This window comes from Rutidosis leptorrhynchoides, chromosome 9 (assembly GCF_046630445.1).
Source record: "Rutidosis leptorrhynchoides isolate AG116_Rl617_1_P2 chromosome 9, CSIRO_AGI_Rlap_v1, whole genome shotgun sequence".
Classification (NCBI taxonomy): Eukaryota; Viridiplantae; Streptophyta; class Magnoliopsida; order Asterales; family Asteraceae; genus Rutidosis; species Rutidosis leptorrhynchoides.
The window spans coordinates 207,668,793-207,740,881 of NC_092341.1; the positions used below are offsets into that span (position 1 = coordinate 207,668,793).

The 72,089-nt window shown below is 35.2% G+C and overlaps 1 protein-coding gene across 1 annotated transcript; it reads left to right on the forward strand.

Moving 5' to 3' along the window:
* The first annotated feature begins 13,466 nt into the window (after positions 1 to 13,466).
* LOC139868510 (uncharacterized) lies at positions 13,467 to 28,299 on the forward strand. Its single transcript, XM_071856848.1, has 3 exons — positions 13,467 to 14,534; positions 14,636 to 14,817; positions 27,966 to 28,299. Exons 1-3 carry the CDS (start codon positions 13,467 to 13,469, stop codon positions 28,297 to 28,299), a joined length of 1,584 nt encoding a protein of 527 aa, XP_071712949.1.
* The last annotated feature ends 43,790 nt before the right edge of the window (positions 28,300 to 72,089 follow it).

Sequence of the window (72,089 nt, forward strand, 5' to 3'; positions counted from 1 at the left end):
TAATATACCCGCAATGAAATAAATAAAACCCCCAACGAAATAAATAAAACCCCATCGTATATGTATTGGTCGAGATTAATCTTGACCCACGGTACCGGTGTTGTCAAATGACGTGTTGCGTACATAAAGTACCGGTGTTGTCAAATGACGTGTTGCGTACAATCATGGGATCTTATGATTAATCTTCTCGTGTTGTTTACGGGTGATCCTGAACCATATAAAATTGAATTATATAAAATATAATGTTATCTTAGAAAGATGTGATTTTATTTAATTTTTCCCAATTAATCCCGAAGTTAAACAAGTCTTGGATAACCAATTTTGTTTCGGTCATAGTTTCTTCGTTACAAATCCATTTTCGTTGATTCAACTTGCCATCTCTTTGGATCGAGTCCCTCTTTAAGACTATGAACTGAAAATACCTTGGTTTGTATTCAAAATCACACGGCATAGGTGAAACTTTAGTGAAACTTATGAAGTTAAACATTTTCCTTTATGTAAACAACCTTAAATGATTATTTTTCTAAAAATACTTATACTTTGAATTAAATCATGGAATTTTTATGTGTTATCATATCCATAGTAAAAATCATTTTTCCAGAACATAAACTTCCAATTCAAAGTTTAAGATAGTTTTTAATTATCCAACCCAAAACAGTCCCCGGTGGCACTCCGACGTCGTAAAAACAGTTTTTAAGATAATCTTTGAAAAACCAAGTTATACCTTGTTAAATTAGCATATATTTAAGTTATATTACAGGTCTTGGAGTATTTTAAAAGTTAAGTTAGAAGGATCTATTTAGTTTGCAAACAAGTTTGAAAACATTCAAACTATGTTCTTGTTGTTAAAATTTTATACCACAAAATAAGATAGCTATATATATATGAATCGAATAAGGTTATGAACATAGATTCTACCTCAAGTTCCTTGGACAAGGTTGTTGTAAAAGTGGAGTAAGAACCTAGAACCAAAAGGGTGATGGAAGTGGATGAAAGATTGGAAGTAAGTTGGTGTTCTTGGAAGGTTTTCTTGAAGTATTTTTGTAAGGGTTTTCTTATGATGATTAAGTGATGTTTTGAAGCTAAAAACTTATGAGGACCTTGAAGAACACTTGAAGGTTGAAGATAAGAGAGTTTAGAAGATCATTTAACTTGAAAGAAAATTGTTATGAAAGTATGCATATGTGTATATAGGCGTATATATGTATATGTATATATAGACTTTATTTTTTGATTTTTAGCTCAAAAGTCCTCATATATGATCCCACATGTATTGACTAATCAAAGGCTGCTAAGATCATATAATTGAAGTCTAATAATTGGTATTTTTCAATAGTAAAACTTCTAGAAACTGCGTATTTATACGGGTACATATACCCTAAGTATACGTATAGAAATCTTGTGAAAACGGAACGAGGATTCAAATATAGCTATCTTTTGTGAATATACTTATATGGTTTTATGTATTTAAGTCCTTAAAAATGATTAAATACATTACTTATACGATATATGTATAAACATTATATGGCATAAGTATTTAAGTCAAATAACGTTACGTATGGTTATTGTTTTGAAAACTTAAGTTAGTAGTTTCAAAATATACTTATAACTTATTGTTATTAATACAAAATGAGGTATTAAAACATCCTTAAATCATGTTAAACATGTATATATACATATATATATACAAACGTATAATTATCATATATTGTATAATTCGTGATATCATCGGTCAAACTAGACGGTCAAACGTTGTGTAAATCTCTTTTCGAAAAACATAAGTCTCGACAATTTGGATTGCTTATCATGTTGGTAAGGTTTAATTTATGTAAATATTAATGTTATAAGTATAGAATGATCGAAAAAGTGCGGGTCGTTACATTACCTCCCCGTTAAATAAATTTCGTCCCGAAATTTTAAAATTGTACCTATTTTGCGTCATCGGAAAACAAGTGTGGATATTTTTGTTTCATTTGATCCTCTCGTTCCCAGGTAAACTCGGGACCCCTTCGAGCATTCCAACGAACCTTAACGATCGGTATGTTGCTCTGCTTGAGCCGTTTAACTTCACGATCCATGATTTCGATTGGTTCTTCGATGAATTGTAGTTTCTCGTCCACATGGATTTCTTCAAGAGGAATGGTGAGGTCTTCCTTTGCAATACACTTCTTAAGGTTTGAGACGTGAAAAGTATTATGTACTCCGGTGAGTTGTTGCGGTAACTCGAGTCGATAAGCTACTGGTCCAATGCGTTCGATGATCTTGAACGGACCTACATACCTTGGGTTTAGTTTACCCCTTTTTCCAAAACGTATTACACCTTACCAAGGTGACACCTTTAGCATAACCATGTCACCGATTTGAAACTCTAATGGTTTCCTTCGGACATCGGCGTAGCTCTTTTGGCGACTACGGGCTGTTTTCAATCTCTCCTTGATTTGTACTATCTTCTCAGTCGTTTCGTGTATGATCTCGGGGCCAGTTAATTGTCGATCTCCTACTTCATTCCAACAAATAGGAGATCTACACTTCCTTCCATACAATGCTTCGAATGGTGCAGCTTTAATGCTCGCATGATAACTATTATTATACGAGAATTCTGCTAATGGTAGATATTTATCCCATCCGTTTCCAAAATCGATCACACATGCCCTGAGCATGTCTTCAAGAGTCTGAATCGTTCTTTCACTCTGCCCGTCGGTTTGCGGATGATACGCGGTACTCATATCCAAACGAGTTCCTAGGGCCTCCTGTAGTGATTGCCAGAACTTTGATGTAAATCTACTATCACGATCGGATATAATGGAAATAGGTATTCCATGCCTTGAAACAACTTCCTTTATATACAATCGTAATAGTTTCTCCATTCTATCCGTTTCCTTTATAGGCAAGAAATGTGCAGACTTGGTGAGACGATCAACAATCACCCAAATGGTGTCGTATCCCCAGGCAGTCTTTGGTAACTTCGTGATGAAATCCATGGTAATACCATCCCATTTCCATTCTGGGATTTCTGGTTGTTGAAGTAACCCTGACGGCTTCTGGTGTTTAGCTTTGACTTTGGAACAAGTTAAACATTCCCCAACATATGTTGCAACGTCTGTCTTTAAATTAGGCCACCAATAATGTGTCTTAAGATCTTGGTACATCTTTCTAACTCCAGGATGTATCGAGTATCTTGTCTTATGTGCCTCATTCAATATCAACTTCCTTAATCCACCCAACTTCGGTACCTAAATACGGTTTGCAAAATATCGAATTCCATCTTCCCGTATAACGAGTTGCTTCTCATACTTCTTCATTATTTCATTTCCTATATTTTCTTTAGTAAGTGCTTCTCGTTGAACTTCTTTGATTTGTGAGTTGAGATTCATGCGAATTTTTATGTTCATCGCTCGTACTCGAATTGGTTCTCGTTTCTTTCTGCTTAGAGCGTCGGCCACCACGTTCGCTTTCCCGGGATGATAACGAATTTCACAATCATAGTCATTTATTAACTCAACCCACCTACGTTGCCTCATGTTCAGCTGCTTTTGATCGAAAATATGTTGAAGGCTTTTATGATCAGTAAACACAGTGCATTTAACCCCATACAAGTAGTGTCTCCATATCTTCAATGCAAACACGACTGCTCCCAGTTCTAGATCATGCGTTGTATAATTCCGCTCGTGAATCTTTAATTGTCGGGATGCGTATGCAATAACTTTCTTCCGTTGCATAAGAACGCAACCAAAACCTTGTCGCGAAGCGTCACAATATATTTCAAAATCATCGTTCCCTTCTGGTAACGATAAAATAGGCGCCGTAGTTAACTCCTTCTTTAGTATTTGAAATGCGTTCTCCTGCTCAGAGGTCCATTCATATTTCTTCCCTTTTTGCGTTAACGCTGTCAACGGCTTAGCTATTCGGGAAAAATCTTGAATAAACCTTCTATAATAACCGGCTAAACCCAAAAATTGGCGTATCTGCGTTGGTGTCTTAGGAGTCTCCCATTTTTCAATGGCTTCAATTTTTGCTGGATCAACCTGAATTCCTTTGCTACTAACAACGTGGCCAAGAAATTGCACTTCTTTCAACCAGAAAGCACATTTAGAAAATTTAGCATATAGCTGTTCTTTTCTCAACAACTCTAATATCAACCTTAAATGCTGTTCATGCTCTTGCTCACTCTTGGAATAGATAAGAATATCATCAATGAAAACGATAACAAACTTATCTAAATATGGACTACAAACTCGATTCATGAGGTCCATGAATACAGCTGGCGCATTCGTCAATCCAAACGGCATGACCAAAAATTCGTAATGACCATAACGTGTCCGAAAAGCAGTTTTTGGAATGTCCTCTTCTTTGACACGTAATTGATGATAACCCGATCTTAAGTAGATTTTCGAATAAACACATGATCCTTGCAGTTGATCAAATAAGTCATCAATTCTCGGTAGTGGATACCGATTCTTGATAGTTAACTTATTTAATTCACGATAATCTATACACATCCTAAAAGATCCATCTTTCTTCTTAACAAACAAAATTGGAGCTCCCCACGGTGAAGTGCTTGGTCGTATGAATCCACGGTCTAGTAATTCTTTTAACTGACTTTGAAGTTCTTTTAATTCGGACGGTGCAAGTCTATATGGAGCACGAGCCACTGGTGCAGCTCCTGGTACTAAATCTATTTGAAATTATACAGATCTAAATGGAGGTAATCCCGGCAACTCTTCCGGAAATACTTCAGGAAAATCTCTTTCCACAGGCACGTCATTGATGCACTTCTCTTTTTCTTTCTTTTCGACTTTATTAACATGTGCTAAGATAGCATAGCACCCTTTCTTCAAGCACTTTTGAGCTTTCAAATAACTAATGAGTTTTAGCTTTGAGTTACCCTTCTCTCCATAAATCATTACTGGCGTTTTATTCTTACGAGGAATGCGAATTGCCTTCTTGGCGCACACAACTTCAGCTCCTATTTTGGACATCCAGTCCATGCCGACTATTACATCAAAACTTCCTAATTCTACGGGTATCAAATCAATCTTAAATGTTTCTCCGGCTAAATTTATTTTACAATCACGGCAAATTTTATCGGCTTTAATTAGTTTACCATTAGCTAACTCAATCATGTACTTAGCATCTAGAGGTAATGATGAACAATTCAATTTAGCGTGAAAGTCTCTACACACGTAACTTCTATCAGCACCAGTATCAAATATAATAGATGCGGATAAGTTATTAATGGTAAACGTACCCGTAACAAGCTCCGGGTCTTCACATGCCTCTCTAGCATTAATAACAAATGCTCTCCCACGTGCAGGTCCGATATTCTTCTCTGGATTCGGGCACTGGCTCTTATAGTGACCTTGTTTTCCACACCCAAAACAAGTAATGGTAGCCAAAGCAGTTCTATTTGCATTGGTGGCAGGAGTCTTGGTACCATTTGTATTTGTAACGAGAGCCCTACAATCTTCAGTAAGATGACCCTTTCGATTACATTTGTCGCATACCACATTACAGTAACCAGAGTGATGTTTGTGGCATCGGTTGCATAAAGGATTTTGTCCTTTATAACCAAAGCTTAAACCACTACCCGCACCTTGCGTGTTTTCTTGTTTCTTAAAAGATTGTTGTTGGTTACCTCGATCATAATTTCCATTCCACTTTCTTTTGTTACCTGATACCTTCACATCAGTATTGGATACTTTCTTATCCATGATAACCAGATCCATTAGCTCGTTTACCATGGTTATAGCTTCATGAATTGTCTTAGGTTTTGATGCTGTAACATTTGCCTTGACCTTTTTGGGCAAACCATCTTTGTACATTTCAATCTTCCGTTCTTCGGTTGGAACCAATTCAGGACATAGCAAAACTAATTCCATGAATCGCTGATTGTAGTTGGTGATTTCAGTACCAATAACCTTCAGACTTCGTAACTCATCTTCCAACTTCCTAACCTCGTTCCTTGGACAATATTCGTTGATTAACATTGTTTTGAATTCTTCCCACGGAGTATCATAAGCTACATCTCCTCCTACAGCCTTCACATAATTTTTCCACCACGTGAGTGCACTATCTTGCAAAGTGCACGATGCATACTTGGTCATGTCCTTTTCAACACAACCACTGATTTTAAACACAGTCTCCATCTTTTCTATCCACCGGGTTAAACCGATCGGTCCTTCTGTTCCACTGAATGATGAGGGCTTGCAAGCTTGAAAAGTTTTGTAAGTGCACCCCACACGAGGATTTGGGTTAACTGCAGCACCTCTTGCAGCCTCGACCCATAACATTCTGTCGTTCACTCGCTGATTGATGAGTTCCTGGATTTCTTGTTCCGTCATTCGGTTCAATCGCGCCATATTCTTCTATAAGAATGAAAAGAAAATAATTATTCACATGGAATATTATAGATGTAGTGTATATTTACAGTACATTATAGCTTATTAATAATATGAACCAGGTATTATTATAAAAGCCTTTTCTTCTTATTAGCGTTTTATAATTATATCTAGGGTAGTACCTACCCGTTAATGTCCATACTTAATAGCTTAGTACAGAATCAATTACTACCATCTAAATAATACTTAACCATGGAAAATTATTGCATTTCACACTTCACTATTTTACATATGCTTATCTTACATCGAACATTAAACAAACCACACTAATAATATTATACAAAACATTATATGATCCCATGGTTTAATACGGCAGCGCATCGTTTGGTCTATTTTCTAGGACGTTTAGGTTCAAAGAATCGCTTAACGCTTATCCTGGCTGTCTGCCTATATTTTGGCTGTAGGACTGAAGAACTGGATGCCGGGATAGAACGAATAGGAATAGCGGGAATAGGGGTGGTAGTGTCTAGTGGAGTTGGTGCCACATCATCCTTACTAAACTCGGGATTTGAATTTTCTAATTCATTAGCCTTTCGTTTCTTTCCTAGTTCGAACTCGTCTTTTGTAATTTCCTGTATTTCTTCCTCGGGTTCACTTTCCTACTCGGGTTCACTTTCTTCCTCGGGTTCACTTTCCTCCTCGGGTTCACTTTCCTCCTCGGGTTCACTTTCCGGGTTTTCTATAGTCGGTTCATCCGGAATTTGTGAGTCTTCCCCAAAGATATTATTTTCGTCATCGGATAGGTTAATGACTGGAACACCATCTGAAGATTCTGGTTCGGAGTCGCTGAACGTGATGACAAGTTTTGAGCCCGACATCTATCACACAACAACTAACCCATTAGTACTACATAATATTTACATATAAATTTTAACCAACAATGATAAGCAATGGTTTTTAAATCAGACCCGGTCAAAGTCCAGACTTACTAATGTATCCTAACGACTTATCAGTTAGACACACTAATGCAAACCTCGTTCGCTAAGACCACCGCTCTGATACCACATGTCATAACCCGTCCTTAACCATAAGAACGTGTTAGATAACGTATGATTTCATTGCGAGGTATTGACCTCTATATGCGACATTTTTAAAAGAGAAACTGCATATATTATACATTACAAACCATAACCATTATTTTTGTTACAAGCTTTAGACAATAAAAAGATGATTATCGTTTAGCGATAATCTTCGACTTACAAACTTTACATATAATGATAACAACACGATTTCGAGCATATTTTACAACCCAAATCCTTGGGTATGCAGTTTTATTTTTGACACAAATATGCGTACGCAAGATCCTGCTCAAATTCAACATAATGCAGCGGAAGCTTTAGTAATCACCTGAGAATAGACATGTTTTAAAAGGTCAACATAAAGTTGGTGAGATATAGGTTTAATGCCGGCAGCAATATATATATATAGACCACAAGATTTCGTATATAAACAGTTTAATAAAAATATTCTAAGTGGTTGAGCACTTGGTAACCATACTTAACATTTAATCACGTCGCATATTCCCTTTATTATGAAATCTTACTACACCGTACCAAGTGTAGTCACGAAACGAAGTACTGTGCAACCGTTGAATACTGGTCGTCCAGTCCGGTTGGGGTTGTCAGGCCCGATAGATCTATCAACAGGATTCGCGTTTACAATACCGCTGTAAATAACAGTTACCAAGCTACAGGGAAGTATGCCAGTGGTACAACTCAACGTAGAATATATTTTTCAGTTACTTGTGTCCATAACGTAAAACATAAAATACATGTATTCTCATCCCGAAATATTTAGAGTTTAAAAGTGGGACTATATACTCACTTTCGTCTTGAAGATATATATATATATAATTTGACTTGGTCTCCGGTTGATATCACGAACCTATCCATATATAATATATCAATACCTTTTCTTTTTAAACAAACGTCACATATATATACTTGTTATACTTTTAATACTTTGAATAATTCCTTAGTCCATAGTTAGCAGTTCGTTGTTAGTAATTCAATTTTAATGGTTCATTTTTAGATGTTTAATATACCCGCAATGAAATAAATAAAACCCCCAACGAAATAAATAAAACCCCATCGTATATGTATTGGTCGAGATTAATCTTGACCTACGGTACCGGTGTTGTCAAATGACGTGTTGCGTACATAAAGTACCGGTGTTGTCAAATGACGTGTTGCGTACAATCATGGGATCTTATGATTAATCTTCTCGTGTTGTTTACGGGTGATCCTGAACCATATAAAATTGAATTATATAAAATATAATGTTATCTTAGAAAGATGTGATTTTATTTAATTTTTCCCAATTAATCCCGAAGTTAAACAAGTCTTGGATAACCAATTTTGTTTCGGTCATAGTTTCTTCGTTACAAATCCATTTTCGTTGATTCAACTTGCCATCTCCTTGGATCGAGTCTCTCTTTAAGACTATGAACTGAAAATACCTTGGTTTGTATTCAAAATCACACGGCATAGGTGAAACTTTAGTGAAACTTATGAAGTTAAACATTTTCCTTTATGTAAACAACCTTAAATGATTATTTTTCTAAAAATACTTATACTTTGAATTAAATCATGGAATTTTTATGTGTTATCATATCCATAGTAAAAATCATTTTTCCAGAACATAAACTTCCAATTCAAAGTTTAAGATAGTTTTTAATTATCCAACCCAAAACAGTCCCCGGTGGCACTCCGACGTCGTAAAAACAGTTTTTAAGATAATCTTTGAAAAACCAAGTTATACCTTGTTAAATTAGCATATATTTAAGTTATATTACAGGTCTTGGAGTATTTTAAAAGTTAAGTTAGAAGGATCTATTTAGTTTGCAAACAAGTTTGAAAACATTCAAACTATGTTCTTGTTGTTAAAATTTTATACCACAAAATAAGATAGCTATATATATATGAATCGAATAAGGTTATGAACATAGATTCTACCTCAAGTTCCTTGGACAAGGTTGTTGTAAAAGAGGAGTAAGAACCTAGAACCAAAAGGGTGATGGAAGTGGATGAAAGATTGGAAGTAAGTTGGTGTTCTTGGAAGGTTTTCTTGAAGTATTTTTGTAAGGGTTTTCTTATGATGATTAAGTGATGTTTTGAAGCTAAAAACTTATGAGGACCTTGAAGAACACTTGAAGGTTGAAGATAAGAGAGTTTAGAAGATCATTTAACTTGAAAGAAAATTGTTATGAAAGTATGCATATGTGTATATAGGCGTATATATGTATATGTATATATAGACTTTATTTTTTGATTTTTAGCTCAAAAGTCCTCATATATGATCCCACATGTATTGACTAATCAAAGGCTGCTAAGATCATATAATTGAAGTCTAATAATTGGTATTTTTCAATAGTAAAACTTCTAGAAACTGCGTATTTATACGGGTACATATACCCTAAGTATACGTATAGAAATCTTGTGAAAACGGAACGAGGATTCAAATATAGCTATCTTTTGTGAATATACTTATATGGTTTTATGTATTTAAGTCCTTAAAAATGATTAAATACATTACTTATACGATATATGTATAAACATTATATGTCATAAGTATTTAAGTCAAATAACGTTACGTATGGTTATTGTTTTGAAAACTTAAGTTAGTAGTTTCAAAATATACTTATAACTTATTGTTATTAATACAAAATGAGGTATTAAAACATCCTTAAATCATGTTAAACATGTATATATACATATATATATACAAACGTATAATTATCATATATTGTATAATTCGTGATATCATCGGTCAAACTAGACGGTCAAACGTTGTGTAAATCTCTTTTCGAAAAACATAAGTCTCGACAATTTGGATTGCTTATCATGTTGGTAAGGTTTAATTTATGTAAATATTAATCTTATAAGTATAGAATGATCGAAAAAGTGCGGGTCGTTACAACCCCCAACATACCATGTGTAGAAACAACCCCTATGAGCAATCAACCAAACGCTTCAGTACCACCAGTAACCAGCCACGCATACTTCTAAAACTGGAACCATCCACCACAACAAATGACCACCACCTGGATATATCCTCCTAACCAGGGGGAATGTGCTGCGCCCAAGGTCATCAAATACTACCCCCTATCGCGGCCAATAGCAACTTCTGGATAAACCAAAAAACCCCGTTTGTGCCCTACATCTAGAACTGTGCATTCCCCGACGGAATGAAAATACCGTCACACCTAATTTACTACGAAGGAAAGGACGGCCCGGATGATTTCCTTAGTATATTCGAGGGTGCAGCACGAATGGCCAAATGGGACATACCCGTAGCATGTCACGAATTCTCCTACATGTCAAAGGTGGATGGTAGGGTCTGGTTTGACTCCCTACCAAAAGACTCTGTAGCTAGCTTCGATGACCTAAAACGGCAATTTAGGTCTAATTTTAGTCAGCAAAAGCGACACAAAAAGAATCATGTGGCCGCCCATGGGATAAAGCAAAGAGATAGCGAAGGTTCTAGAGCCTTCCTCACTAGGTATACTAACGAAACTCAACAAATTCCTAACCTACAGGAATCCCAAAGAAAATCTGGGTTCCTTTATGGATCTAGGATTAGACCTCTCATTGAACACCTTAGCCGAGACCTACCAAGCACTTACGAAGCTTTGTTAGAAAAGGCATATATATGGTTAGACGCTAAGGAAACAGCAGGTAACTTCGTACTGGACGACGCTCCCATGAATAGGTGAAAAGAAAAATCAGAAAGAAGGGATGAAAAACATGGTAGGAAGGAGGATAAAGGGAGATTTCACCCTTACCGAAGAGAAACCGGAGCTGGAATCCTGGGGGCGTTGATAAAAACCCCCAAGGAAATCCTAGCAACAGAAAAAGCAGCCAACAAGTTCAAAGCCCCGGGAAAGATGTCCAACAGAGGAAGGAACAGGGACATGACCAAGTTTTGTGACTTCCACAATGATTTTGGGCACGATACAGATGAATGCTTCAACCTCAAAATAGCCATTGAGGAGGCTGTTAAGTCATGTCTCATCTCATAAAAGGAATCCGAGAACCAAAGAAAGAGAGGGTACAGGAAAAGAAAATGGAAGACACGAGGCAAGAAGCAGAGAATATAATCCTGGCAATAGATTCACACCAGCTTTTAAGAAAAGAGAAAGATGTCGTATCATTAGAGAATGGAGTGAAGTATCGTTCCCAGCCCTTGATACAATATGTCCTTCGGACCTACCGGTCACCATAAATGGAAAGATTTTTAACAGAGAAGTACGAAGGATATACCTTGACAGTGGAAGTGCTTGTGACGTAATGTACGAACATTGCTTCGAATGGCTAAGTCCTGCGATCAGAGCACGGTTGGGTGCCCCAAGAGTACCCTTAGTAGGATTCTCCAGAGAAAGGTGTTGGACCATTAGATAAATTGATCTCGACTTCACAATAGGGGAGCCACCATTGACAAGGACCGAAACCATTGATTTTGTGGTGGTCCGAGCAAACTCCCCACATAACATTCTGCTTGGGAGGGTAGCTATGAAAAAGATGGGTATAATCGTATCCACAGTACATCAAATGATCAAATTCCATACCCATGAAGGGATCGGAACTCTCGCATCAACATATGACAGGAATAAGATGATCCTGGCCATAAAAGAAACAATGAAAGAATCGACCGAGTGCATCCTCGAAGCTTCGAAGGAAGATCCCCATGTAGAAAAGATATCAGTGAATCTGATGTTTCAGGATCAGGAGGTCAGCATAGGAAAGAACTTGCCAGCATCCACCAAACAAAAGCTCCGGAAGTTACTACAAGCCAATGTGGATGTATTTGCTTGGAAAAACAGCGATATGACCGGGATACCACGAACCATCAATATACAGGGGTCACCCTTCGTGACGGAGCATCGACTCAATGAGCACAAGCACCTTGAACCGGTGCATCAGAAAAACGGAACTTAGCACCGGAAAGGGACGAAGCAGCCTGTAAGGAAGTAGAAGGTCTGCTGAAAGCAGGAATAATTCGCGAAGCTAAATATCCTTCGTGGGTCGCTAATCCAGTCATGGTGAAAAAATTAGACGGAGGATGGAGAATGTGCATCGATCTCACCAACATCAACAAAGCCTGTCCCAAAGATTGCTACCCCTACCCGAAATCGATTGGAAAGTCGAATCCCTAAACGGGTATCGATATAAAAGCTTCTTAGATGCTTACAAAGGGTATCATCAGATCAAAATGGCTAAGGAGGACGAAGAAAAAACATCTTTTTTCACCATCAAGGGAATTTATTGCTATCAAAAAATGCCCTTCGGTTTAAAAAACGCAGGGGCAACTTATCAAAGACTCTTCGACAAAGCCTTTCATAATCAGCTGGGAAGAAATCTGGAAGCCTATGTGGATGACATGGTAATCAAAAGTCGGAAAGAAGAAAATTTGATAGAGGACATCCAGGAAACTTTCGACAGGCTTCGGGTAATAAACATGAAGTTGAATCCGAAAAAATGTTCCTTTGGAGTCGAAGAAGGAAAATTTCTTGGGTATTATATCACCAGAAAGGGGATCCAGGCGAATCCGGAAAAGGTAGACAGGCTAAAACAACTCCAAACCCCCGCAACCATAAAAGACATGCAGAGCCTGAATGGGAAATTAGCATCACTTAGCAGATTCGTATCAAAGGGAGCAGAAAAACAACTACCTTTCTTCAGAATTCTGATGGGATGCTTGGGGAAAAAGAATATTGTCTGGAACGAAGAAGCGGAGAAGGCATTCGTCGAAATGAAGGAGTACATCGCCAAACTCCCTACCTTGACCTCACCCGAAGAAGGAGAAACACTCTTCATATACTTGGCTGCTTCGAAGGAGTGCATTAGCACAGTATTGGTTACCGAATGAGAGAGAACGCAAGTACCAATATACTTTGTTTGTCGAGTACTTCAAGGAGCGAAGCTGAATTATCCAGAACTTGAGAAACTTACTCTAGCACTCGTCCACACAGCTAGGAAATTCAGAAGATACTTCCAGGCACATCAGATAGTGGTACTTACCAACAAACCAATCAGGAAAGTACTATCGAAACCTGAAAAATAGGGGAGAATGGCCAAATGGGCCATTGAGTTAGGGGAGCATGACATCGAGTTCCGGGTCAGGCATGCAATCAAAGGACAAGTTCTAGCAGATTTCATTGCCGAAACAGATAGTGTTAATGAAAAAGACACAAAGAACTCAACTCAAATTATTACCCCAAAGATCGAAAGTGAAGAATGGAAGTTGTACACTGACGGTGCGTCAAGTTCTGATGGATCAGGTGCTGGTCTAATGTTAGTAAATCCCAAAGGAAAAGAGTTCACTTATGCACTTCGTTTTGAATTCGCAACAACCAATAAGGAAGCAGAGTACGAAGCTCTACTAGTAGGATTGAGAATGGCGAAGGAATTAAAAATCCTTCATCTCCGAGCCTTCGTCGATTCACAAATAGTGTCTAACCAGATCAAGGGCACTTTCGAAGCAAAGCAACCCACCATCCAACACTACTTGTCAAAAGCAAAAGAACTGATCAAAAGCAACAAAAGTTTTAATATCGAACATGTCCGAAGAAGTCAAAATAAGAAGGCAGACGCACTGAGCAAACTTGCTTCACTGACATTTGAGCATCTTGCAAAAGAAGTCTTGGTAGAGGTGCTAGAAAAGAAATCGATGCTAGAAGAAGAAGTCAATGACCTTATACAAGAAGACGAGGTAACATGGATGACTCCACTGCAGGTATATCTTGAAACAGGAAAATTACCAGAGGATAAAAATGAAGCAAGGAAGATAAGGATAAAGGCACCTTCATACAAAATGATGAACGGAGTGCTATACAGAAGATCCTTTCTCACTCCATGGCTTCGATGTGTAGGGCCAAAGCAAGCAACTGTCATAATCCAAGAGATGCACGAAGGGATATGTGGTCTTCACGCGGGTTCAAGGTCAGTAGTCGCCAAAATCATGAGACTAGGGTACTATTGGCCTACAATTCATCATGACACTACGACGGTACTACAAACTTGTGAGTCTTGTCAAATCCACTCAAATGTCCCGAGACTACCCAAACAAGAACTAATCTCTGTCACATCTGCGTGGCCATTCGTGAAATGGGGAATAGACATAGTTGGACCCATACTGGTAGCAATTGACTACTTTACCAAGTGGGCCGAAGCAAAACCCTTGGCAGCAATCACTGGTAAGCAAATATAAAAGTTTGTCTGGGAACACATCGTATGCAGGTTCGGAGTTCCTCAAGAAATATTCTCGGACAATGGGAAAGAATTCGCAGAAGGAATATTCCCAAAATTTTGAAAGCAATTGAAAATCCAGCAAAACTTCACCTCGGTATATCATCCCCAAGGCAATGGACAGGTGGAAGTAACAAACCGAGACATAATCAAAGGAATAGAGAAGCGCTTAGGTAAGTGCAGAAAGGGATGGGTCGATGAGCTTCCCTTGGTGCTGTGTGTAGTGACCCGAACTTTTCCATGTTTATATATATTAATTGAGATTGATATTTACATGATTAAATGTTTCCAACATGTTAAGCAATCAAACTTGTTAAAACTTGATTAATTGAAATATGTTTCATATAGACAATTGACCACCCAAGTTGACCGGTGATTCACGAACGTTAAAACTTGTAAAAACTATATGATGACATATATATGGTTATATATATAGTTAACATTATATTATGATAATTAAACATATCATTAAGTATATTAACAATGAACTACATATGTAAAAACCAGACTACTAACTTAATAATTTTGAAACGAGACATATATGTAACGATTATCGTTGTAACGACATTTAATGTATATATATCATATTAAGAGATATTCGTACATCATAATATCATGATAATATAATAATTTAAAATCTCTTTTGATATTATAAACATTGGGTTAACAACATTTTACAAGATCGTTAACCTAAAGGTTTCAAAACAACATTTACATGTAACGACTAACGATGACTTAACGACTCTGTTAAAATGTATATACATGTAGTGTTTTAATATGTATTTATACACTTTTGAAAGACTTCAATACACTTATCAAAATACTTCTACTTAACAAAAATGCTTACAATTACATCCTCGTTCAGTTTCATCAACAATTCTACTCGTATGCACCCGTATTCGTACTCGTACAATACACAGCTTTTAGATGTATGTAAAATTGGTATATACACTCCAATGATCAGCTCTTAGCAGCCCATGTGAGTCACCTAACACATGTGGGAACCATCATTTGGCAACTAGCATGAAATATCTCATAAAATTACAAAAATATGAGTAATCATTCATGACTTATTTACATGAAAACAAAATTACATATCCTTTATATCTAATCCATACACCAACGACCAAAAACACATACAAACAATTTCATTCTTCAATTTTCTTCATCTAATTGATCTCTCTCAAGTTCTATCTTCAAGTTCTAAGTGTTCTTCATAAATTCCAAAAGTTCTAGTTTCATAAAATCAAGAATACTTTCAAGTTTGCTAGCTCACTTCCAATCTTGTAAGGTGATCATCCAACCTCAAGAAATCTTTGTTTCTTACAGTAGGTTATCATTCTAATACAAGGTAATAATCATATTCAAACTTTGGTTCAATTTCTATAACTATAACAATCTTATTTCAAGTGATGATCTTACTTGAACTTGTTTTCGTGTCATGATTCTGCTTCAAGAACTTCGAGCCATTCAAGGATCTGTTGAAGCTAGATCCATTTTTCTCTTTTCCAGTAGGTTTATCCAAGGAACTTAAGGTAGTAATGATGTTCATAACATCATTCGATTCATACATATAAAGCTATCTTATTCGAAGGTTTAAACTTGTAATCACTAGAACATAGTTTAGTTAATTCTAAACTTGTTCGCAAACAAAAGTTAATCCTTCTAACTTGAATTTTAAAATCAACTAAGCACATGTTCTATATCTATATGATATGCTAACTTAATGATTTAAAACCTGGAAACACGAAAAACACCGTAAAACCGGATTTACGCCGTCGTAGTAACACCGCGGGCTGTTTTGGGCTAGTTAATTAAAAACTATGATAAACTTTGATTTAAAAGTTGTTATTCTGAGAAAATGATTTTTATTATGAACATGAAACTATATCCAAAAATTATGGTTAAACTCAAAGTGGAAGTATGTTTTCTAAAATGGTCATCTAGACGTCGTTCTTTCGACTGAAATGACTACCTTTACAAAAACGACTTGTAACTTATTTTTTCGTCTATAACCTATACTTTTTCTTTTTAGATTCATAAAATAGAGTTCAATATGAAACCATAGCAATTTGATTCACTCAAAACGGATTTAAAATGAAGAAGTTATGGGTAAAACAAGATTGGATAATTTTTCTCATTTTAGCTACGTGAAAATTGGTAACAAATCTATTCCAACCATAACTTAATCAACTTGTATTGTATATTATGTAATCTTGAGATACCATAGACACGTATACAATGTTTCGACCTATCATGTCGACACATCTATATATATATTTCGGAACAACCATAGACACTCTATATGTGAATGTTGGAGTTAGCTATACAGGGTTGAGGTTGATTCCAAAATATATATAGTTTGAGTTGTGATCAATACTGAGATACGTATACACTGGGTCGTGGATTGATTCAAGATAATATTTATCGATTTATTTCTGTACATCTAACTGTGGACAACTAGTTGTAGGTTACTAACGAGGACAGCTGACTTAATAAACTTAAAACATCAAAATATATTAAAAGTGTTGTAAATATATTTTGAACATACTTTGATATATATGTATATATTGTTATAGGTTCGTGAATCAACCAGTGGCCAAGTCTTACTTCCCGACGAAGTAAAAATCTGTGAAAGTGAGTTATAGTCCCACTTTTAAAATCTAATATTTTTGGGATGAGAATACATGCAGGTTTTATAAATGATTTACAAAATAGACACAAGTACGTGAAACTACATTCTATGGTTGAATTATCGAAATCGAATATGCCCCTTTTTATTAAGTCTGGTAATCTAAGAATTAGGGAACAGACACCCTAATTGACGCGAATCCTAAAGATAGATCTATTGGGCCTAACAAACCCCATCCAAAGTACCGGATGCTTTAGTACTTCGAAATTTATATCATATCCGAAGAGTGTCCCGGAATGATGGGGATATTCTTATATATGCATCTTGTTAATGTCGGTTACCAGGTGTTCACCATATGAATGATTTTTATCTCTATATATGGGATGTGTATTGAAATATGAAATCTTGTGGTCTATTATTATGATTTGATATATATAGGTTAAACCTATAACTCACCAACATTTTTGTTGACGTTTTAAGCATGTTTATTCTCAGGTGATTATTAAGAGCTTCTGCTGTCGCATACTTAAATAAGGACGAGATTTGGAGTCCATGCTTGTATGATATTGTGTAAAAACTGCATTCAAGAAACTTATTTTGTTGTAACATATTTGTATTGTAAACCATTATGTAATGGTCGTGTGTAAACAGGATATTTTAGATTATCATTATTTGATAATCTACGTAAAGCTTTTTAAAACCTTTATCTATGAAATAAAGGTTATGGTTTGTTTTAAAAATGAATGCAGTGTTTGAAAAACGTCTCATATAGAGGTCAAAACCTCGCAACGAAATCAATTAATATGGAACGTTTTTAATCAATAAGAACGGGACATTTCAGTTGGTATCCGAGCGTTGGTCTTAGAGAACCAGAATTTTGCATTAGTGTGTCTTATCGAGTTTGTTAGGATGCATTAGTGAGTCTGGACTTCGACCGTGTTTACTTGAAAAATGATTGCTTAACAAATTTTGTTGGAAACTATATATTTTTAACATGTGAATATTATGTGATATATTAATCTCTTAACGCGTTTGATATTATGTGATAGATGTCTATCTATAGAACAAGTCCCATTGACTCACCTAATAATAATGAAGAGTTAAATGTAAATTGGAATGATTCGTGGACTGATTCACAAGTTCCCGAAGAGGAACCGGAAGAAGAGTCGGAACCGGAAGAAGAATCGGAACCGGAAGAAGAATCGGAACCGGATGAAGAAGTAGAACCGGTGGGGGAAATAATAAAACGGTTAAGTAAAAGAAAATCCTCAACCAACCGACCAAGGTTAATTATGGTCAATGGTGTTTCCGCCAAGGAAGCAAAATATTGGGAGGATTACCAATTCTCCGATGAATCGGATTCCGACGAGAATTCCGATGATGTTATAGAAATTACCCCAACTGAATTTAAAAAGGTAAAAGAAAATAATAAGGGAAAGGGCATAAAAATAGAGAAATCTAATTCCAACCCCGATGAACTTTATATGTATCGTCAACCCCCGAAGTCCTTAAGTTGTAACAATGACCCGGGAACCTCTAAACCACCAGGTTTTTCTAAACCGTTGTGGAAAACGACAGTTAGTATTAGGGGAACATCATATATCCCTAGAAACTTGGCAAAACGAACCAAAACCGAAGAAGAAGAAACGAGCGAGTCGGAATAAGATAGTTGTATTCGTGTGGTGTAATATATGTAATATAGTGTGCTTATGCTTTATGATATATGTAAAAATTGCTTGTATTAATAAATATTTTTTTTATGAATCTAACTCTTGTCTATTTTACAGTTTAAAAATACAAAATGGATAGACAACCCAATATTTTAAGAGACCTACCCGGAGACATGATTGATGAAATCTTGTCTAGAGTCGGCCAGAATTCCTCGGCACAACTATTTAAGGCGAGATCAGTTTGTAAGACATTCGAAGAACGTTCCAAGAATGTCTTGGTTTATAAGAGACTTTCGTTTGAAAGATGGGGGATATCACATTGGGAAACCCATAAGTTACGATGTGTTTACTTTGACGCATATATTGCGGGGAACCCAAATGCTATTTTACGCAACGGGTTAAGAAATTATTTTGACTCAATATATCCGAATATTGGACTTCGTGATTTAGAAAAAGCGGCTAACATGCAACATAAAGAAGCATGTTATGCTTACGGATTAGTAATGTTCGCTTCTCACCAAAGTGAGAACAAGAACATCGGGCTACAACTATTAAACAAAACGTTTCCACAAGTGACGGAGTCGGTAATTGGGGTAAGAAATGAGGTTTTTAGATTGTTACGGGACTGTTGGACATTACGTAACCCTCGTCCCTTTGACGATGTTACAACACGCTGTCTTATCAACGGCCATAACGGTTATGTTCCACAAGACCAAGGATGGGAAGTAGTCCTAGTAAAACCAGAATGCATGACTTGTTTCTGGACGTATGAATTACGTGTCTTTATTGCCTTTGCTGAACGACTTGTGTACTAGCTAGAATTATCTTCACAACTATCTTGTATCAAAGTTATTGTGTGCTATATTTCATGCTTTATGTAAAATAAGCGGTATTGTAAATTTGTAAAATATTGTATAAAAGTTTGAACGCGAAATATTATTATAATCAGTTTTTCATATAGAATTGTAGTAGTTGAATTGTATATTAGCTACTAAGTATGAACTTAACGGGTAGGTACTACCCGAATTTAAACTTATAAAACGCTAATATGAAGAAAAAGCTTTTATAAATGAGTTCATATTATGCTACGAAATACTATTAACTACTGTTAATATTCTGTATGATTAACTTGTTCCATTTGACTATTTTGAAGGAAATGGCACCGACTACTCGACACACCGTGAATATGAATGAAGAGGAATTCCGTACTTTTCTAGCTTCAAACATAGCCGCAGTACAGGCTGCGCTACATACCAACAATAACCTTGGATCTAGCAGTACAGGAAATCGTGTAGGATGCACCTACAAAGAATTCACTGCCTGCAAACCTTTGGAATTTGATGGAACCGAAGGACCGATCGGATTGAAACGGTGGACCGAGAAGGTCGAATCGGTGTTTGCCATAAGTAAGTGTACTGAAGAGGACAAAGTGAAGTACGCTACGCATACCTTCACAGGTTCTGCGTTAACATGGTGGAATACCTATCTAGAGCAAGTGGGACAAGACGATGCGTACGCACTACCGTGGTCAGCATTCAAGCACTTGATGAATGAGAAGTACCGTCCCAGAACCGAGATCAATAAGCTCAAGACAGAACTTAGAGGGTTACGAACCCAAGGATTTGATATTACCACGTACGAAAGACGATTCACAGAATTGTGCCTATTGTGTCCGGGAGCATTCGAAGATGAGGAAGAGAAGATCGACGCGTTTGTGAAAGGATTACCGGAAAGAATCCAAGAAGATATAAGTTCACACTAGCCCGCCTCTATACAACAGGCATGTAGAATGGCTCACAAACTAGTGAACCAGATTGAAGAAAGAATTAAAGAACAGACTGCTGAAGAGGCTAATGTGAAGCAAGTCAAAAGAAAGTGGGAGGAAAACGGTGATAAGAATCACCAATACAACAACAACAATTACAACAGTAATCGCAACAATTATCCCAACAATCGCAACATCAATCACAACTATAACAAACGGCCCAACAACAACAACAACAACTACAACAATCATCCCAACAACAATAATAACCGTAACAACAACAACAATCAGAAGCAGCTATGCCAAAGGTGTGAAAAGTATCACTCGGGGTTCTGCACCAAATTTTGCAACAAGTGTAAAAGAAATGGTCATAGCGCGGTGAAGTGTGAGGTCTACGGACCAGGGGTTAATAGAACGAAAGGAACAAATGGTGTCGGAACGAGTAATGGCGGAGCAAGTAGTGTCGGAGCAAGTTATGCCAATGTAGTTTGTTATAAATGTGGAAAACCGGGCCACATTATTAGAAATTGCCCGAACCAGGAGAACACGAATGGACAAGGCCGCGGAAGAGTTTTCAATATTAATGCGACAGAGGCACAGGAAGACCCGGAGCTTGTTACGGGTACGTTTCTTATTGACAATAAATCTGCTTACGTTTTATTTGATTCGGGTACGGATAGAAGTTATATGAGTAGAGATTTTTGTGCTAAATTTAGTTGTCCATTGACGCCTTTGGATAGTAAATTTTTACTCGAATTAGCAAATGGTAAATTAATTTCAGCAGATAATATATGTCGGAATCGAGAAATTAAACTGGTTAGCGAAACATTTAAGATTGATTTGATACCAGTAGAGTTAGGGAGTTTTGATGTGATAATTGGTATGGACTGGTTGAAAGAAGTGAAAGCAGAGATCGTCTGTTACAAAAATGCAATTCGCATTATACGAGAAAAAGGAAAACCCTTAATGGTGTACGGAGAAAAGGGCAACACAAAGCTACATCTTATTAGTAATTTGAAGGCACAAAAACTAATAAGAAAAGGTTGCTATGCTGTTCTAGCACACGTCGAGAAAGTACAAACTGAAGAAAAGAGCATCAATGATGTTCCCATTGCAAAAGAATTTCCCGATGTATTTCCGAAAGAATTACCGGGATTACCCCCACATCGATCCGTTGAATTTCAAATAGATCTTGTACCAGGAGCTGCACCAATAGCTCGTGCTCCTTACAGACTCGCACCCAGTGAGATGAAAGAACTGCAAAGCCAATTACAAGAACTTTTAGAGCGTGGTTTCATTCGACCAAGCACATCACCGTGGGGAGCTCCTGTTTTGTTTGTCAAGAAGAAAGATGGTACATTCAGGTTGTGTATCGACTACCGAGAGTTGAATAAACTTACCATCAAGAACCGCTACCCAATACCGAGAATCGACGACTTATTTGATCAATTACAAGGCTCGTCTGTTTATTCAAAGATTGACTTACGTTCCGGGTATCATCAAATGCGGGTGAAAGAAGATGATATTCCAAAGACAGCTTTCAGAACACGTTACGGTCATTACGAATTTATGGTCATGCCTTTTGGTTTAACTAATGCACCAGCTGTGTTCATGAACCTTATGAACCGAGTGTGTGGACCATACCTTGACAAGTTTGTCATTGTTTTCATTGATGACATACTTATTTACTCAAAGAATGACCAAGAACAAGGTGAACATTTGAGAAAGGTGTTAGAAGTATTGAGGAAGGAAGAATTGTACGCTAAGTTTTCAAAGTATGCATTTTGGTTGGAAGAAGTTCAATTCCTCGGTCACATAGTGAACAAAGAAGGTATTAAGGTGGATCCGGCAAAGATAGAAACTGTTGAAAAGTGGGAAACCCCGAAAACTCCGAAACACATACGCCAGTTTTTAGGACTAGCTGGTTACTACAGAAGGTTCATCCAAGACTTTTCCAGAATAGCAAAACCCTTAACTGCATTAATGCATAAAGGGAAGAAATTTGAATGGAAGGATGAACAAGAGAAAGCGTTTCAGTTATTGAAGAAAAAGCTAACTACGGCACCTATATTGTCATTGCTTGAAGGGAATGATGATTTTGTGATTTATTGTGACGCATCAAAGCAAGGTCTCGGTTGTGTATTAATGCAACGAACGAAGGTGATTGCTTATGCCTCTAGACAATTGAAGATTCACGAGCAAAATTATACGACGCATGATTTGGAATTAGGCGCGGTTGTTTTTGCATTAAAGACTTGGAGGCACTACTTATATGGGGTCAAAAGTATTATATATACCGACCACAAAAGTCTTCAACACATATTTAATCAGAAACAACTGAATATGAGGCAGCGTAGGTGGATTGAATTGTTGAATGATTACGACTTTGAGATTCGTTACCACCCGAGGAAGGCAAATGTGGTAGCCGATGCCTTGAGCAGGAAGGACAGAGAACCCATTCGAGTAAAATCTATGAATATAATGATTCATAATAACCTTACTACTCAAATAAAGGAGGCGCAACAAGGAGTTTTAAAAGAGGGAAATTTAAAGGATGAAATACCCAAAGGATCGGAGAAGCATCTTAATATTCGGGAAGACGGAACCCGGTATAGGGCTGAAAGGATTTGGGTACCAAAATTTGGAGATATGAGAGAAATGGTACTTAGAGAAGCTCATAAAACCAGATACTCAATACATCCTGGAATGGGGAAGATGTACAAGGATCTCAAGAAACATTTTTGGTAGCCGGGTATGAAAGCCGATGTTGCTAAATACGTAGGAGAATGTTTGACGTGTTCTAAGGTCAAAGCTGAGCATCAGAAACCATCAGGTCTACTTCAACAACCCGAAATCCCAGAATGGAAATGGGAAAACATTACCATGGATTTCATCACTAAATTGCCAAGGACTGCAAGTGGTTTTGATACTATTTCGGTAATAGTTGATCGTCTCACCAAATCAGCACACTTCCTGCCAATAAGAGAAGATGACAAGATGGAGAAGTTAGCACGACTGTATTTGAAGGAAGTCGTCTCCAGACATGGAATACCAATCTCTATTATCTCTGATAAGGATGGCAGATTTATTTCAAGATTCTGGCAGACATTACAGCAAGCATTAGGAACTCGTCTAGACATGAGTACTGCCTATCATCCACAAACTGATGGGCAGAGCGAAAGGACGATACAAACGCTTGAAGACATGCTACGAGCATGTGTTATTGATTTTGGAAACAGTTGGAATCAACATCTACCGTTAGCCGAATTTTCCTACAACAACAGCTACCATTCAAGCATTGAGATGGAGCCGTTTGAAGCACTTTATGGTAGAAAGTGCAGGTCTCCGATTTGTTGGAGTGAAGTGGGGGATAGACAGATTACGGGTCCGGAGATTATACAAGAAACTACCGAGAAGATCATCCAAATTCAACAACGGTTGAAAACCGCCCAAAGTCGACAAAAGAGCTACGCTGACATTAAAAGAAAAGATATAGAATTTGAAATTGGAGAGATGGTCATGCTTAAAGTTGCACCTTGGAAAGGCGTTGTTCGATTTGGTAAACGAGGGAAATTAAATCCAAGGTATATTGGACCATTCAAGATTATTGATCGTGTCGGACCAGTAGCTTACCGACTTGAGTTACCTCAACAACTCGCGACTGTACATAACACTTTCCACGTCTCGAATGTGAAGAAATGTTTTGCTAAAGAAGATCTCACTATTCCGTTAGATGAAATCCAAATCAACGAAAAACTTCAATTCATCAAAGAACCCGTCGAAATAATGGATCGTGAGGTTAAAAGACTTAAGCAAAACAAGATACCAATTGTTAAGGTTCGATGGAATGATCGTAGAGGAACCGAGTTCACCTGGGAGCGTGAAGATCAGATGAAGAAGAAATACCCGCATCTATTTCCAGAAGATTCGTCAACACCTTCAACAGCTTAAAATTTCGGGACGAAATTTATTTAACGGGTAGGTACTGTAGTGACCCGAACTTTTCCATGTTTATATATATTAATTGAGATTGATATTTACATGATTAAATGTTTCCAACATGTTAAGCAATCAAACTTGTTAAGACTTGATTAATTGAAATATGTTTCATATAGACAATTGACCACCCAAGTTGACCGGTGATTCACGAACGTTAAAACTTGTAAAAACTATATGATGACATATATATGGTTATATATATAGTTAACATTATATTATGATAATTAAACATATCATTAAGTATATTAACAATGAACTACATATGTAAAAACAAGACTACTAACTTAATAATTTTGAAACGAGACATATATGTAACGATTATCGTTGTAACGACAATTAATGTATATATATCATATTAAGAGATATTCGTACATCATAATATCATGATAATATAATAATTTAAAATCTCTTTTGATATTATAAACATTGGGTTAACAACATTTAACAAGATCGTTAACCTAAAGGTTTCAAAACAACATTTACATGTAACGACTAACGATGACTTAACGACTCAGTTAAAATGTATATACATGTAGTGTTTTAATATGTATTTATACACTTTTGAAAGACTTCAATACACTTATCAAAATACTTCTACTTAACAAAAATGCTTACAATTACATCCTCGTTCAATTTCATCAACAATTCTACTCGTATGCACCCGTATTCGTACTCGTACAATACACAGCTTTTAGATGTATGTACTATTGGTATATACACTCCAATGATCAGCTCTTAGCAGCCCATGTGAGTCATCTAACACATGTGGGAACCATCATTTGGCAACTAGCATGAAATATCTCATAAAATTACAAAAATATGAGTAATCATTCATGACTTATTTACATGAAAACAAAATTACATATCCTTTATATCTAATCCATACACCAACGACCAAAAACACCTGCAAACACTTTCATTCTTCAATTTTCTTCATCTAATTGATCTCTCTCAAGTTCTATCTTCAAGTTCTAAGTGTTCTTCATAAATTCCAAAAGTTCTAGTTTCATAAAATCAAGAATACTTTCAAGTTTGCTAGCTCACTTCCAATCTTGTAAGGTGATCATCCAACCTCAAGAAATCTTTGTTTCTTACAGTAGGTTATCATTCTAATACAAGGTAATAATCATATTCAAACTTTGGTTCAATTTCTATAACTATAACAATCTTATTTCAAGTGATGATCTTACTTGAACTTGTTTTCGTGTCATGATTCTGCTTCAAGAACTTCGAGCCATTCAAGGATCCGTTGAAGCTAGATCCATTTTTCTCTTTTCCAGTAGGTTTATCCAAGGAACTTAAGGTAGTAATGATGTTCATAACATCATTCGATTCATACATATAAAGCTATCTTATTCGAAGGTTTAAACTTGTAATCACTAGAACATAGTTTAGTTAATTCTAAACTTGTTCGCAAACAAAAGTTAATCCTTCTAACTTGAATTTTAAAATTAACTAAGCACATGTTCTATATCTATATGATATGCTAACTTAATGATTTAAAACCTGGAAACAAGAAAAACACCGTAAAACCGGATTTACGCCGTCGTAGTAACACCGCGGGCTGTTTTGGGCTAGTTAATTAAAAACTATGATAAACTTTGATTTAAAAGTTGTTATTCTGAGAAAATGATTTTTATTATGAACATGAAACTATATCCAAAAATTATGGTTAAACTCAAAGTGGAAGTATGTTTTCTAAAATGGTCATCTAGACGTCGTTCTTTCGACTGAAATGACTACCTTTACAAAAACGACTTGTAACTTATTTTTCCGTCTATAAACCTATACTTTTTCTGTTTAGATTCATAAAATAGAGTTCAATATGAAACCATAGCAATTTGATTCACTCAAAACGGATTTAAAATGAAGAAGTTATGGGTAAAACAAGATTGGATAATTTTTCTCATTTTAGCTACGTGAAAATTGGTAACAAATCTATTCCAACCATAACTTAATCAACTTGTATTGTATATTATGTAATCTTGAGATACCATAGACACGTATACAATGTTTCGACCTATCATGTCGACACATCTATATATATATTTCAGAACAACCATAGACACTCTATATGTGAATGTTGGAGTTAGCTATACAGGGTTGAGGTTGATTCCAAAATATATATAGTTTGAGTTGTGATCAATACTGAGATACGTATACACTGGGTCGTGGATTGATTCAAGATTATATTTATCGATTTATTTCTGTACATCTAACTGTGGACAACTAGTTGTAGGTTACTAACGAGGACAGCTGACTTAATAAACTTAAAACATCAAAATATATTAAAAGTGTTGTAAATATATTTTGAACATACTTTGATATATATGTATATATTGTTATAGGTTCGTGAATCAACCAGTGGCCAAGTCTTACTTCCCGACGAAGTAAAAATCTGTGAAAGTGAGTTATAGTCCCACTTTTAAAATCTAATATTTTTGGGATGAGAATACATGCAGGTTTTATAAATGATTTACAAAATAGACACAAGTACGTGAAACTACATTCTATGGTTGAATTATCGAAATCGAATATGCCCCTTTTTATTAAGTCTGGTAATCTAAGAATTAGGAAACAGACACCCTAATTGACGTGAATCCTAAAGATAGATCTATTGGGCCTAACAAACCCCATCCAAAGTACCGGATGCTTTAGTACTTCGAAATTTATATCATATCCGAAGGGTGTCCCAGAATGATGGGGATATTCTTATATATGCATCTTGTTAATGTCGGTTACCAGGTGTTCACCATATGAATGATTTTTATCTCTATGTATGGGATGTGTATTGAAATATGAAATCTTGTGGTCTATTATTATGATTTGATATATATAGGTTAAACCTATAACTCACCAACATTTTTGTTGACGTTTTAAGCATGTTTATTCTCAGGTGATTATTAAGAGCTTCCGCTGTCGCATACTTAAATAAGGACGAGATTTGGAGTCCATGCTTGTATGATATTGTGTAAAAACTGCATTCAAGAAACTTATTTTGTTGTAACATATTTGTATTGTAAACCATTATGTAATGGTCGTGTGTAAACAGGATATTTTAGATTATCATTATTTGATAATCTACGTAAAGCTTTTTAAAACCTTTATCTATGAAATAAAGGTTATGGTTTGTTTTAAAAATGAATGCAGTCTTTGAAAAACGTCTCATATAGAGGTCAAAACCTCGCAACGAAATCAATTAATATGGAACGTTTTTAATCAATAAGAACGGGACATTTCACTGTGGGCACACAGGACAACACCAAAGGGAAGCAATGGCGAAACCCCCTACAGCCTTACATACAGAACAGAAGCCATCCTTCCCACAGAGATACAAGTGCTAACAGAAAGAACAACGAAAAATGAAAACAACGAAGAAAATCTTCGAGTTAACTTGGATCTGCTCGAGGAAAGAAGCGAAGCAGCTGTGATTCGGGAGGCCTCGTACAAACGAACGATTGAAGGCTATTACAACAAAAGAGTAAAAACCTCAACCTTCAAAGTAGGAGAATATGTCCTAAGGTTAAACAGTGTAAGCAAGTGGAATACGAAGGAAAATTGGGACCAAATTGGGAAGGCCCCTATGTAATTGCACAAGTGCTGGGTAAAGGCTCCTACAAATTGGAAACGACAAACGGCAAACCAATACCAAGGGCATGGAATGCAACCAACCTCATAAAGTTTTATCATTAGAAGTCTTGTACATTTTATTTTGTAACATGTAGTTGAAAGATGCAACATTGGTAGTTGAAGCCTATAAACTTCCTACACAAAACTTAATGAATTTCTCACAACTACTTTTGATAAACTAATGTCTTGACAAAATTAAATTCCATATGGGAAATTATGTGAGAAAAATGACAGCCGGCATATAAAATAACCCTGTCATAATCCACACTATACCGAGCAACGAGGCAATATATGCTTCGGAATACTCGACGTAAGGAAACAAGTTTTCCTTAAAAGTGATCACTGCACCACCATCCTGCAGGTAGAGAGTTTTTACCCATCCAAGCAGGATAAAATCCATGGTAACACATACAAAAAGCATGCTAAAATTAAACGAACTAGAGTTATGCCATACATAACCATTGTTCAAATAAAAAGGGGTGATAGATCTCAGGCACCTAAGCAAAACAAAAGATGATAATTGTTTTTAAAACGATTACAAACAACAGCTAATTAAGAAGGGCATCAACCTTTCCAGATTCTTCCATAGCTTCAGGAACCTCCAGGTGAGTTTCTTCATCATCATCATGAACCACAGGAACAACAGTGGCAAGCGTCTTCAAAAGCACACTAGGCTTGGAATCCACCTTAGCTGAGATGGCCTTGACATAATCGAATTCAGCTTGCTCGAGCTCATCAAAAGTAGAGTCAACCATTGCCTTTCCCTAATCAGTATAATCAGCAAAGTCAGCAAGCTGCACAACCCCTTTAGATGCCAAACCCCCTATCACTTCACACCTAGCCTGAACTTTCGAAGCCAACACCACATTACTAAAAAGTTGCCCAAAATCTGCACTTTTTAGTAATTGGTAACAAGCATGAGGAATAACCTGAGAAATAACTTGGGAATAATCAGACTTCAACACTTCACAACGCTTCTTGTAGTCTTTCAACTCTTCAACAATGGCCAATTTCTGAACCTCGCCTGCCTTCACCTGCCTCTACAAACCTGTTATCTCATCTCGAGCAGCCTTCAATTCCTCTTCATAACTAGGATCCATTAATATCTCCTTCTCAAGTTTCTTAACCTTCTCACTCATAAAAACATGATGCTCTTAAAGACTCAAGCTCTACAGTACGCTTCTGTAAAAGGGAAGAAGCAATATGACCCATAGAAGCAACCTGAAAATTGATAACAGAATAGGCATCATGGAAGCTCTTCATGTCATCAGCAAAAGAATTCCCCCAGTTATCAGGAACAAGGCTATCAATGAGATCAAAGCAATTGCTCAGAGCAGGAACTTCAGAATACACAGGCAGATCTGCAAACAAGCAAAGAAATAAGTAATATATATACCAAACAAAGGGTTAGCAGCAACGACCAGCAAAGCAAAAAATGAAGCAAAATATACCAAACAAAAGGTTAGCAGCAACGATGTCATCAATCGCTTCGTCTTGAAGATAGCCGAACTTTTGCTTTTTCACAGAAGAAACATCAGGATGAGCCTTTCGCTTCATCACACCTTTAGCTTTGTAACGTTGTGCCATCCTGGCCCCAACGCCTGTCGCCAGAGAAGCAAAAAGTTGGTCATCTTGGGTATCAACATCAATGGGAGCTTCCACTTGCTTCGATTTTTCCTTCGTATTAACCTTTGACGAACTCACTTCGACATGATCAGCCCTTGGCTTACTAGATATCTCCATGAAACTAGAGCATGTAGGAGATCCAACATCCTTAACAACAGTCGACTGAGCTTGGATAGCAACAGTATATTCCTTCAAACCTTGGGCCTTGACAACATTCCTCAACGACATTTCTGTAAAAGGCACAACAGATAAGTATAAGCAGTTAGAAAGGCAACCAATTATATATAAAAACAAAAACGAAACATACCCTGCTGCTCATAAAAGAACACATGAGTAGCAGTACCCTCTTCCCATTCAGGTGCCATCCCTAACTTAAAAAGTATAGCATCTGGGTAAGTAGAAGGAATGATGGGGTGGCTACAAATCCTCCTAAACAAAGCATCATCTTCATAAATGAAAGGGATAGGATCTTTGTATTCTTTAGGAACAAATGCCCTTTCAGGATCAGAAACAAAAGGATAATCTTTCGGAAACAAAAAGGATTTTTTCAAAAAGATAAAAGAACACTTCCAATTTCGAACATCAGGAAATTGGGGAGCGAAGCAATAAACAGGAGAAGGAGCCCTCTCCTACTTTTTCGCTTTTGAACAGTAACCCAATCACCGGTATCACCAGTGCGAAAGAAATGGTGAAATAGATCAACAGAAGGTTCACCGCCATAAGCTCTACACATTACCTCAAAAGCCATAACCTTTTTTCACGGCTAAGGGATGAAAAACATAAATATTCACTTTAAAGTAATCTAAAACGCTGAGAAAGAAAGAAGAGAAAGGAACCCTAACGTTACACTCAGTGAACAATTGGGTATACACGCCAATGTAACCCTTAGGAGGATTCAAGATGTGCCTGTCGCTAGCCGGAATAACAATATCGCCAGATTTCAAACCAAGCATTTCAATCAGATACGACAGCAAAGAGGGGTTAACGTCGCTAAAAGAGGCCTTAATACCACGTTTAGACATGGTAAAAATAAACAAAAAATAAAAACGTAAGAAGAAAACCGTGAGTACCTTGGTATGCGAAGAAGAAAGAGTTCCAGAAGGTAAAGTTTGAATGAAGGATAAACACAAATGAGAGGGAGAAGAGGAGGCGTTAAAACCTTAAGAAAAGAAGAAGGGTGGCCATCAAATCAAACTGCAGGGCACTCTCGATAACCACAACCAATTGGACAATCGTACCCCCAACAGCAAAACAGAAAAGATTCTCTCATTAAGGGTAAAGTAGTAATTTCGGGGACAGAGTATTAAACGGTGCAGTCAGTTGTCAAATCACAGCAGCAAAAGTAATTATTACTGAGTTTAACTTAACGAAGCTCATATATTGATATTAATGCTTCGTAAAATTAAACTGGGGGGCTTGATAGTATACCTCACCTCCGGCCCGTTTACCAGCTTCGCAGTTTGCTTCAGAGGATCTGGCCACAACATATAGAACGAAGGAAAGCTTTAGCTACAGTGAACGAGGTCCTGGAATCAGAGCAACAATAGTGATCTTAGAGCCCATAAAACCTCGGTTAATTACAAAGTTAGGCTAGCGAAACTATTCCTAGCTCGGTGCACGCCTGTACCACAAAGGAAAGGGACAAGATCACTTTCCTCTGCAGGTTTACCAAAAGGGAAAGTCAACTAGTGATCCAAAATCATTGGGAACTAGCGAGCTGGTATAGGAAGCCGCTCCATCCCACTTATAAATAGAATAGAATGCATGAAACATTCCACATTCGAAATATACACACTTAATAACACAATCATGTTATATCATTTACTTCGGTGGCGTAAAACAATCCTCTGATTGTTACCTTTGGAGAATCGCCAACGAACAAAACCAATATCATAATCACTCAATCTTAATCTTTGTGAGTTACATATCCCCATATCAATACTAATCGCCGGTTATTGTACAAACAGTAAACATTGTGAGAGGGGAAAGACACGTGGACTAATGGGGTTCCACAATTTACTCCTCTCTTTAGTAGATGGGTAATTTACACAGGTTATTTACCAGAATTTGTCCATCTATTGTTTGCCTTAAAAAAAGCAGTTGTCTCGTACTCGTTTTGAATAAAAGATAGATGACCGACATACACGGTTTACATTTCATTTGTTATATAGTATAACATTATTGTTACAAGTGGTTACATGTGAACATAAATAAAATATGTCAAGCACGTATACGTCATTCAAGTTGATTCCAACTACATTTATGTCAAAACCCTTAAATACAAAATATTATTTGCCAATTCTTTAAGTGGGACGAAGCTTCAGTAGCTCATTCGTGGAATTGGATCTCCACTCCAAGAGGGCGGACTGTTTCGGAATTATTAAAACTCAAAGAAAAAATTTCAAGTCATTCTCCCGCAAATAAACCCCGTGATGAATGGACTTGGAAATTTAACAATAACGCTAAATTTACTACCAACTCGCTCATGTCCATTCTAATCGATACCTCCACGCCCAACATTACTCCCCATGAACCGACGCTTCTAAATCATTTGATCCCTCAAAAAATTGGCATCTTCATCTGGCGCGCAAAATTAAACAAACTCCCCGTTAGATCCGAACTTGATAACCATGGCATTGACTTACACTCCACTAGATGCCCGGTTTGTAATGAAGATATTGAAACGTTAGACCATATCCTCCTAAAGTTGAAAGTTGCTATTGACATTTGGACTAGGCTACACAAATGGTGGTCCTTCGATAACATTATTTACTCTAATATTTCGGATTTAGTAAAAGCAAACATGTCGAGCCTCTCCTCAACTTTTGGTTCATCATCGTGGCAAGCAACGATTTGGGTGGCTTGCTATTACATTTGGAAGAATCGAAATGATCATGTGTTCGGGAATGCCAAACTTAGCACTCCAAAAATCTTATCAGAAATACAAATCAAAAGTTATGAGTGGATCTCAAATAGGTGACAAAAGGCAGCCTAGATTGGCTAAATTGGATCGCGAATCCTAGATTGTTTGATGCACAACCCCCGACTAAACAAGGTATCTGCTAACAGCAGGTTTTTTTTCACTCTAGTCTTCTTGGAAAAATCGTTATGAGACTAAATGAGGGGATTGTCGGTGGCTTTGTCGCTGGGATTCACAGCACTGTCACTCACTCCCCCCTCGGCTTGATATTTCCAAGTAGCTCTCGAACAGTTGATAACTTGAAGACTAGAGTTTTTTCCTGCTTCCCTTTTATAGTCGATCCCTTCATACAGTCGAACCCCTATAGTTTTGTTATAACTTTCTAGATTTAGGATTCTTATGTAGTCTCGAGTTTTGTATAGGTTCGTGTTTTGTTTCGTTTCTCTTGTAAAGTGCTCCTGTAGCATCCTTGTATTCATTTTTTCTTTAATAAAAAATGTTGGCCTTTCAAAAAAAAAAAAAAAAAAAAAAAAAAAAAAAAAAAAAAAAACTTGAAAATGAAAAGTCATTAAATTAGTTTTCTTAAGAGGATTAATTCTAGAATTACACACTAATAAGTTGATAGGAATTAAAACAACACAACTATTTTTTTTTTCTCTTGACCTTAAGTTCATAGGAATTAAAACAACACAACTAAATTTTATTTTTCTTTTGACCTTAATAACCCTCATTTATCAATATTTTTATTTTATTTTAATGGACATGACCCAATTAAAAAAGTCACAAGCTCAAAAATTACTAAACCATCTCTTACTGAGGGTAAGTGGCCAAATATCGGCAACGTATTGATTCGATCACAGTTGGTTTAAATGGTATAGAATTCTTTCAAAACCTTAAACTTTGAAAAGAACAATATATATCGATTTTAATATTTATAAAATAAAAATACAAGCACTACTACTACTACTACTAAAAAAAAAAAAAAAGAAAAAAAAAAAGAAAAAAAAATTTTTTTTAGAAACGGGTTCCTATGAGTTGGTATTGTCTTTTGGTATCACTATACAAAAGAACTCAAAATTTTGATTTATTAATCGGTTTTATAAAAAAGCAAGTTCATATTCTTGATAAAAGAGACGTGTTTTATTCTAAAATCGGTTTCTAAACTTGACAAAAGAAACATGTTTACAACAAAATCGGTTTCTGAACATTTTTCATAAAAAAAAATGCCAATAGCATTTCAGATCAATAAAAAATATCTGTAAAAAGGGAAATGTGAAATTCTTTTATGGTAAAAAAAGTCATTTATTTCAATTAGTTAGCAAGAGCAAGAAGAAAACAAAGAAAACAGAGGGGTTTCTAAATTGAAGATCGGTTTCAAAACCGGTTAAAACCGGTGCCAATATTCAAGAAAAGAGACCGGTTTTATATAAAAAAAAATTCCTATTCTTGATAAAAGAGACGTGTTTTATTCTAAAACCGGTTTCTAAACTTATAAAAGAAACATGTTTTAAAACAAAATCGGTTTCTAAACGTTTTTTATAAAAAAAAATGCCAATGACATTTTCAGTTTATGCATCGGGCTTGTTTACATATAGCAACCCAGATTTTAGACAAAAACTAAACGTATACAAATTTTTCATATCAAATTCTTACAATACGTAGTGCATAATGTATATAATACAAACAATACTTGTATTAATTCCGGAACCAAAACACGTACACAATCTAAGTAATAATGCATCTAGTTCTAGCTTATGAGGTTAACCAATATCATTACACTCGATCTCCTTTAGTTCTTCGTCTTCAATAAATTCAATTTCAACATCATCATGTTCATTAAAATCTTCATCATCTTCAGAGTCAATCTTGTTTCTTAAATTCTGAAACATAAATAGATATAAATACCTGAAGTTAAAACAGAACTATATATTATATAATAAATCACAATCTCACTAAAACTGAATATAGTGATTATATACAAATATATAAATAAACTGGTCCTAAAAATGAACAAATAAAGACCAACAGTTCGAATTAAAATGCACATACCTAGTTTCCGCCAAGTATGTTGGAACTAACAATTATAAAACAAACCAACCTAGTTCCCAACGTGTCTATTGGAACAAACAAGTCATAATTTATGTTGTAACTTCAATGTTTTAAATGAAAATCAAATGTAAAAAATCCACAGGCCCGTTATAAACTTGTTGGCACAGAGAATTTTAAATAAATAAGGAAAATTATAAATCCTAAAGGTTTCAGAGTATGGTCTATTCAAATTTAAAATTAATTGCCATCGCCCGCTCAAACTTAAAAAGAGAAATTTGGTTTCCTGCTTGGGGTAACTTACGGGCAAGAGTTTTTTTTTTGGAAGTATAGGGAGAGGTCTTTAGAAAATTACAGGTTCTAAAAGTAGGAAAACGATTTTTACATATAACCGGTTTCTAAAGTTAAGAATAGAATCTCTTGTGACAATTTGCCTAGCGCACCCACAGTAGCGGAAGCGAGGATATAATTGTTTGAGACAAACTTGCGAGAAATAATAGAAAACAAAGTAAAGTAACTGATAACACGACGATTTAACGTGGTTCGGCGAAACCCTGCCTACGTCCACCCCAAGAGTTCCCTTTATTCTTGTAAGGAGTGTAAAAGGGTGTACGGGAAACTTAGATTTTATCCTAAAATCTAAGGGGCTTGGGTTTGGGTTAACTTATAGTGTACTTTTTCTTGTACCGGGATCTTTTATATTATAAGAATAAAGGGAACTCTTGGGGTGGACGTAGGCAGGGTTTCGCCGAACCACGTTAAATCGTCGTGTTATCAGTTACTTTACTTTGTAATCTATTATTTCTCGCAAGTTTGTCTCAAACAATTATATCCTCGCTTCCGCTAGTGTGGGTGCGCTAGGCAAATTGTCACAAGAAGTGGTATCAGAGCTTCCAGGTGTTTCGGATAGTTTTTGTTTGGAGATGGCGAGAAACGGTGGTATGCAATTTAAGGTGGAGCCATTTGAGATGGCGGATGATGATTGGTATATTATTGAACACATGGATGTGTTTAATGGTCTGGTTAATCAACTTGAATAAGTTGAGGTTTATATGGAGGAAGAAGATAAGACCCTTATTCCGCTTGCCTCTCTTCCTAGTTCGTATGATATTATGGTCACTACTGTTCTTTACGGAAATGCTAATGTAAAGATGGAGGAGGTAGTACCGGTAATCTTATCACAAGATAGGAGACGAAGATCCAGTGACCGTTTTGAGCATGGGTTTGCTACGGTTGGTCATGGAAGGGGAAGGCTTGCCGAGAAGAGATCTAGAGATAACAATAGGTCTAGATCAGGAGACGGCGTGAAGGGTATCCAGTGCTTCAAATGTCATGAGTGGGGTGACTACGGACGGACTGTCCACTCTGGAGGAATGGTGAAGGTAAATCTAGGGGTTCATCGGCTGCGGTAGCAGTTAATGTACCGGTGGGAGATGGTCTCACAATCTCCAAAAGTTCTACTTCTACTTCTGCTCAAGATGAATGAATTTTAGATCTGGTTGTACGATGCATGTGTATTCCAAGGAAGCTTATTTTGATAAGCTTATGTTAAAGAAAGCGGGGTGCTGACTTTAGGTGATGGTTCAACATGTGATGTTGAGGGTGTTTGCATGGTGAAAATAAAATTGTTTCACGGAGCTGCTTACGCTCTTGGTGGTGTGGCGTACGCACCAAGGATGTGCAAGAATCTAATTTCCTTATACGCATTGGATTCTACGGTTATTAGGTCGTAGGCGGAGTTATGAAAATCACACGTGGCGTGAAGGTCCTGATGAAGCGAGAGAAGTATGAGGGTTTATATCGTCTGGTGGCGAGTACAAAATGTACTCGTGTCTCGAAGGTTTAGAAAGCGTGCACGCGGGAAACAGGTCGGGAACATGTTTGACCAAGGTAGACGATGGTGAGAAGGAAAATTCTACTGTGGTGGAAGAGGTGATTCGAGACTCCTCTTCGGTGTCAACTAGGTAAGTTGACAGGGTTAGCTGCACATGATTATTGGCCAGTTTATTTGAATCAGGGTTCAGGACCGAGGTGATTCAAGGTGTGTGCAGCGGTGATACGGAGGCCAATGGTGAAAGTACTAGGTGTCAGTATTTTCGGTGACAAAGAAAATAAATGTTTGTCAAGGTGGAGATTGTTGGACAATAGTCCAAATTATGACAAACATTTAGTAGACAAATTCAAATTGTCTTTTGCATGGTGAAGAAATCAAAATGAAATTGTCTTTCCATATGTGTGAAGTAATTGTAGAAAAGTTTGATTTGCCTTGCTCAAAAGTCAAGATACAATGTATACATGTGGTGTTTAGCAATAGTTGCCAAATTGAAGTTTGCAAGGTATACACGCCTCTCCATGTTTCAAGTCAAAGAAGACGGCATGTCATTAATGGTTTCACATGGATGTAGTTAGGTTTTCACATGTATATGTGCATCTATAAATAGATGGACTTGGAAAGGATAGAAGGCATCCAGAGGGATCCATCCAAGTGAGGATCACAAGATCACAAATGAGAGAAAAACATAGTTGATAGGGTTTATCAACGGAGTATGTTAATTTGTGAGGTCGAGAGTTTTATTCTTGTAAGGAGTGTAAAAGGGTGTACGGGAAACTTAGATTTTATCCTAAAATCTAAGGGGCTTGGGTTTGGGTTAACTTATAGTGTACTTTTTCTTGTACCGGGATCTTTTATATTATAAGAATAAAGGGAACTCTTGGGGTGGACGTAGGCAGGGTTTCGCCGAACCACGTTAAATCGTCGTGTTATCAGTTACTTTACTTTGTTTTCTATTATTTCTCGCAAGTTTGTCTCAAACAATTATATCCTCGCTTCCGCTAGTGTGGGTGCGCTAGGCAAATTAAACTTTTCTACAATTACTTCACACATGGAAAGACAATTTCATTTTGATTTCTTCACCATGCAAAAGACAATTTGAATTTGTCTACTAAATGTTTGTCATAATTTGGACTATTGTCCAACAGAATCCTATTTCTTCATAAAGACTGGTTCTATTTTTCACATTTATGAAACCGGTCTCTATTTACATTAGAAACCCGTATTATCACATTTTTAAAAAATGAAGTTTCTTATAGGGGTTCTGATTCGAGCATGGCCCCAACCCGTCATCACAAGTGAAGCCCAAGTTATAGCCAAGTTGCAGCCCATGTGCGTGATATGAGTTAAAATTGGCCCAATAAGAAGTTACATTCACATGATATCAGTTTGTTAAATATGGGATGTGTAATTTATACGCATAGTTGTGTTGTTCTCATGTCCCACAAAAGTCAGCAAACTTCCATCAATATGTCCCATGATCTACCATATTATTTTTGTTATCATTAGTAGCAGTTAAGTTATGTAGTAGTTTAGTAACTGTTATTTTCTTATCTATAAATATGTAATCTGTTTAATGGAAATGGTATGAATGAAAAAAGTGTATTAGTCCAAAAGTCTATTTGTCTCTTAATTTCTTTAGAGACTAGTTATCTCGAACCGGCTTTCAACAATGGTGCTTTCATTGAGTCGACGCGAGTCCCTTGTGACTTTCGTTGAAAAAAATAGTACTCTTATCGCTTCCTTTGAGTCCACCAACAACAACCTTGACATGGTTTGTCACCGAATTGAAGTTAATAAGCGTAAATTCGATGTTATGATCAAGCAGCTCTCATCTTATTTCTCCACCACGAACCGCCAACTTGAAATCATCTCTAATTAACTCACTACCCGAACCACCACCGTCACCTTATCTGACACTTTCGAACCACGCCCGAACATTAAACTTCCTATCGACCCTACCATCAATGCAAATCTCGTACCCACCATCACAAAATCCGACGTTATCAAACCCCTCCCTGCCATCCCTCCACCCACACTTGAACCATCTAAGCACACTTTGTTATACAAGCCTCATTTGTGAAGAAAAATCGTGTGTACTTTTAACAATTCAGATTAACGCAGCGGATAATTATAATAATAACCTTTTATTATTTTATGAACAAAAATTACAAGATTAAATAACCACTTATTTAATAAAACATACACACGATTAATTTATTCCAAGGATCCAGTTACACCATAATAATTGTCATGAATATAAAAACAAAAGAGGAGTAAACGGTATACCTTTCTTGAAGAAACTGATGAACAGAGAGAAACCTGTTGGATGTGTGAAGAATATCAAAACAATAAGGAAAAGAAGAAGAAGAAAAAGGCTGTTTTGGATTTTACCGTAGAGGCGCGGCGCGGCCCATTTAGGCGCGATGCGGCCCAAGCATAACGGGAAGGAAATTTTCAGATTTGCAGTTTCTTGTTCCCTAAGTTGTTTACTTCCTATATACACATCCTAATGTAACATGTAAATGTGTGCACGAATTATCAATGAAATTTTCTCTGATTTACGTCCTTGGAGTAAACCCTTCCCCGTGTTTGGAGTTGGGATATAACCACGTTAAATCCTTGCGTCGTTTACTTTATGCTTTAGATTTAATTCGTTTGTTGTTCGTGGGTTTAGTGATTGTGATCAATCACTTGTCTTGTTTGGGTCCTAAATCCTTACAAGTGGTATCAAGAGCTCATAGTTTCGAGTGGGAGCGATGGCGAGTTGAAAGCATGAACAAACGATAGATCTAGGGTTTGTGCAACATGGATCGAGATCTAGAGACTTAGTTGATCGCGAAGAACTCGCCGGTATGGTCTATGTACTCATGATATAATCTATTATAATTGTCTATGATTACTAATAGATTATTATGGTGGCACGCGGTGGTAACGGAGTTGGTGGTCGGAACGATAAGTTATGTTGCGGGAGAGGTTTGCAAAATTCGGATGTTCACAAACGGCTGTAGAAGAAAATTCATATCGGGTTCGTTAACCGTTGGATCGCCATGATATTGTAACTGGGGGTTGTCGACTAATAGATCTAATTGTGGTAAAAATTTCGTAGAGATCTGACAGTTCAATTGAGAGATATTATTTTTCGAAGTTGCAGCAACTCAGGTTGGGGTTTCATTGCTCAGATGTAGTAGGAAAATCATTGCCGGTTTGTCTACCTTTGGATTGACCTAAAACTTGGACTGTAGGTGGTGTAGGTCTAGAGGCTGTAAAAATTTGAAAGTGATCGGACCGTTAGATTTGGAGTTATGTGTTTTCGAATTTGACAGCCGTCATGAAAACTCTTGGGGTTTTGTGAGTACGTTGAAGAAGTAGAAAATTCATTTTAAATTCGTCTACCGTTGGATCGATCTGAAATTTTTACTGGTATTACAAAACAGTCGGATCTACTGGTGGTTTAAATTTGGTGATGATCGTACTTTTGGATTTTGAGATACGATTTTTCGAATCTTGGCAGTTTTCAGGGTGAACTTTTTCGGGTTTTGATTACGCGAGTGCGAGATAGTTTAGTCTCGGAAACTTCGGGCGATACGAGCTGGATATTTTGGGATGTTGGCTTGTTACAGAAGCTCACGAGGGTGATCTCTCAGGTTTGGGGTTTGGATAACGAGGGGATTACATCCGGGTTATTATCGACAGTGGGAGTTATCGGGGAAGTTTTTATGCTTACGGTTTTAAAACGGGACGACCAAAGGTTTTGGTTGGATATTCCAAAGTGTGTGGAATATGCAGGTGGGTTAGATCTTCTCTCACTAAGAAGATTGGTTGACGAAGGGTGTCGGATAAAATGCGTACGACCAGTGCTCAGGGTTTTGGGCGATGTTTGGTTCAACAAACGAGCTTTTTCCTTCGGGGTTAACAATTAGGAGTTCTTAGGTGATTGATGGAGTGGATAATCTTGTAAGTCCTGGAACTTGAAGCTTTCAAGATATTGTTGAGAATGTCGGGAACTCGGAGTGAGTTTGGGAACTGACGGAAGTATAGGGTAAGTGGGAGTTGGACGACTAGTGGGAGTTGTAGAGATGGTTGTCCGATATGTTTCTTTGATTTTTCACAGTGTTAGTGCGTCGATTCCGACTAAATACTCGGGTACTTGTTTTACTCTCCAATGGCAAAGAAATTTGCAACTGATCGGGTGGTACGAAACATATTCTTCTCGGGTAGCAGCGGTTTATTTTCTTACTCGTATAGTAGAGCATGCTTGAGACTGAGAAGATGGGTTCGTGAAATTCATAGCTATGAGGATCAGTGTACCAACGTGAAAGCGGAAAGTTGAAAGTGTAGATTTCGAGGTTGGGACTGCGTTCTCACTGGAGCCTTGATGAATACTCTACAAGGGCGTTTGTCAGATTTTCTGATTGTTGGGAAGGAAAATCAGTGATAAATGGAAATTCTGTATGTGGGTGATCATTGACATGTCGGTGATAGGGTTGGCGTGTCTAGAGTGATGAGTCGAGGCGGTTTTGTCTCATGTTTAAAATCCTATGATTGAAGTCTCGCACACTTCAATGGTGGCGCAGAAATCGAGAGATGACCCAAGCTAGCAATGAAGATCAGATTATTACTCAGCTATTTGAGTGTTGAAAGTCTTTCTTCTCATGGCGTGGAAGTGCGGCTTGTCCCGGGTGTTTTTTCGACGGTGTTCAAATGGAGTTCCATAATCGGGTGATCTAAAGTTTTTGTGGGTGTCTAACACAATTGACGGGTGAAGTTGATTACGTTTTGGTAAGTGTAGTTGAAGTACTCTTTATCGAAAGCTGCTAACTTGTTGGTTAGAATGTGCGTGTCCCAAGAAGCTTTCTTAGCGGTATAGATGGGTAGGTTCAATGAAGTCGAGACAGGTAATCTGGTATGGGCTGTTTAGATCATCCTTCAAGTGGGAGATTGTTGGATGTGTGAAGAATATCAAAACAACAAGGAAAAGAAGAAGAAAAAAAAATGGCTGTTTTGGATTTTGCCGTAGAGGCGCGGCGCGGCCCAATGAGGCGCGACGCGGCCCAAGTCTAACGACCCGGATTTTTCCGCTAATATATATAAGATTAATATTTACATAATTAAATGTTTCAAACTTGTTAAGCAATCAAACTCATTAAGACTTGGTTATTTGGAATGAATTTTATACAAACGTTTGGACACCCAGTCTGTCTGACGATTCACGAACGTCATATATCGTAATAATTAATTAATGGAATATATATTTGGATATATATATTTATGATTTGATTAAATGATATTTAAGTATCTTATTAAGTATAATAACAATGAGTTATATATATAAGATGAGACTACTAACTTAAAGACTTCGAAACAATATACATATATGTAACGATTATCGTTGTAATAGTATTTCACACACATATATATGATATTAGATATGATAATACACCATTTTAACATGTTAACATAAAAATTTAACATCTCATTTAAGTGTAATAATAATGGGTCAATTATATTTAACAAGATCGTTAACCTAAAGGTTTCGAAACAACACTTACATGTAACGACTAACGATGACTTAACGACTCAGTTAAATATATATACATGTAATGTATTATGATGTATTTATACACTTTTGAAAGACTTCAAGACACATATCAAAGTACTTCTAGTTAACAAAAATGCTTACAATTACATTCTCATTCATTTTTATCAAAAATTCTACTCGTACATGTATGGTATTGTACTCGTATAATACGCAGCTTCTAGATGTATTTACTATTCATCTATACTAATAAAAATCTGCTCGTTAGCAGCCTTAAATGATTAAGGATCATGTGGGAACCATCATTTGTCAACTTGCATAAATTATTTAGCAAGAAAACAAACTTAAGTATTTTTTTTTCTTTATAAAATGTAAAAAACGTATTCATGAATGCACACCATTTCTTCACTCCATTTTCTCATACTTACACTCCAATTTCTCTCTCAAAATACTCCTAACATCATACTTGATCATCTCCAAGCATTTTCACCATCTTTTAGCTTCAATTACAAGCTTTAATCATCATAAAAACAACCATCTTTCTAGAATACTTCAAGAATCATATCAAGTCTTCATGACTACTTCCAAGCTTTCTAATCCATTCCAACTCATCATCTAAGATCAAGAAACCTTTGTTATTTACAGTAGGTTATCTTTCTTATTCAAGGTAATATTCATATTCAAACTTTGATTCAATTTCTATAACTATAACAATCTTATTTCAAGTGAAAATCTTACTTGAACTTGTTTTCGTGTCATGATTCTACTTCAAGAACTTTCAAGCTATCCAAGGATCCTTTGAAGCTAGATCTATTTTTCTCATTTCTAGTAGGTTTATCCAGAAAACTTGAGGTAGTAATGATGTTCATAACATCATTCGATTCATCCATATAAAACTATCTTATTCGAAGAGCTAAACTTGTAATCACTAGAACATAGTTTAGTTAATTCTAAACTTGTTCGCAAATAAAGTTAATCCTTTTAACTTAACTTTTAAAATCAATTAAACACATGTTCTATATCTATATGATATGCTAACTTAATGATTTAAAACCTGCAAACACGAAGAACACCGTAAAACCGGATATACGCCGTCGTAGTACAACCGGGGGCTGTTTTGGTTTGGATAATTAAAAACTATGAAAAACTTTGATTTAAAAGCTATAATTCTGGGAAAATGATTTTTATTATGAATATGAAACTATATCCAAAAATCATGGTTAAACTCAAAGTGAAAGTATGTTTTTCAAAATAGTCATCAAGATGTCGTTCTTTCGACGGAAATGACTACCTCTTTCAAAAATGACTTGTAACTTATATTTCCGACTATAAACCTATAATTTTTATATTTAGTTTCATAAAGTTAAGTTCAATATGAAACCGTAACCGCTTAAATCAATCAAAACGGATTTGAAACAAAGAAATGACGGGTAAAACAAAATTGGTAAAAACTACTCATTTTAGCTACGTGAAAATTTGTAAGAAATCTATTCCAACCATAACTTAATCAACTTATATGGTATATTATGTAATCTTGAGATACCATAGACATGTATACAATGTTTCGACCTATCATGTTGACCCATCTATATATATATTGCGGAACAACCATAGAAACTCTATATGCAAATGTTGGAGTTAGCTATACAGGGTTGAGGTTGATTCCAAAATATATATATAGTTTGAGTTGTGATCAATACTGAGATGTGTATACACTGGGTCGTGGATTGATTCAAGATATATATTAAGTTATTCATGTACGACAAATTATGGACTACTAACATTGGACTGCTAACTAGACAACTAAAATCATCAACACGTAATAAAGAAAATATTGTGAATATATTTCGATCATATTTTAATATATGTATATATTGTTATAGGTTCATAAATTAACCCGTGGCCAAGTCTAATTCTCGATGAATTAGTAATCTGTGAAAGTGAGTTATAGTCCCATTTTTACTATCTAAATTATTTTGGGATGAGAATACATGCAAATTTATAAATGTTTTACAAAATAAGCACAAGTTCATGAAACTATATTCTACGACTGTTTTGTTATACCGGATATCTGTACTTATTATTATTATGCTTGGTAACCTAAGAATTAGTGAAAAACACTAATTGACGCGAATCCTAAAGGTAGATCTACGGGCACCAACCACCCCCATTTTCGAATAGTGGAAATGCTTTAGTACTTCGAAGGGTTCTTGTCATACATTTGAATAGTGGAATGTATGATACCAGATATCTTAAGCACTCTATGTTAAGGTCGGTTACCAGGGGACTCATCGTATGAATGATTTTTGCAGTTGTAATGATCCTGCGCATTTGATTAAATGAAACCTTGTGGCTTATTAAATGTTATGATTATTATATAGAAATTAAACCTATGATTCACAAACATTTTTTTGTTGACATTTTAAGCATGTTTATTCTCAGGTGAATATTAAAAACGCTTCCGCTGTCGTATACCAACCCAAGGTCAAGATTTGGAGTCGGCATAATTGTTTATATTGTTTAAACTTGCATTCGGAGTATTTGTTGTAATATATTTGATCATATTGTAATGAGTTGTGTAAAAACTTATTTATTTGAGGAGATTTTCTTTGATAGACAATCTAAATTATGTCATTAAGACCTTTATTCAATAATAAAGGTTATGGTTGTTTTTAAAAACGAATGCAAGATTTGAAAAACGTCTCTTATAGAGGTCAAAACCTCGCAAAGAAACCAATTATTATGAAACGTTTATAATTAATATGAACGGGGCTTTTCAGTTGGTATCAGAGCGTTGGTCTTAGAGAATCAGAAAATTTTTCATTAGTGTGTCTAACTGATTTTTGATGCATTAGTGAGTCTGGACTTCGACCGTAATTATTTTAAAAATGATTGCTTAATATAATTGTTGAAAACATAAGATTATTAACATATAAATATTATAAGATATATCATTCTCTTAACGTGCCTGCTATTATGTGATAGATGACTTTATCCGATCATATAAGCATCTCTAGTGATTCAGATTTCATTTACTTATCAAGTGATTCGGAGGCTGAGTCAAATCGTACGACTTATGAACCAACGAAAAAGTTAACTTTTGGTGCTACCATTAAAGTGGAAAATTGTTGTAAAAATTGGGAAGATTCACAATTGCCAGTAGAGGTTCCAGAAGATGATCCAGAAGAAGATCCCAAAGAGGAACCCGAAGAAGAGGATCCTGAAGAAGTTGTGGAAATTACCGAACTACAACGTGATTTGGGAAAATCTTTGGCTGTTATACCCGATCCCAAACCCGATGAACCTATTATGACCCAAAATATTTGTGATCATCCACCTGAACCACCTAAGAGACCAGTTTATAAAATGACCGCTCGTATAATGACTGTTGGTTTTGCCCCCAAACAATTAGCCGAAAGAACCAATTGGGAGGAATTGGAAAAAGAACTATCCAAATGAAAATCCAAACGTTTGGCCGAGAAAGAAACAACGTCAACATCTAAGAAATCTCGCCGTTCTTGAACCATCGGCAGCTATCCTGTATTCCATGCATTGTATAATATGTATTATATTGTGTGTTTAAGTTTGTAAGAAAATCCGCAATGTAATTTTCCTTATGATTGTATAATAATAAGAATAAGCATGGAAGGTTTATTATTATTATTACAACTTATTATTACGTAGTAACGTAATAATTTACCATAGTTTTTCATATTAGAATTTTAGTAGTTAATTTGTGTGTTAGCTGCTAAGTATGAACATTATTATAGTTATAAAACGCTAATATGAAGAAAAAGCTTTTATAATAATAAGTTCATATTAAGCTACAAAATACTTTTTGGCTACTTCTAAAATTCTATATGATTAACTCAGTCGGCTATTTTTGAAGGAAATGGCTCCTCCAGCTACTAGACAACAACAATTGAACACAGAAGAACTTCAAGCTTTCGCTGCAAATATGGCTGCAGTGGTGAATGCAATGAACAACAATAACCAATCGGGTTCCAGTAGTGGAGGAAACAATGGCAACCGGGTAGGATGTTCCTACAAAGCTTTTATGGTCTGCAAACCCAATGAGTTTAAAGGAACTGAAGGACCCGTTGGACTAAAGTGGTAGACAGAGAAGGTTGAAGCCGTGTTCGCAATCAGCAACTGCGCAGAAGAGGATAAAGTTAAATATGCCACACATACTTTCAGGGGTACTGCTTTGACATGGTGGAATACCTACATGGATTACGTAGGACAGAATACCGCCTACGCACTTCCATGGTCCGCTTTTAAGCACATGATGACGGAAGAGTACCGTCCCTGAATCGAAATCAACAAGCTCAAGACAAAGCTTAAAGCACTGACAACCCAAGGGTTAGATGTCACTACCTACAAGCGACATTTCAATGAACTGGCTTTAATGTGTCCTGGAGCATTTGAGGACGAAGAAGAAAAAATTGAAGCATTCATAAAAGGGTTGCCGGAACGAATCCAAAAGCATGTAGGTGCTAACGATCCTGCAACAATGCAGAAAGCGAGCCGTATAGCCCACAAATTGATAGGCCAAATTACAGGAAGGATAAATAAAGAAGCGGCCGAGGAGGCCATAATGAAACAGGGAAAAAGAAAGTGGGAGGAAAGCAGTGATCAGGGTCACCAGTACAACAACAACAATCAAAACAACAACTACAACAACAATCGCAACCACCCCAATAACAACAATAATCGCAACAACAACCACAACAATAACCGCAACAACCATTCCAATAATAATAACAACAACAACAATCCCAATCACAACATTAACAACAACAAACGACTCAACAACAATAACCCTAACAACAACAACAACAATAACGACAACAAAAGGCAAAGAACTATATGCCCCAGGTGTGATACGTTTCATCCGGAATGGTTTTGTAGAGAATTATGTACCAAGTGTAATAGGAATGGCCATATTGCGGCAAAGTGTGAAGTCTACGGACCAAATAGAAACAAAGGAGTAAATAATGCCGGAACAAATAATAACGGCGTTGTTTGCTATGGATGTGAAAAACAGGGCCATACCATAAACCAGTGCAGGAATGGAAATAGGCAAGGTCATGGGAGAGCCTTCAACATTAATGGGGAGAAAGCACAGGAAGACCCGGAGCTTGTTACGGGTACATTTCTTATCAACAATACACCTGCTTATGTTTTATTTGATTCGGGTGCCGATAGAAGTTATATGAGTAGAGAATTTTGTGCCAAATTAAATTGCCCGTTAATGCCTTTGGATAAAAAGTGTATAGTTGAAGTAGCAAACGGTAAACTAATTAAGGTTGATAAAATTTGCCGAAATCGAAAAATTAGTTTAGTTAGCGAAACGTTTGCAATTGATTTGATACCGGTGGAATTGGGAAGCTTCGACGTAATTATTGGAATGGACTGGATGTCCAAGGTGAAAGCCGAAGTTGTTTGTCATGAGAAGGCGATTCACATTCCGAGAGAAAACGGGTTACCCTTAATGGTGTACGGAGAAAAGGGTAATGCCAAATTAAATCTTATTAGTAGTTTGAAGGCACGTAAACTAATAATAAAAGGTTGCTATGCAATACTAACACACGTCGAGAAGGTTGAAAAAGAAGAAAAGAAAATCGATGACGTTCCTGTTGCAAGAGAATTTCCTGAGGTGTTTCTGGACGAATTACAGGGACTACCTCCACACCGATCCATTGAATTTCAAATAGATCTTGTACCAGGAGCCGCACCAATAGCTCGTGCTCCATATAGACTTGCGCCCACCGAAATGAAAGAATTACATAGTCAGCTACAAGAATTATTAGAACGTGGTTTTATCCGACCGAGTACGTCACCATGGGGAGCTCCAATTTTGTTCGTTAAAAAGAAAGATGGGTCTTTTCGCATGTGTATCAATTACTGTGAGCTGAACAAAGTAACCATCAAAAACTGATACCCTTTATCCCGAATCGACGACCTATTTGATCAACTCCAAGGTTCGAGCGTATACTCCAAAATCGACTTAAGGTCAGGTTATCATCAACTGAGGGTTAAAGAAGCCGATATACCAAAAACAGCCTTCAGAACTCGTTATGGCCATTACGAATTCATGGTTATGCCATTCGGTCTAACCAATGCACCCGCAGTTTTCATGGACCTCATGCACCGAGTATGTAGTCCATATTTAGATAAGTTTGTTATTGTCTTTATTGATGACATCCTTATTTATTCGAAGAATAACCAAGAACACGAACAACACTTGAGACTTGTGTTAGAGTTGTTAAGAAAAGAGCAACTTTATGCTAAGTTCTCTAAATGTGCTTTTTGGTTAAATGAAGTACAATTTCTTGGTCACGTAGTCAGTAGTAATGGAATCAAAGTTGATCCCGCCAAGATCGAATCCATCAAAAATTGGGAAACCCCGAAAACTCCAACGCAAAAACGTCAATTTTTGGGTTTAGGTGGTTATTATAGGAGATTTATTCAAGATTTCTCCCGAATAGCCAAACCTTTAACTGCCTTGACACATAAGGGGAAGAAGTATGAATGGACTTCCGAACAAGAGGGTGCCTTCCAATTGTTGAAAAAGAAGTTGACTATGGCACCTATTTTATCGTTACCTGAGGGAATGGAAGATTTCGTTATCTACTGCGACGCATCAAGAATGGGTTTTGGGTGTGTTCTTATGCAACGGAAGAAGGTGATTGCATATGCTTCTCGACAACTCAAAATTCATGAACAAAACTACACCACACACGATCTGGAATTGGTGCCGTTATTTTTGCATTAAAGATGTGGAGGCATTATCTATATGGGGTCAAGTTTATCGTATACACCGACCACAAGAGTCTCCAACATATTTTAAATCAAAAGCAACTAAACATGAGGCAGCGTAGATGGGTTGAGCTGCTAAATGATTATGATTTTGAAATCCGTTACCACCCGTGGAAAGCAAATGTGGTAGCCGATGCCTTGAGTCGAAAGGAAAGAGAACCTATTCGAGTAAAAGCTATGAACATGATTATTCACACTAATCTTACTACTCGAATAAAAGAGGCACAACAGGAGGTTTTGAAGTAAGGAATTTTTGGAAGGGAAATACCCAAAGGATTAGAAAAACAACTTAATATTCGGAAAGACGGAACCAGGTATTTAGCTGAAAGAATTTGGGTAGCAAAGAAAGGGGATTTGAGGAAAGTGGTACTAGATGAAGCACATAAAACCAGATATTCAATACATCCCGGAGCGGGGAAAATGTACCAAGACCTCAAGAGAAACTTTTGGTGGCCAGGAATGAATGCCGATATAGCCACATATGTAGGAGCATGTTTGACTTGTTCTAAAGTCAAAGCTGAGCATCAGAAACCATCGAGTCTACTCCAACAACCTGAAATCCCAGAATGGAAATGGGAAAACATTACCATGGATTTCATTGCTAAGTTACCAAGAACCGCAAGTGGTTATGATATGATTTGGGTAATAGTCGATCGTCTTACTAAGTCAGCACACTTTTTGCCAATAAAAGAAGAGGATGGTATAGAGAAATCAGCACGATTATTCCTGAAAGAAGTTGTTTCTAGACATGGTATACCAATCTCTATTATCTCTGATCTTGATAGCAGATTTACTTCCAGATTCTGGCAGGCATTACACGAAGCGTTGGGAACTCGTCTAGATTTAAGTACTGCCTATCATCCACAAACTAATGGGCAGAGTGAAAGGACAATTTAGACACTCGAAGACATGCTACGAGCATGTGTTATTGATTTTGGAAGCAGTAGGGATCGACATCTACCGTTAGCTGAGTTTTCCTACAACAACAGCTACCATTCTAGTATTGATGAGGCACCATTCGAGGTACTTTATGGGAGGAAGTGCAGGTCTCCGATTTGTTTGAGTGATGTGGGGGAAAAACAGATTACATGTGCAGAAATTATCCAGGAAACTACCGACAAGGTCATTCAGATTCAGCAATGATTGAAAACAGCCCGGAGTCGACAAAAGAGCTACGCGGATGTTAGAAGGAAACCTTTAGAGTTTGAGGAGGGTGATATGGTTATGCTTAAGGTATCACCTTGGAAAGGGGTTATTCGTTTTGGAAAGCGAGGGAAATTGAGCCCAAGATACATTGGGCCATTCAAGATTGAAAAACGTATTGGGCCAGTTGTAACGTCCTCCCAATAGGGTCTGGAAGAAACGTTACTAATATCAAATAAACCAACATATTATAATACGAGAACAATACTAAATGAGAAAATTTAACTTTATTGAGTACGCAGCGGAAAATGAAATGTCGTTACAATAATGGAAATAACGATAAAGTAATTGTTCATATGCAGAGGTAATAAATACGATATCTCTTGATCCTAAGTCCAAGTAGCATCACATAAGTAGTAGATAAGAAAGCTTGAATCAAACAGCACCTGAGACAAAACATGCTAAAGTGTCAACCAAAAAGGTTGAGTGAAATTCATAGGTTTAACAAAAGTAGTTATCATTGTTTTAGACCACAAGATTTAGTTTGTAACGTTGATCTCCCGCAGGATCAAAAAGTTATGCCAGTGCGTGATATTTAGACTAAACGTTCGTTTTGTTGCCCCGATGATAAGTTGGCAGTATCTTATCACCATGTTTAAATCATTATTAAGTAATACAAAGACATCGCGGTCAAATGTATCGGGGACGTTACTCCCGATAGGCCTACCCCCAATAAATAAGCATGCTGCAGCACTTAAAAATATCACTGTAGGGACTTAGTCGGACATAGCCGGGTATAGCATAGTTTTAGCAGTTGGTACTTGTGTCTAAATTGTAAATAGTAAAAGCAGCATGTGTCTCACCCCAAATAAATTAAATAAGTTTGCTAGCAATAAAGAGTGGGGCTATGAATTCACCTTAGTAAGTAGAGAGAGAGTTATTCCTCGGAATAAAGAGTTGAACGAGTGAGCAGGAAAGTCAACCTATTGACATTTAAGAGTAGTTAAGTGTTTTGCCCATGTTTAAGTTTAAGTATGTGTTTAAGTATAGTTTGTTTTACTAAGTTTCTATTCCTAGTAAGTTACTATTTTTATAAAGTTTCTATTTTTAGAAAGTTTCTTATTTTACTAAGTTTCTATGACTAGAGAGTTTCTACTTTTATCAGTGTTTTCCATTTTAGGATACTTGCCGTATTAGATAAGCTTCCAATCACCCCTTTCCCTTCGAATGGCTAATTTAGATCTAGGGGCTTGAGCCATAGGACCCTTTAAATCGGAAATCCAAACTCTCTGCCTAGAATCTCATAGAAACCATTCGTCAAGAAAGTTCGAAGATCTATACATCTCTAATACATATCCCAAAATGTTTTTGTACTACAATATAAGTAGTAGGTTATAGGTGCTAGTAATAGTAATAGTGTATACATGTTAAGTACTAGTATAAGTAGTATTAGGGTTTCATTAATTAGAGTTAGTTAATTAAAGTAGTAATTAATAACTAGGGTTTAGTAATTAATGTCCTAGGGTTTCATAAATGTTTAGAGTTTAATTAATTAGGGTTTAAGAATTATAGTTTAGGTGTAATTAGGGTTTAAGGTTTTAATATGTATATGTATATATAATTCGTATATATATGTATATATATATATATATATATATATATATATATATATATATAAAATATATTTTTTTACATGTATATATGTATATATAAATCTAGGTGTGTTTATGTATATACTTATGAATAACAAGTTTATAATATGAATATGAATTAACAAAGATCAAAGTTTATGTAAATAGTTTAGGGTTTATGTTATACCTTTGAAGATTCAAGATAATTAACAAAGAAAAGATGAACACGATGAAGATGGAAGATCAAAGCCATGAAAATCTTGAAGAACTCCTTGAAGATTCTTGAAGAACACGAAGAACAAGCTTGAAGATTCGAATACCACAAGAGAGGGAAAGGGATAGATTGTTTTTTAGAGAGGATTTTGGTGTGATTTGTGAATGAGAAACTAGGAGTCTAAGAGTGTTTATATAGTGCAAGTATTAGAGTGTTAGTCAACATAAGGATGTTCTAATTAATGATTTTATTTTGTTTTATAATTTTTAGTCAACAATAGGTGGTACTAGTTTATAATTAGTCAACATAAGGATGTACTAGTTTATACTTTATTTTTAGTCAACATAAGGATGTAATATTTTTTTAGTCTCATTATTATTACTATTATTATTATTATTATTATTATTTTTACATTTACTACATGATAAGTATTATTTTCTTTTTACTAATTCATGACTTGTATATATTTAGTTCCCAATTGTTTTATTATTTATATAAATGTCACTTTTTATTTATTACTTATAGGTTATTAGTTATAATATTACATAAATGCATAAATTTTAATTAGCAGTGAGTGTCGACTAACAGTTTATTATTTTCAGCTTTTATTAACTTGTCAATTTTTGTACAAAGTTAATTAATATGTTTTCTAACTCTTAACACTTAACAATTGTTGATTAAAGTTTAATCATTAAGTTTTAATTATATTGTTTGGGCTTTTAATATTAGAAAAATATAGAATGGAAAAATGAGGGTCGTTATAGTACCTCCCCGTTATTGAAAACTTCGTCCCGAAGTTTTTAGGTAGTTTCCTCGTTTGCATCAGCAGTTGAGAAGAGATGGGGATATTTCCGTTTCATATGGTCTTTGCGTTCCCAGGTATATTCGGGGCCCCTACGCGAATTCCAACGGACTTTAATGATAGGTATATTGCTTTTACGCGTTTGTTTGACCTCTCCTTCCATGATTTCTATAGGTTATTCAACGAAGTGCATTTTATCATTAATGCGAAGATCATTCAAAATGATGATGTTATACAAGTCATTTCAGTAAATTGGATACATGAAATGTGTTATGAATAGTATTGAGCTCATTTAAAACCTTGAGCATTTTATGCCACAATATTAGGGCAGACAAACAAAGAGGAGTTCATGAAAATCACAGTCATGAAATTTGATAGAGATCTTCATTGTTTACAACAAGAATATTTTAATGATGAATATAAGTTGAAAAATAAAGTTTTATCACTATTGAATAATATGGATAAAACGATTCGTTTATAGGAAGAGTATAAATGAAGCTATCATAAAAGAGTGAAATGAGAAAATTAAATGTTCGCCTTAACTTTTGACATTGTCACGATTGATTTCCGGAATTCAAGGAATTAAAGGAAATCTTCGTAATCTATAAGATTTGATTCTCCGGTATTTATGAAATTTTGAGATTTTTTTGATTAAATGCGGTGATTTGCCTCGATTGATGTGTTTGGAATTTTGCTATAAATTAGCTTCTTTCGTTTCATTATCTTCACCACTTCTATACTTTCTTTCTCAATTCAAACTTCCAAAAGATTAAGAAAATGCTTAATCCAGTTCTGATCCTGGTTATTATATTGACCATCTATGCAGTCATTCTTCTTTTTCTTTTACCGCCAGAGGAATCTGTTTACTTCTACTATGCTCTTGGGGTTATAGTGTTTTTAATTATCCCGTGTCTTTATATTGCTATACGCATTGATATACACGATTTGTAATTTCAGAGTCGTTATCGGGCTTTATATTTTCCCTTATATGTCGGATCTTTATGCTTTTGTTTCTTCTTCCCGACTTCAAGTCAGGCGAGTAATGGTCCAGAATTCATAGGTATGAAGTTTCGAATGATCATAAAATATAAAGTAGAAAGGAAAGGTAATAGCACGATTTGATTTGTCATATTACCAGAATATCCGAAAAAGACCGAATCATCAAGAAAAATATTTTCTTGATATGTTTAGAGGTTAAATAGAATGTAAGAGTCGTATAACATGGAAAATGATGATTATAAAATCTATGAATCATCATCTTCCACTAAAAACTTAGCATGACTTACTGTAATATAATCACGTTGGCCTGACGTCATTATATTATACTAACTCATGCTTCAATTCCCAACACTTCTTCAAAGCATTTATAATTTAAACTCGAATTTTACAGAATATAGAAACTAAAACAGTTTCCTTTATAAAGATATTGCAAAGAGATACTTAATTGCGGACATGAATCGTTATGAAGATATCTTCTGAAATATAGAGGATATTTATGATGATATTTTGGAATTTCTAAGTTCGAAAGTTGATGAAGAAAAATTTGCCGCAAGCTTTTAACATGACTTCGGAGCAAGATATTCTCTAAAGATTTCACCGGTTCCAAAATTACCTGGATTCTTTGAATATAGGGTTTGGCCCTTGTGTTTGTCCTTGGTCTCCTCCATGGTTAACTCAATCCGTTTTTCAGTTCCAAATTTTCTTTTGAGCTTTTCCAACGTACCATTCTTTATTATCAAACTGTTGGCCCTTAAGACCATCTACAATTTTTCTGTTTCCTCTGCATTTAATGCAGCCATATTTGAATCATCGGTTATCAATCCGAAATGGTTTCAAGAAATTTCATTTTTAGATGATTAAACGCTGATTGCGATCGTCAAGATTCAAAGGATGTTTTCAAGAATTTTGAATTTGAAGTGTTTAAGCGTAAGATGCATCTATCAATGGATCTAACGGTTGACGAAGAAATGTTGTGATTTTCAAAAGTAAGGAATGGTAAATTCGGTGGTTTGATTTGATAATTCATCATAGAATACGAATGAATATAATTCATGAATGTAGTGATCTTTAGGAAGATAACACTTGCTAAAGCTTTACTTAAGTTCCTATATGTCAAAATCAGAGTATGTAACTGAATTTGTATGAAAATGGTTTTTCTTTGGTGAACATATACATATATCATGTGAATGTAAGTAGTATAGTTAACAACTGCTGAATCAGAATGGAAGAATGTACAATGTAACATATTTATATGAGATATGAATATCTCTCGGGTTTTACCTACCCGTTAAGATATTTTTTACAATTAACAGTTTGTACAAAAGAGAAGATATACGTTCATATATGTATTCTTCAGATGTAATCATGATTTTAATGAGCTAATATAATATTAAACTCATTTGATTTGCTGTTGAAACGAGAATAAATAATCTTCAAAACCTTAGAGATTTCATAATTGTCGTGAAATATTTCGCTAATGAAGTTATGAATTAATACTTCATCGTTCATTGTTATTTGATATACTTCGGTATATGATGTTGGTGCTCTTGGAATTCTTGTGAAATTCATAAGGCACTAATGATATTTTCTAGAAAGTTTCGAGTACATCGAAAATTAAAGTATACAATCAATCATGTATTTGAGTAATACACTTGGTTTATTACGAAATGGAGTTTATTGTATTGAAGCAATGATTAACGATTGTTAAGTTATTAACAAAAGATGTACATCATAGCATATTGTGATATGAATTAACCATGTAGTACATACTAGTTAAGATTCACACGTAATAGCTTAGTACGAAAAGATTTATTATTGTTCCAATCCATATATATAAAGTATACATATGTTATTTTTCAGGAAGAATGAGTCAATACATCTTAACTCATTATTACTAATATTCCTTGGTATCTATGGGGCGTATGATGTTGATGTTTGAGGTACTGAGTGTGATGTTGAGGCGTGGAATGCGGATGTTGTCGTTGGTGAAGCTGGTGATGTTGGTGATGATGTTGGTGGTGATGCCGATGGTACTGGTGGTACTGGTTATGCTGCTGGTGCTGCTGCTGGTGTTTGTAGGTTTCGCACCATATTCTCCAGAGCCACTACTCGAGCGCGAAGCTCGTTGACTTCTTCTATTATTCCGGGATGATTGGCGGTTCGGACAAGTGGATGAATAAGATCTAAAATTTTAGATATTATATATCCGTGACTGGATATCCTGGAAATGAGGGTGAAAATAGTGTTCCGAACGGGTTCGCCGGTAAGTGCTTCAGGTTCTTCACCAAGAGGTGAATTCGGTTGGTGGAAGGGATCACCTTCTTCTTGTCTCCATTGATTAAGTTTACTACGAACCCATCCCCAATTCATCCAAAATAGATGATGGCTGATTGGTTGGTTCATTCCGGTTACGCTGCCATTGGAGCTCGAAGAGTTCGAGGAATCCATATTATGTGTTTGGAATTAGGGTTTTTGATATGAGATTAGTGTTGAATACTGGATGATATATTCGTCTCCTCGAATACGTGTATATAGCAAAAAGATTTCCGTAATTTACGGAGGGAATTTAGGAAAAGTGTTAGACAAAATCTATTGGGATAGATACGATAAGATATAATAAGATATGACGTGTCTATACTTTAATAATGGCAGTATGACGTGTCGAGATCATAAAGTGATAAGTATGTAATCTAATAATCTTTTGATTAAAGACTTTCAATTCGTATACTGTGATAACCCAATGACATTTTTCGATTCACAAACCGATGCATAAAGGCATAAGGCATATAGGTACGTGATATAACAGGGAGTTATATACGTTTGTGTGTGAGTAGTAACAATTATAAGAGTTTCAAAATCATGGATAATATTTCATGTAATACACATAACCATGATAGATGACTTATGAATGTCAAGAATTTCTGAAATCATTGTGTCGCATTTAGATGCGGTGGTGTAATTGGATAGTACTCAGGAAAGTGAGCAGAGTTCTTAGATTAGCTCGGCATTCTAAGATAAGTAAAGTTTCTAAAGTATAGTGTAGCATTTAACAGTTAAAGGCAACAATTAAAGGCACTATGGTCAAGAAAAGTTGTAGTCCTACATTAGGAAAGAGACTTTGATTATAATCTTTAAGTCAAGTTTGGTAAAGCATGATTGTTAAGATTATAAGGCAATCCTAAGTGCTTTAAGTGTAAGGCAGGAAAGGTTATAGTTTCCTAGATTGCTAAGGCACCCTAGCTAGCAAGTAAGGCACACATAAAAATGCAATCCTGGTTCTCTATAACAGCCTGGTTATGCTCTGATACCAATCTGTAACGTCCTCCCAATAGGGTCTGGAAGAAACGTTACTAATATCAAATAAACCAACATATTATAATACGAGAACAATACTAAATGAGAAAATTTAACTTTATTGAGTACGCAGCGGAAAATGAAATGTCGTTACAATAATGGAAATAACGATAAAGTAATTGTTCATATGCAGAGGTAATAAATACGATATCTCTTGATCCTAAGTCCAAGTAGCATCACATAAGTAGTAGATAAGAAAGCTTGAATCAAACAGCACCTGAGACAAAACATGCTAAAGTGTCAACCAAAAAGGTTGAGTGAAATTCATAGGTTTAACAAAAGTAGTTATCATTGTTTTAGACCACAAGATTTAGTTTGTAACGTTGATCTCCCGCAGGATCAAAAAGTTATGCCAGTGCGTGATATTTAGACTAAACGTTCGTTTTGTTGCCCCGATGATAAGTTGGCAGTATCTTATCACCATGTTTAAATCATTATTAAGTAATACAAAGACATCACGGTCAAATGTATCGGGGACGTTACTCCCGATAGGCCTACCCCCAATAAATAAGCATGCTGCAGCACTTAAAAATATCACTGTAGGGACTTAGTCGGACATAGCCGGGTATAGCATAGTTTTAGCAGTTGGTACTTGTGTCTAAATTGTAAATAGTAAAAGCAGCATGTGTCTCACCCCAAATAAATTAAATAAGTTTACTAGCAATAAAGAGTGGGGCTATGAATTCACCTTAGTAAGTAGAGAGAGAGTTATTCCTCGGAATAAAGAGTTGAACGAGTGAGCAAGAAAGTCAACCTATTGACATTTAAGAGTAGTTAAGTGTTTTGCCCATGTTTAAGTTTAAGTATGTGTTTAAGTATAGTTTGTTTTACTAAGTTTCTATTCCTAGTAAGTTACTATTTTTATAAAGTTTCTATTTTTAGAAAGTTTCTTATTTTACTAAGTTTCTATGACTAGAGAGTTTCTACTTTTATCAGTGTTTTCCATTTTAGGATACTTGCCGTATTAGATAAGCTTCCAATCACCCCTTTCCCTTCGAATGGCTAATTTAGATCTAGGGGCTTGAGCCATAGGACCCTTTAAATCGGAAATCCAAACTCTCTGCCTAGAATCTCATAGAAACCATTCGTCAAGAAAGTTCGAAGATCTATACATCTCTAATACATATCCCAAAATGTTTTTGTACTACAATATAAGTAGTAGGTTATAGGTGCTAGTAATAGTAATAGTGTATACATGTTAAGTACTAGTATAAGTAGTATTAGGGTTTCATTAATTAGAGTTAGTTAATTAAAGTTGTAATTAATAACTAGGGTTTAGTAATTAATGTCCTAGGGTTTCATAAATGTTTAGAGTTTAATTAATTAGGGTTTAAGAATTATAGTTTAGGTGTAATTAGGGTTTAAGGTTTTAATATGTATATGTATATATAATTCGTATATATATGTATATATATATATATATATATATATATATATATATATATATATATATATATATAAAATATATTTTTTTACATGTATATATGTATATATAAATCTAGGTGTGTTTATGTATATACTTATGAATAACAAGTTTATAATATGAATATGAATTAACAAAGATCAAAGTTTATGTAAATAGTTTAGGGTTTATGTTATACCTTTGAAGATTCAAGATAATTAACAAAGAAAAGATGAACACGATGAAGATGGAAGATCAAAGCCATGAAAATCTTGAAGAACTCCTTGAAGATTCTTGAAGAACACGAAGAACAAGCTTGAAGATTCGAATACCACAAGAGAGGGAAAGGGATAGATTGTTTTTTAGAGAGGATTTTGGTGTGATTTGTGAATGAGAAACTAGGAGTCTAAGAGTGTTTATATAGTGCAAGTATTAGAGTGTTAGTCAACATAAGGATGTTCTAATTAATGATTTTATCTTGTTTTATAATTTTTAGTCAACAATAGGTGGTACTAGTTTATAATTAGTCAACATAAGGATGTACTAGTTTATACTTTATTTTTAGTCAACATAAGGATGTAATATTTTTTTAGTCTCATTATTATTACTATTATTATTATTATTATTATTTTTACATTTACTACATGATAAGTATTATTTTCTTTTTACTAATTCATGACTTGTATATATTTAGTTCCCAATTGTTTTATTATTTATATAAATGTCACTTTTTATTTATTACTTATAGGTTATTAGTTATAATATTACATAAATGCATAAATTTTAATTAGCAGTGAGTGTCGACTAACAGTTTATTATTTTCATCTTTTATTAACTTGTCAATTTTTGTACAAAGTTAATTAATATGTTTTCTAACTCTTAACACTTAACAATTGTTGATTAAAGTTTAATCATTAAGTTTTAATTATATTGTTTGGGCTTTTAATATTAGAAAAATATAGAATAGAAAAATGAGGGTCGTTATACCAGTGGCCTATCGACTTGAGCTACCTCCACAATTAGAAAAGATTCATAACACCTTTCATGTTTCAAACCTGAAGAAATGCCTAGCTACCGAAGATCTCATTATTCCTTTAGACGAGATTAAAATTGACGAGAAACTAACTTTCGTCGAAGAACCCGTCGAAATTATGGATCGTGAGGTCAAATGACTCAAACAAAGTAAGATACCAATCGTTAAGGTTCGGTGGAATGCTCGTAGAGGACCTGAATTCACTTGGGAATGAGAATACCAAATGAAGCAGAAGTATCCACATCTGTTTACCGATATCGCAAGTTAACTAGGTACTATTCCAAATTTCGGGACGAAATTTAATTTAACGGGTGTATAATATAACGACCCGGATTTTTCCGCTAATATATATAAGATTAATATTTACATAATTAAATGTTTCCAACATGTTAAGCAATCAAACTCATTAAGACTTGGTTATTTGGAATGAATTTTATACAAACGTTTGGACACCCAGTCTGTCTGACGATTCACGAACGTCATATATCGTAATAATTAATTAAAGGAATATATATTTGGATATATATATTTATGATTTGATTAAATGATATTTAAGTATCTCATTAAGTATAATAACAATGAGTTATATATATAAGATGAGACTACTAACTTAAAGACTTCGAAACAATATACATATATGTAACGATTATCGTTGTAATAGTATTTCACACATATATATATGATATTAGATATGATAATACACCATGTTAACATGTTAACATAACAATTTAACATCTCATTTAAGTGTAATAACAATGGGTCAATTATATTTAACAAGATCGTTAACCTAAAGGTTTCGAAACAACACTTACATGTAACGACTAACGATGACTTAACGACTCAGTTAAATATATATACATGTAATGTATTATGATGTATTTATACACTTTTGAAAGACTTCAAGACACATATCTAAGTACTTCTAGTTAACAAAAATGCTTACAATTACATTCTCATTCATTTTCATCAAAAATTCTACTCGTACATGTATGGTATTGTACTCGTATAATACGCAGCTTCTAGATGTATTTACTATTCATCTATACTAATAAAAATCTGCTCCTTAGAAGCCTTAAATGATTAAGGATCATGTGGGAACCATCATTTGTCAACTTGCATGAATTATTTAGCAAGAAAACAAACTTAAGTATCTTTTTTTTCTTTATAAAATGTAAAAAAACGTATTCATGAATGCACACCATTTCTTCACTCCATTTTCTCGTACTTACACTCCAATTTCTCTCTCAAAATACTCCTAACATCATACTTGATCATCTCTAAGCATTTTCACTATCTTTTAGCTTTAATTACAAGCTTTAATCATCATAAAAACAACCATCTTTCAAGAACACTTCAAGAATCATATCAAGTCTTCATGACTACTTCCAAGCTTTCTAATCCATTCTAACTCATCATCTAAGATCAAGAAACCTTTGTTATTTACAGTAGGTTATCTTTCTTATTCAATGTAATATTCATATTCAAACTTTGATTCAATTTCTATAACTATAACAATCTTATTTCAAGTGGAAATCTTACTTGAACTTGTTTTCGTGTCATGATTCTACTTCAAGAACTTTCAAGCCATCCAAGGATCCTTTGAAGCTAGATCTATTTTTTCTCATTTCCAGTAGTTTTATCCAGAAAACTTGAGGTAGTAATGATGTTCATAACATCATTCGATTCTTCCATATAAAACTATCTTATTCGAAGAGCTAAACTTGTAATCACTAGAACATAGTTTAGTTAATTCTAAACTTGTTCGTAAACAAAGTTAATCCTTTTAACCTAACTTTTAAAATCAATTAATCACATGTTCTATATCTATATGATATGCTAACTTAATGATTTAAAACGTGTAAACACGAAGAACACCGTAAAACCGGATATACGCCGTCGTAGTACAACCGGGGGCTGTTTTGGTTTGGATAATTAAAAACTATGAAAAACTTTGATTTAAAAGCTATACTTCTGGGAAAATGATTTTTCTTATGAATATGAAACTATATCCAAAAATCATGGTTAAACTCAAAGTGAAAGTATGTTTTTCAAAATAGTCATCAAGATGTCGTTCTTTCGACGGAAATGACTACCTCTTTCAAAAATGACTTGTAACTTAGATTTCCGACTATAAACCTATACTTTTTCTGTTTAGTTTCATAAAGTTAAGTTCAATATGAAATGGTAACCGCATAAATCACTCAAAACGGATTTGAAACAAAGAAATGACGGGTAAAACAAAATTGGTAAAAACTACTCATTTTAGCTACGTGAAAATTTGTAAGAAATCTATTCCAACCATAACTTAATCAACTTATATGGTATATTATGTAATCTTGAGATACCATAGACACGTATACAATGTTTCGACCTATCATGTCGACCCATCTATATATATATATATTGCGGAACAACCATAGACACTCTATATGCAAATGTTGGAGTTAGCTATACAGGGTTGAGGTTGATTCCAAAATATATATATAGTTTGAGTTGTGATCAATACTGAGATATGTATACACTGGGTCGTAGATTGATTCAAGATATATATTAAGTTATTCATGTACGACAAATTATGGACTACTAACATTGGACTGCTAACTAGACAACTAAAATCATCAACACGTAATAAAGAAAATATTGTGAATATATTTCGATCATATTTTAATATATGTATATATTGTTATAGGTTCATAAATCAACCCGTGGCCAAGTCTACTTCTCGACGAATTAGTAATCTATGAAAGTGAGTTATAGTCCCATTTTTACTATCTAAATTATTTTGGGATGAGAATACATGCAAATTTATAAATGTTTTACAAAATAAGCTCAAGTTCATGAAACTACATTCTACGACTGTTTTGTTATACCGGATATCTATACTTATTATTATTATGCTTGGTAACCTAAGAATTAGTGAAAAACACTAATTGACACGAATCCTAAAGGTAGATCTACGGGCACCAACCACCCCCATTTTCGAATAGTGGAAATGCTTTAGTACTTCGAAGGGTTCTTGTCATACATTTGAATAGTGGAATGTATGATGCCAGATATCTTAAGCGCTCTATGTTAAGGTCGGTTACCAGACGACTCATCGTATGAATGATTTTTGCAGTTGTAATGATCCTGCGCATTTGATTAAATGAAACCTTGTGGCTTATTAAATGTTATGATTATTATATAGAAATTAAACCTATGACTCACCAACATTTTTTTGTTGACATTTTAAGCATGTTTATTCTCAGGTGAATATTAAAAATGATTCCGCTGTCGTATACCAACCCAAGGTCAAGATTTGGAGTCGGCATAATTGTTTATATTGTTTAAACTTGCATTCGGAGTATTTGTTGTAATATATTTGATCATATTGTAATGGGTTGTGTAAAAACTTATTTATTTGAGGAGATTGTCTTTGATAGACAATCTAAATTATGTCATTAAGACCTTTATTCAATAATAAAGGTTATGGTTGTTTTTAAAAACGAATGCAAGATTTGAAAAACATCTCATATAGAGGTCAAAACCTCGCAAAGAAACCAATTAATATGAAACGTTTATAATTAATATAAAAGGGGCATTTCACCAAGCCTGATGGGAAGGAAACTTCCAGATTTGCAGTTTCTTGTTCCCTAAGTTGTTTACTTCCTATATAAACACCCTAATGTAACCTGTAAATGTGTGCACGAATTATTAATGAAATTTTCTCTGGTTTGCGCCCGTGAAGTAAACCCTTCCCCGTGTTTGGAGTTGGAATATAACCACATTAAATTCTTGCTTCGTTTACACTATGCTTTAGTTTTAATTCGTTTGTCGTTCGTGGCTTTAGTGATTGTGATCAATCACTTGTCTTGTTTGGGTCCTATATCCTTACAAAACCTACGATCAAAAGGGTATGACCGTCTCTTTGGATAGTCCACTACACTTTCAAGTGACACCAATGAATGCTAGTCCAAACCCGAGTAACGTATTAATATAATCGAATTATATTAATAAAACTATAATAAATCTATTTACAAGGGTGATGATATGTACACAACCTAAAATTGTTATGTACACAACCATGATGCTTTACAGTGTTGTATAGTACAACACTGTAAAGCATAAAGGTTGTGTACATAACAATTTTGAGTTGTGTACATACTAACTTGTGGTTCTTGTCGACAGAAACTAGAAACACTTTTGTGGGATTTTTTGTTTACGACGTTCGATAAACAAAAGTATAATTGTATGATTATTATATTTTGATTCGTGTATATATTAAAACCCCAAAAGCCAAGCATATTTATAATTGGTTTAGACCGACTCTAAATCGGTGATCTAGTTTTCTTTTATAAAATGGTCTTGCACAATAAGAAACATAATTTGAAAACCAACTTTAAATTTGAACCTATCTAATAAGCAATTTGTAATAATTTTTTTGTAGTTATATATTAATTATTATAATTATTAATTAGTTAAAATACTAATTAATATTAATCAATAAACTAATTAGTTTCGTTACTCGAATAATATATATACATCATATATATATTATTTGGTGTCTAGGTGTATGTATATATGTATGACCCCAAAGGCTCAAATGAATTTAGCCATATAGTTATATGTTGCACCTTACACATTAATCCTACAGACTCTTACGTGTGTATTGAACAACACCAAGTAACTATACAAACAATTGATAAAGTCTAGCAACAGGCCATTGTCCCTAAATTCACGTGAAGATAGTTTCTCGAAACTGTTTATAGTAAGTGTTAAATGTCATTCGTCTCTTTGTTTCAGATACTTTAGTTAAACTTGAGTAATGGATCATTAGTCATTGTCAATTGTTTAACAATTTTATTTCTCGATCTTTGAACTAAATTAGATCACAAAATTAATTAAGTATCATCTTAATTACATCTGAGTGCGGCCACATAAATATCTTATTCATTCATCGAGGAGCTCAAAAGTATCTAACTCCAAACATTTTGAAGGAACAAATCCTATTTTGCATGCACGTGTCTCTCACGAGCTTTACATTATACCAAATAATGGCCTTTATTACAGCCTTATTAAGGACATCGTTTAAGCATATCAAAGTACAATATTTCACACATCGAAATCGGCGTGCATCTCAAGTCTAAGGACAGAAAGACATAATCACTAAGAGATTCACTACTGACAACGATCCATGTAGTGACATCTCGGATGGGTCATTCCAATATTCATCATCTATGAATATATATGAATTTTGATATCTACAAGTTAACTATTTATCATCAATAAATATAACCAAAACTTCACATTAATTTTAGTTCATGTTATTCCCATAACATGATTGATTATGGAGATTTTGAATAATCAACAATTATTCATGGATTAAACATGCTAATCTAGAACAAAGTGATATATATGAAAATGATCATACCAACTATATATCAATTCATTAAGATAAAACTGCTTAATGTTCTAAAAATATCCAAATACTAAATTACAAATTAAAAAGATCAGCAGCATAACGAAGTCCAATACTACTAGCATGATCATCATGCTTATTCTGTGTCATGGGCTTCATGAATGGGTTGGCCACATTATCATCTGTATGAACCTTAAGAATACTAATCTCATTCCTCACAATGACTTCCTGAATGTAGTCAAACTTTCGAAGAATGTGTCTGCCACCTTTACGTACACATGATTCTTTCGCAAGTATAATAGCATTCGAACAATCACAGTACATTTCCATAGGGGATTCAATGCTGGGAACTATTCCGAGTTCAGTAATAAACTTCCTAATCCAAACAACTTGTTGTGCAGCTTCTGAGGTAGCAATGTATTCAGCTTTTGTTGTAGACGGTGCAACTGTGCTCTGCTTCGAGCTCCTCCAGTCAACTGCCCCACCATTCATGACAAAGACATACCTTGACTGGGATTGAGAATCATCTCTATCAGTTTGGAAACTAGCATCTGTATACCACCATAAACTAAGAATATATCTTTAGTTCTTCGCAAATACTTAAGAATGTTCTTAACAGCCATCCAATGTTCTTCACCTGAATTTTGTTGATAACGACTCGTCAAACTCAAAGCTAACGAGACATCAGGTATAGTACATAACATGGCATACATAATGGATCCTATAGCCGAAGCATATGAGATACCTTTCATTCGTCTTATCTAATCAGGTGTGATAGGACTTTGAGAGTTGCTCAAGATTACATCCTTTTGCACAGGTAATGCTCCGCGCTTAGAGTTCAGCATGCTAAATCTACGCAAGATTTTGTCAATGTATGTACTTTGACTCAAACCAATAAGCCTCTTTGATCTGTTTCTATAGATTTCAATTCCATGAATATAAGTAGCTTCTCCAAGATCCTTCATTGAAAAATATTTTCTAAGCCAAGACTTGACATCTTGCAAAGTTGGAATGTCATTTCCAATAAGTAGTGTTGGTACTATTTTCCGTCTAGGGGGTGTAAGGTACCAGTACAGAACAATAGCCGCCTAGCGTGGAGTGATTGAATGTCGATTGATGTTTACACTCGAAAAATAATCCCTGCAGACCCGGAACATGGATGAGAGATCCGTGAGGTGGCTTCAATTAATCTTTGGATCAATTTGTAATTGATCCGTCTAGCGTTCTGCTTTTATGCGTGTATCCCCTAGGGTACACCATTAAGTCTCCCCAGTTTAATGTCTTTATTTTTGTAAAAAATAAAGTCATTAAACTAAAAAATAAAAGATGCATTTTATTCTCGAGAACATAAACATGTTACAGCGGTTCTGTTTCTCTGCAACACCAGTTACTTTTTGATCATGGTCTATAAAAGGCGACCTTTATTCGAAACAACACATCAACCATGCGATTAACCGTCAACTGTTCATCTTCTGCTCGCTATTTAATATCCGAATTTTACTGTTTCACATTTACTCGACCCGAATCAATTTTTCTTCACCTACCTTAAAATTCTGTCAAATATTCCCTTCTTAACTATCTAATCAATGGCTATCCTTAATGTAGAGAATATTCGCAGTGAAATTACGCCGACATACTTATATTGCGTTAGAATTGCGTTTCTCATAATTTTTAGGGCCGACGCCGTAATCCCCCTTCGTCATGAACGTGCGTCTCGCCCCCTTCTGGCAAAGTTGCTATTTACGGTCGTACACTATTCTTTTCTCAGCTCCGTATTCCTTTTACGACATTCTATTTAAATGTCTGCTGCTTTTACGGCGTAAGCGTTGGCCAATTTGAGCCTATGTCCATTCGAAAAATTATGCTTTTAGAAAGTATTGTCACGCTCGAGATATTACACCCTCTGTACGCCTTTTTTGCCATCTTGCTACCGTTAAATCATACGATAAAGGATGGTTCTGCTTCTCGAATATGGATGAGTTTCTTCTTACTACCAGTGACGTTTCAGAAATTGGCAAAACTCTTTCTTCTTTATCAATAATGAAGTAATTCCCAATGGCTTTTTAAAAGCTTGCTACTGGCGAACATCACTTGATCCTCCCAAAATTATCCATCCTAGATTAACAGTTGAAGAACGAAAACTGATAAACATAATGAAAAAAGAAAGAATTCCTAACCGATGATATCCGGAACACATGCTTTCTTTATGTTCACTTAATGCTGAATGGGATGAATCAACTCGTGGTTGTGCTATTGTGATGCTAAAAAACAAAGGTATGCCAGAGTTAACAATTTTAGTTTAGCTATTGATTTGTATTGTCTGTATATTAATTGTTAAATTTTATGATTTCAGCCATCACTCCGCTCACCGTTCTGCACCATATAAAGTTTGAGGACCTAAAATTTGCATAAGAAAAGATGGTTGATGAAACGATTGAGAAAAGCATATCTGAGACTATAAATGATTCAGATTTAACCCGAGCAAATTCACGCAAACGCCGTGCTGCTTGTAATCTTTCTTTTGAATTAATAGCAGAAGAAAATCTTTTTTTCTTTTTCCATATGCCTAGCAATGGTGGCTATTATAATGTTGACCATGATAAGTACCCAGTATTGAAAAAGATCCATACGAAGTAGGTGAAATGGTTTCTCAACATATGAGATCTGCTTCGACTTGAATGAGGCATGGTGATGCTTCCCTTTTTCACATCCAGGACACAATCTGTCCTTCACATAAGACATTGTGGGTAGCCCAGACACCAAACTTTTACTAGATAATTTGTGGATATCTTTAAAGTTGAGATGTGAGAGTCTCTTGTGCCATAACCATTTGAGATTGTCTACTGCCTTTGAATAAAAACAAGTATCAGTTGCTGTGACTGCTGTGTTCATGTCAATTTGATACATGTTCTCATGTCTTTTGGCTGTCAGCAGTGGCTTCCCCGTCTTATCAAAAATAGTGCCAATTTTCCTTCTGAATTGAACTATCTTATTTTTGCTTGTCAGTTGGCTTATGCTGAGTAAGTTGTGTTTAAGCCCAACGACATATGCTACATTTGAGAATGTAACATTCCCATTTGTTAAAGTACCAAAACCCTTTGTGTAACCCAACGAATTATCTCCATATGAAACAACTGGACCATTCTTTTCTTGATAGTCCATTAGCAGGGACTTACTTAACCACTTTCGAGATACCATATTTGCTTGTTTTGAATGCCCTGCACAGTAGCTAAAAGATTAGTTCTTTTTGGGAACCCATCCAAGAATGGGTTCTGGAAGGGTCATCTTTGATGATCTCTTCCTGTCTGCTGGTTTTCCTGAAGAAGCAGCAGCAGATGGGGTTAGGGTTAGAGTGAACCGGTTGGCTAAGTGAAACTTACTGCCACACTTGTAGCATTTTCTCACATTTGGTATCGGTAACTGGTCATACACTGAGTAAATGGTTGCAGTAAGATCGGGTCTACTTTCAGATATGGCAGCTATGAGCTGGTCAAGCTTGACAGTCATTATCTCATCGATAGATGACCTAGTACATGATTCCACAAGTTGGTTCACATTAGCTTTTCCCTTAAGGGCAGCTTTCCTTTTAGAACTAGTACCATAATCATGGTATACTGCTTTGCCTTTGTTGTTCGACGAGCCAGTGTGGGAAGTTACTGACCCGTCAGCTGAATTCCGGAAGATTTTCGATTTCGAAGATTTTCTTTAAATTCCTTGAATTCTGGAATTCAACCATGACTCCGTCAAAAGTAAAGACGAATATATATTAACTTATCTCAATCTTTTGTGAAAGCTTCACTCGAACGCTTCGAGTAATCGAATCGTTTTATCCAAATTACTCAATGGTGATAAAACTCTATTTATCAACTCATATTCGTCATGAAAACATTTTTATTATTAGCCATGACCACCTCACTCAAATTTCGGGACGAAATTTCTTTAACGGGTAGGTACTGTGATGACCCGGAAATTTTTGACCAAATTTAAACTTAATATTTTTATGATTTCGACACGATAAGCAAAGTCTATAATGTTGAATCTCCAAAAATTTTGGAATTTTATTCATGTAATCAATTACCCTTCGACTGCTCTCGACGATTCACGAACAATTAATTGTAAATAGATATGTGTGTATGTATATATAAAAAAATAATTCAAAATATAATTTGAAGTATTATATGTTGTTGTTATTAAAAAAAATTAATAAAATAAAAATAGGATATTATAATAATTATTATTTAAAATATATTTCTATATATAAATAAAGTATGTTAAAAATAAATATTAAATGATTGTAATAATCGTTTGATGTTTCGATTGATATTAAGCAAGTTAAATTCAAACTTATGTAATTTTAAAATGAACGGTGATACGAAAATGAGTTCTATAAATTTTAGGCTTATTAAAAATGTATTTAGGAACTATTTGTTATGTTTTAACACTTTTTATATTTTACTCAGAAATGAGAGGGACAGTTGATGTAATTTTTATTTAACAAATTAAGGATCGAATTTTATACCATAATGACCAAAATAAATAAATATAGTTAATCTAAATGTTTGGGATTTTTCTGAGTACTTTTTATCCGCCACTAATTTAATAACGGGGCACGAATTTCAGTCCGTAAATGAAATAGTAGACTACGGCTAACAATTCACATGTTTTAAATTTAAATTATATTATAATTATTAATATATAATATTCTGTTATCGATTTCAATCTATAAACTGTGCCTAATTGAAAATTTAGTGTACTATGTGATAGTGTTTGTTACTTGTCAATTCCCACTTGCAAACCACTTGCTCGATTCTTTCTCTTTTTCAATGTTTGGTAGTCAAACTATCTAATTCTATTCCTTATATATACATATACATAACTACATAGATATAGGGAGATAGAATAACCACACCCACCACCACTCTTTTTTTTTTTTTTTTAAAAAACTCCACAGAACCTTTCATATATATATATATATATATATATATATATATATATATATATATATATATATATATATATATATATATATATATATATATATATATATATATATATATATATATATATATACACACACATACACACACACACATATGAACTTGATCAACTCACTATTTTTAAACTCAAACCATAACTCACACCATCGGCCATAATCGACACCATCCTCTACCCCTGCCATATCATGTTTCATGTTTCTATTTTTGTTACCTTCTACAACACCCTAATCCGCCACACTAAACCACTAATACTTGTTACTATTATTTCATACTCGATCACCTCAAACCACAACACACGTTACCATCGAACCCAGGATTAAACATTGCAACTACTACACCATGTTTCTATTTTCGGATGAAACCAACACCAACATAAAGTCATTAATAAAGTTGCTGCTGCTGTAGGCTGAGACATACGACACCTCAAAACCATCGATCACCTGCAACTTTCGCACCACCATCAAGAACAACCATCTTCAATCTTCCACTCAATATCACTACCATCCAATCACCTCTAACAATCTTTGAAGACCACACCATCAAAAACATTGTTGCTGCTCGTTGGTCTTGTTACTTTAATATTGTTACAGGTTACTGTTACTAACCGAAAATACCAAACCACCATTCTAACCTGCTATGATTAGTTGCTGCTACTGTTTTAATCCGTCTTCGGTTTACAACCCAAAACCAAACCATTGATATTTTCAGCTTTCTAGTTCAATCATTGAAACAATAACATCAAACCGCCTGATCTCTATCTTTATTATTTCAAACCTTCATCACCTTTATTACCTGCTTTTCGTTCCGTTTGTTATAAGGTGTTGCAGCTACTACTGCTCGCCTTCTTTGTTACAACTCAAAACCCACCATCTTGATCACCCCTAAACTATGAGCAAACTACTGTACGCCATTAAAACACCTCGAATAACCACTGTATCTACTACACTTTGATTGCTACTTCTGTCTTGTTATTTAAAACGAAACCCATTACTGTTACGGGAGCATACTAGCCGACCATTACGATATTTCTGTTTAATTTGATAAAGGCTGCTGATACAGTAGTAAACATCATAATTATGTGGTAACGAGGAAGAAAAAGGATGGTGATGAGGACGGTTAACGATGATGATGGTGCTATGTAACGAAGAAATGATGAACGGGATGATGAAGGTGATGGTACTGAACCAAAGATGATTATGATCTGATGGTGACCGTTGATTATGGTTACAATTATAATCATAATATATGATGTATCGAGTTGCTAATAAAGATCGATGAAGATGAAAATAGTTCATGACTATATCTGCGTATTGTTACTGTGGTGTCTCTAATTCAATTGGGGTATTTCCATTTACATATTTTAAATAACGGGCCATTTATATCTTTTATGTACTTGGCCAAAAACCGATTTATCTGTTGGGCCGTATAACTGTAGGGCCGAAAGGAAATTGGGCCAATTTATAGAGAGGATACGGGTGATATAGATTAATCAGGGAGTTAAAACAGATAAAAGGAATTAGAGGAATGGTTAGGGGTGTTTGCGTGGAACGAGAGGTCTTGGGTTCGAACCTTGTCTGAGGCATTCTTTTTAGGGAAAAAGCGTTTAAAGGTAGTTTCAAGTATTATTATTTTTATTGTTATTATTATTATTAATTGTTGTTGTTATTAAGTTAACTTATATTATCACTAATATTAGTGATATGAATATTGGTATAATTAATCGTATTATCATTATTATTATTACTAGTATTATCATTAAGTATTATTATTGTTATTAGTATTAACATGATTTTAAAACTATTATTATTATTAACATTAGTATTAGTATTATCATTAAAGAACATTATTAGTAGTATCATTAAAATTAAAACTATCATTATTATTATCATTATTACTATCATTATTATTATTTTCATTAACCTAATTTTTTTATACAATTTTATTTACATTATTTATTATTATCTTTATTATTATTATCATTATTATTATCAT

What these genes read in the sequence shown, in the direction of transcription:
- LOC139868510 (XM_071856848.1), top strand. Translation starts at nt 13,467, where the DNA reads ATGGCCAAATGGGCCATTGAGTTAGGGGAGCATGACATCGAGTTCCGG. An exon ending in ACATAGTTGGACCCATACTG is followed by an intron (nt 14,535 to 14,635) that starts GTAGCAATTGAC and finishes CATCGTATGCAG; the next exon opens with GTTCGGAGTTCCTCAAGAAA. An exon ending in AGGAATAGAGAAGCGCTTAG is followed by an intron (nt 14,818 to 27,965) that starts GTAAGTGCAGAA and finishes GTGGGCACACAG; the next exon opens with GACAACACCAAAGGGAAGCA.